At 39.7% G+C, this 72089-nt stretch overlaps 2 protein-coding genes across 3 annotated transcripts in view; one reads left to right on the forward strand and one right to left on the reverse strand.

Moving 5' to 3' along the window:
* The first annotated feature begins 7699 nt into the window (after positions 1-7699).
* LOC146670289 (sodium- and chloride-dependent taurine transporter-like) lies at positions 7700-39890 on the forward strand. Its single transcript, XM_085407112.1, has 15 exons — positions 7700-7922; positions 20637-20866; positions 20955-21089; positions 24586-24674; positions 24998-25143; positions 25322-25454; positions 26911-27045; positions 27433-27536; positions 27648-27772; positions 30310-30422; positions 31498-31635; positions 33398-33500; positions 34159-34259; positions 34556-34726; positions 34956-39890. The coding sequence occupies exons 2-15, from the start codon at positions 20638-20640 to the stop codon at positions 35112-35114; spliced, it is 1881 nt and encodes a 626-aa protein (XP_085263238.1). The 5' UTR covers positions 7700-7922; position 20637; the 3' UTR covers positions 35115-39890.
* Positions 39891-52028: 12138 nt separating this feature from the next.
* The window catches only part of grip2b (glutamate receptor interacting protein 2b), a 293179-nt gene continuing 273118 nt past the window's right edge, over positions 52029-72089 (reverse strand). For both annotated transcript variants that reach the window (XM_085407118.1, XM_085407117.1), the window contains exons 18-25: positions 63899-64038; positions 63105-63299; positions 62812-62968; positions 61148-61262; positions 60318-60531; positions 59963-60171; positions 58420-58566; positions 52029-58167 (exon numbers count right to left, since the gene is read on the reverse strand). In XM_085407118.1, the coding sequence (XP_085263244.1) occupies positions 58009-58167; positions 58420-58566; positions 59963-60171; positions 60318-60531; positions 61148-61262; positions 62812-62968; positions 63105-63299; positions 63899-64038 (1336 nt within the window). In that variant the 3' untranslated portion in view covers positions 52029-58008. The remainder of the gene's footprint in view (positions 58168-58419; positions 58567-59962; positions 60172-60317; positions 60532-61147; positions 61263-62811; positions 62969-63104; positions 63300-63898; positions 64039-72089) is intronic.

Here is a 72089-nt window from a genome sequence, read left to right on the forward strand (position 1 = left end):
TTAATTGGATAATCCAAATTGCCACTAGGTGTGAATGTGCGAGTGAATGTGAGTGCGAATGGTTGTCTGTCCCTGTGTGTTGGCCCTGCGACAGACTGGCGACCTGTCCAGGGTGTACCCCACCTCTCGCCCTATGACAACTGGGATAGGCTCCAGTGCCCCCCGCGACCCTGAAAAGGATAAGCGGAAGTGGATGGATGGATGGATGGATGTTATTAATGATAACATGAAGCAATGCCTGCACAGGTAATTCAACTTCTTGAGGATGGCATATCAATAAATGCCATTGCCAGAAGGTTTGCTTTGTCTCCTAGCAAAGTCTCAATACCACGGGGGAGGTATTCTGGACTGATATGTGCTGCTTTGTGCAATGAAGAACAGGATGAGCGTCCTGGAGCCATTTGGGCTTAAGATTTTATTTTAACAGGAAACACATGACAGTGCAGCATTAAAATTGTTTTGAAATGCAGTTTCAGTGAGAGTTAAAGCACACAGTCAGTCTTAAAATCTGCCTCTTCTGGTCCTCTGTGAACAAATAGCATGCATTTTATTCTTATTCTTTCTAACATTCTGCTGATCTCTTTGAGCTTAGTTTCTTATTATTGTCAAAACATTGATTGTATGATTTCATGTGGAAATTAAAAGTGACGAGATATTCAGTTTGAAAAGAATAAAACGCCTGGTACCATGACTCTATTTTATAAGCAAGAAACAGAAATATAAATAAATAGATATAAATGTATATATAGAGAGATTAAATGATATCAAGAGTAATAAATGACTAAGGGAGAAAGTCTGATTAAATTTACTACTGAACACAGCTTTGCCTTTATTTTCTCTTTGCCCTTTTCAGGAAGTCTACCATCTAGATCTTTGTCACTTTTCCTGTCACATGACCTCGAGCTGCACTAACAGTGGCTGTGCAAACACAGTAACACCCTTTATGGTGTTAGAGTCTGCAATGTGCCCTGGGATTTTTTCTTTCTTTCTTAGCAGACTGTTCTGGCATCTGAAAGAAACCAAAGAGAATAAATTAAAATCATTGTTTCTAACTCCTTACACATATGTATGCACACATATATATGACACACAGTGTCTTTCTTAACACAGAAACGTTATTTGTATTTAGGTTACAAAAAAGAAGAAGTCTATACTGCACATTGGACAGTCACGCACAATCAAGTTATTTCCTGAAAAGACCTCAGAGTCACTGTATATTTTATGAAATATTATTATATTATTATCATTAAAATAATCTGCTAGACCCACTCCTTCAGTTTGGGTTTACAGCTCCTGAGCTTCCTATTACCATTGAAACCACTCTGGATTTCAACTTCGACATCTTCCACAACTTCCAATTGTTTCTTCGGCCCCTGGTACTACTTTGTTTTCTCATGCTTCTTCTGTCTGACACTCTTGTCTGCTGGGATTGTAGCACCAATTACAGTGGTCTTGGCAGTGTTCTGCCTGTTGTCAGCTAGCACTATGTCTAGTTGTTTAGCCAGTCTGGTCATACACTCCTGGTGTACTGTATCAACCAGTAGCTGGTGCTTTGATATCTGGCAGCTCAGAAGGCCATTGGAAGTCTTATGAGCCTACTCAGCTCCTGATGCCTGAGAGAAGCTTCAATATTGCAGAGAGGTAAGTAACTGGCCTGCAGTTCAAAAATACTATATCTTTGCTTCTTTCATGACCCCATTTGTTCTGACCTGTGTTATCCAGTCCTGGTGAGTACCTGCTGTTACCTGCAATCACTTATTTGTGGTGCCTGGCATTCATGAAGTCATAAGTGTATTCTTCCAGGAGATGCCGATTGTGTTACTCTTTCTGCCTGAGACTTGCTGTTGGATGTCCGCTTTGTGATGTTGACTGGTTCTGGGACATTGTTTTGGTCTGCTCTCAGGTCCGACCCAGCTCAACTCTGGGTGGGTCTGTACTTCTTTACTTTTTTTTTTTTTTTTAATTTACCCTTACCAATAAAAACATCACATGGTACATCTCTTACAGTTGCAACATTTATCAGGTGGCTTTTAATTTTATCCTTGTGAAAATTCAAAACAAAAAATGGAAAAATCTGCATCTGCATCACACCATAACACTCAATCTGGTGAAGGCTATTTTATTATCCATACCAGATTACTTCATTTGAAGTCATTTGGCAGTGTAAGCTAATTGTTTGGTGCATCTGAACAATTTTCATAAGTCATAGTGAGTTATTTGTCTGATTCATTTGCCACTGTGTGTGTTTATATAATCTTTCCATTGAAGAAGTTTTCCTCAATGTGTAAATGGCAGCATGGGTGTGTTTGTATTTGCATGCGCGTACGTCTCTCTGTGTTTTTAAGCTAACCCAAACAAATCTGTCCTTGGTGATTACAAAAAAGACAGAGTAACATGAACAAAGCATTATAACTGATATAATTCATGTCTCCCTGGTATTCTCTGTGCTTTGGGTGCATGTTGTCTTCATTGTCTTTTGACTCATGGGAATGTCATATTGGTTCTTCAAAATGATATCTTATATCAGAAAATATCATTTTCTTATGATATTCTTTTTTTTTACAAAAATGTTTTCAACCTTAGTTTTAAATTCATTTCTCTATACATCATTTTAGTCTCCTTGAAAATCCAAACATCCTGCAAGTATTTTTTAGTTCCACTTGATTGGTTTTAGTCAAAGGCAGGACTGGTAATTTGTTTACCTGGCACAAATGAACTCACTTGTACACCTCAGATGCATTATCAAGCCAAAGGTCTCAAAACATAGAAGAGCAATGTATTCACAGAGTTGTCAAAGCGCCACTGTGACATGACCGATTAAAGCTGACTGAGGATGAGCTGCTGATATGCTGGATGTTGGCATGCATGGCCAAGATGCTGCAGCCTTCGTTGTCAACATCAGAGCACCATCTCTGATCTGACTGTTCTTGATAGAAATCAAGAATAGTCAGATGTGACAAATCTATTGTGACAATAGATGTGACAAAGGTATCGCGATGAGGTGGATGAGGAGCATATCCACATGCAATCTTCCTTTTCCAACATTTAACCCTGATAGCCCCAGGATTTAGTGTTCTGTCGAAGATGCCTGGGGAAGGCTGGGTTGGCATTTTCAGAGGCAGCCACAGCCAGTGACCACTGCTGCAGGCTACACTCATTCAGGATTTGCCTAAACAATAGATCTGGACACCCATGCTGTCACTGGACAGATATGTGACTTTTTGCATTGTGTCCAGAGGAGGCCATATCTTGTATTAAATGTCTTGTATATACATATCGTGTTTGTCCATATAATCTATTTGAAACCCAAAAATTTAGTTTCTTTCTTTCTTTCTTTCTTTCTTTCTTTCTTTCTTTCTTTCTTTCTTTCTTTCTTTCTTTCTTTCTTTCTTTCTTTCTTTCTTTCTTTCTTTCTTTCAAACTAGTAAATGAATATATTTAAGTGAAAACCAATGAACGTGCTATTTTGCATGCTATTTCAATGAGGCACAAATGGAAAAAAACTCTATCCTACAACTTAATGACTTTAAATGACCCATGTTTGCCGGCAGTATAATTATATAGTGTACACACTTTCATAGGAAATGACTCCTCAAAAAGTGTACACTTGTTTTGAACAACTGCTCTGTCAGAGAGTCAAGAAAAGAGGAAGACCAAATTGACAGCATAGTCAAACAAACTGTAGAGGCCTTTGAATTCAATGCCTCTTTCCTCTGCTGCACCGTCTTCCGACTCTAGGGTACTTTAAATACAACTTGCGCCTGCATAAAATCTCGTTTTAAGTTCCATTTCATGAGTGTTTCAACGGAAACTGACGTGTGAAGAATTGGCACACAAATCACTCAACGAATGGATACCTATCAGTATTGCAAAACTCATCTTTTTCATAACATGAAAAAATATGCAAACACCTGCTCTTACCATCTGGTGCATGTGCATGCATGATTCAAAAATTCCTCGTGAGTGAATCCAAAAATGATCAAAGACAGTTCTGAACCTGTGCAGACCTCGCACCCTTATTCTTTAAACTATCTAGGATTGTTTTTAGTCATCTCCAATTAGGACTTTGCATAACTGCACGGTATGAACTGATTGGTCATCATAGCAAAATTATCAACAGACATACCAATATGATTATGTAGTCATTCATTTCAAGTGAGAAAGCAATTGTCATTTCAACTCAAAGTACACACTGTACAAAGTAAATGTATCAGACTAAAAGTGATGTCTTTTTCTGGGAGTCAACAATGACCAACAAAGAAGATTATTTCAATGGAAATGTAGTATGACATGTAGTATGACATGTAGTATGACAGTATGGCAAATAACCACATTAGTTGTCTTATTAATTTAATTTGAAAATGCAAAAAAAAAAAGAAGAAGAAGAAGAAGAAAAAGACACCAACAGCATGAACATGTACATTTTAAATGAAAGTAGAAACTGTCCATTGAGGCCAAAGCTATTTCTGTTAATATGAGAGTGTCTGTGGACTGAATAATTTTTGAAGCAAGCCTCAAGTGGCCACTAGAGGAATTGCAGTTTTTGTCACTACACTGTTGGCTTGCCCAAAGTGTAGCATGCCCCTTGGACATACCTAATGTGATTATCATTTTCATTTCTGTGGATGTGAAATGCAAAAGAGTATGATAAGAAAACCAAGTGAAGTACTGTAACTGAAACAGTTAAGCATGCAAATGAAGAGAGATAAGAGGAGTATTTAACAGGTAAGATAACAGTACAGCTCTAGCTTTTTTAACAGCATTTTAAGATTACAAGCAAAGTAAAGTAAATATACAGTGCCTTTACTGAATATGCAATGCGAGAACATTATAAAATTGGAAAGCTCTCACTGACTGTATGCCTAAAATATGTTTTCCATCTTTAAACAAGAGCGTTTCTTCTTATTTTTGATCAGGCAGATTTTTCAGGTAAGAGTGATATGGCTGAAGCTAGTCCATTTATCAGTTTCCACCCAGATCACTTAAAAGTTATAAAGAACCGACCAAAAAGTACTTTGTCATATCTGGTACTCTAAGAGAAAAATAATTATCCGAGGCAATTCTCAGAATGTGTAAGGTCAATGAGTTCATCACGGTGCTCTGGAAGTGAACCGAAGTCGTCGAGGTTGTCCAATCACAGAGCTTGGAGCAAGAAAGTAGGGAAAGTCTGCTATTTGCCACGCTGTTTCCAACAAACAACACCTTGTTACATGAAAAACTCTTGCCCATGCCAATAGTTAGTTTCAAAACTCTTATTTTTTTCTTAATATTATGATTTGTTCTGTTTCTCAAAGCAGTAAAATAGTAAACATCCTTATCTTCACCCAGCTGCTTTAGCCTGCCAGTGACCTTATGCCAAGTTCTTAGTTAACTTTTGTGACACATGGACGCTGCCCATTTGCTCTGAATAGATAAAGCAGCAATTTAGTGACAGTTTGCAGGAGCACAGTGTGTGTTATACATAACTCAGTGTTTACATTCAGTGTTACTCCTCAATATGCAGTGTCTATGTCCTTGAACTATATAAAATGTTGAATATATTTTTCGTCTTAGTGAAACAACAATGCATTTTAAATGTATTACATGTGTCTCCCCCCACTGTTGTACTGCTGGCACAGTGACACATATTTGCAAAATAAACAGAAAATGGGATCTACTGAAAAGTCTTTCCTCCCTTCACTTTGTGAAATTGTCATCCAGGTCAAGGCTGAATGGAAAGTCCTGCAGAATGGTACACAGCTACTTCTGTGTATCCACACCCATTTTTTTATTCATCCTGTGCACTATGGTGACAGTGCTTAGTGGGACAGATCTCATCATCTGCGTATCCATATTTGGTTATGAGCAGTATATATGATAGTATTGGATTCCAAGAGTCCACTGTCGCTGTGGCTAGTTTTCCTACTGAAGAGATTACTAACGGTGCCACTAGCATGGCTCTCTTTGAAGGCCTGAAAAGAGTTGCTTTCTAAGGTGGCACTTGGAAGTTTGCATTAGAGGCGTTGAATACGTATGTTTCTGTTGTTTGTGCTTTAAAACTAATAATAATAATAATAATAATAATAATAATAACAACAATAACAATAATAATAATGCTTTTGAAATTCAATGTTCAAATCCAAATTTAACAGATGTTTGAATGGAGTTTTGTCACATTGTGTCTGTAATTTTCCATTAAAGTTTCTGAGAAATTGCACTGCCCTTCTTACAACAACAACAACAACAGGTTGCAAGTTTCAACTTCTCTAGTATTAATAATCTTTCCTTGAACCCCATCCCAAACAAACAAACAAAAAAACTCAAAACAATATTTGCAAGTTCCAGTTATGAATGAGTCTCATCTAAACGCTTGCTTTTTGCAACATATTTGCCATCATATCCAACTTTTCTCATGATGGCTATGTAATGTATAGTTGCACTGGCCAAAATCAAATCAATTTTTTAAAAATGACCATAAATCAGTTTCCCAGATCAGAGATTACATAGTGAGACTACAGTCTGGATTTAAGTCAGTCCTTCAATAAGGTTAGAGAAAATAATCTGTCTTTGCTGTCAGCTGAGAGTCTACAACAAAAATATCTCCAATATTTAAGTCCAATGTTTTTTGGCCCCTCCGTCCACTTCAACATCTTCTCTACACAATCCTTTTGGTCAGTAACACCAAAAGGTGTTGAAAATTAAAAAAAAAAAAAAAAAACACGTGTTATTTATCTATTTGTTAATGGCAGGTTAGCCTCAAAACAACAGTTACCAATAACAACCCTTCAATCACCCTAACCCATTTACCAATATGGATAAAGTATATGGAGCCATAACCTTATACATGGACTGGTTCTTATATAGAGCTTTTCTACTTGGAGCACTCAAAGTGCTTTTTAGAGTTTTTAGTTATTTGTTTTTTATAGTGTACATCAAGAGTCTGACGGAAACATACAGAATATAGGAAGACAATTATCAGTTCCTTATCAAAGCATAGGATTACAAAATAACAGAAACATCTTTTTATTCACAACAAAAACTCTGTCAGGCAAGTTAGTTTCGATTTAGATTTGAGCTTGATTTGTTTGTGATAACGTTTTTTTTTCTATTGTGAAAATAAAAAAAATAAAATGAAATAAATAAATAAATAATAAAAATGTGGCTACACATTAAAAAGAGCTGCTGAATCTGTGTTACCACAAAAGGTGTTATCTCGTAGAGATCGTTTATTTCCACACGTGCACTTCTTCGCCTGTCCTCGGCCGCGTGTGGGGAAGTGGAGCTAATTCAAGAACGCGCTCGAAAATCTGAGCGCGTGCTCGTGAGAGGCGGATAAGACATAGACTAAATGGAGAACTTGGCACTTTAATATCTATTAATGCTCCATGTGATGCTTGTACACACCAACTTTTTTTTTTTTTGGATGGCCCAACATAACCTTTAAAGGCATGCTGGTTGAAGTAACAATAACTCTAACAACAAACAAACAAAGGAAACAAAGTATAGCCTAATTTAGCAACAATTCCCAGATAGAACATGGAAAAATTGCTTAATTTAAACTATTATCATAAATATGATCATAACTACTAGCTAGTAAATGGCTATATTCATTTCCTGATGCTTTGCAAACGCGCAGTTTGCCTTCACAAAAAATCCGAGTGTGCTGCTGCACCCTGAAGGCACCATAGACCTCTCCTGTTGCTCAGAGAGGAGGCAAGCCGGTGATTTTCCACTGCTGCTGCTTCTCTGGTCCCCCAGTTTTAAGAGACAAAGGTCAGGAAGAGAAGCTTATAAATAGGCTTAAATATAGGCTCCCGACGCGTTCAGTCCTCAGTCGCTCTAACGGACTCAAGAGGTCACGGACAAGACGAAACGGACAAGGGACGGCGCTCAAAGGACATTAAAAGGACAAAATAACAGAGGAAAGCACATCAACATTGCAGGTAAAGACAAAATGCACCCTCGTTGCACACCTACAAAATATTTCACGGAGAGATGATGGTGTATCTTACATGCATTCTCTTATAGATTTTTTCTAAAATATCAAATTACGATTTTTGATGTTTTGACTTATTTCGATTTTGTGTCTGAATGGAAACCTTTCCTTTTAAACCCCGAGGAACAGAAAAAAGTTCTTGTCCATTTCTAAGTTAAATCCATCGCATGTGTTTCATTATTATTGCTGGTTTTACTGATGGCAGTGTATACACGAGATGTCCGGGTGAAGATCTGTGAGGAAGCTGTGAGGTAGATTTGGGTGAAGGCTGTTCTCCCCTCGTCGGTGAGCGAGCGTTTAGGAAGGATCACTGGTGGACTTGTGTTACCCAGATGGCTACAGTGTCATTTTGTATTATTGGAATATGTACAATTATCTGTTTTCATCAGTAGCTTTGTCATCTGTGAGATGTCGCGGATTCACACGTCTACGTCAGATGCTTTTATTTTAGAGGATCTTATTAATTTCTACCATTTGCTTGCTGTATTTATTTATTTATTTATTTTAAATCGTCTTTGTTTAGGATGGCGAGCAGCGGATTTAGTTCTGTTATCTGATTATTTGCTTTTACAGCCTACGCGAGTCTTACAGTCTTTGTCTCTCTTTTTTATATACATATATGTCGCTTTATTCTTAGGTCCTTGGATATCCACATTATTTAAACCAAATGAGAAGTTATATTTTTGGTCATTTAGGTTTATTATATATAGACTTTGTTTCGAATAATTGCGTTGCTGAACTAAAAAAGAAAGGGGAAGTGAGACGAGAAGGCGGAGATGCTCGTTTGTCGCTCTGAAAGCATCACACGCTGCTTCCCCTTAAAACGTCTCTCTCTCTCTCTCTCGTCCTCTCTCGTCCTTTTTCTTTCTTTTCTCCTTCGCTTAATTTTGTCTCCGTAACTGCACTATTTGTGACAATGAACGGGGGACATTTTACCGTCTCCAGTAACAAGTGCATGTGCAGCGATCATTAGCTTCCTATTGCTATTTAATTGTTAGAGTATTGAGAAATTACGTTTTTCGTCTGTATACGTTAATCTTACGCGCTTCGTTCGGTCTCACATTTATTCACAAGGGGTCGCTACAGTGGATTGCTCAATACCGGGGACCTTGTGTTAGGTGAATGGGTAAATCACTACACTACAGGGCTCTTAGACGTCTTACAAAGGTTGGAAGAGAATAAAAAAATGATTACTGGTAGCCTCAGTGTGCCTTGGAGGGGTTTGGTTCTGATAACAAGTAGTTATTTCCTTTTTGGGTTGGTTTCAGAGTTGGAAATTTACCCAGGATTTTTAACTCAGGAAGATGATAAAACCTGGAATGGAATATCTTTCACAAAGAGACCTTTACAAAGCGTTTAGGAAACCGAATGGAGAGAAAATAAATCTTATCTATGAAGTTATTTATACTATTTGAGTTTGAAATTGGATATTCAGCCTTGACAGAATTGATTAACAGTTGATAAACAGTGAGACATCTCCCACACAGACCATAGATTTCAGTGCAAGGTTAGATTAATAGTGTTTTCTTTTTTTAATCATTTATAAGTGTCAGTTACCAGTTCTTGTTAACTTTTAACTATATTAGGGGAGCAGTTTTCTGTGTTTTAGAGCCCAATGACACTGAGTGGAAAATATACTGGTATATAGGGCTAGTGTTAGGATTTGACAGACATTTCTGTGTGTATTTTCTCTGCTAGTGGCCTTGAGTTTAATCTAATCTTGACTGATGTAGGCAAAAATCTCGTGTAACTGAGTCTGCTGGCAAGTGACTAATTTCAAGGGGCTGTAAAAATTTATGAAAATCAAGAAGTGTTCAGTGGTTCAGTCTATCAGAATCATATACCCTCATTCTCATGTCTTTTTATGAAAGCTGGCAAACTTTTCAGTCAGTTACATGTTTGATGCTGTCATCGGTATCATGTGGGATGAGGGACAGTGGAGCTTTGAACAATGTCAGGAGTGATGTTAATACGGTGGGTTGGAGTGATAAAGAACGAGAGTGCACATAATGAGCTTAAAATGCCTGCAAAAGACCCCTACACATGTGACAGTTTATGGGTCTTAACAGACTTAAAAGGCACGTGAGTTTGAGTGCTGAGTTTGATGTGTGAAACTCTCGAATAGCACTGGAAGCTCAGGATAATGTCAGAGCTAGCTGGTTAGCAGGGACTGATCTTTTCAAATTAAGAGAGGTGATGTTTCTGTAGTGAAGTGATTTTGAATTGTGTTGTCCTCTTGGATGTAAAAAAAAAAAAAAAAGTAAATGACTAATAAAAAGAATTTCTGTGTGTGGGGAAACACTGTAGCCTGTCCAGAGATGCACTTCTTAGATTTTACATCACGCTTGTCTTTGTCTTTTATATTTGTGTTTTAATATCTAATCTGCAAAGTATATTTCAATTTTAATATGTTTGTTGTATTGTAAATAATAGTCATTTATGTAAGTGAAAATGTAGTGGGAATTTGTTGTTCCCTTGTCTGACAAACTACTGCTGAAAGCTGACGTGTCAACTGTAGGCTGTTGCTGTTAAATGATTTATTAAGTCAGTAATCTGAGGGTAGTGGAGCGTGCGTGTGTGTGTGTGCGTGCGTGCATGTGTGCGTGCATTCACGCATGCGTGTGCATTCATGCGTGCGTGTGTTTGTGTGCATTCACGCGTGCGTGTGTTTGTGTGCATTCACGTATGTGTGCATGCATGTGCATATTAGTAAAATCTTAGTCATGGTGACAACAGCACTTTTTACAGATTAAATCTGAGAAAGGTGGTGCAAACCTATACTGACGTGGAGGATGAAAATATAAACTGTTGCATTGCATGTGCTGATATCAAACATTTATGATCAGGTGGCCTTGACATCAGACATGCCGCACTAAATATTAACCAACTTGAACCGGTAAGCAACATAAATTCACACCATTATGTAAGTTCACTATGAGCTCATTGCTGTTGGAGCTGCCCCATTAATCTTGTATGACTGTATAAATGTGTTGAGGTCTCAGTTTGAACATTTATTTAAAAAGCATTGACAGCTTTGAAAGATCTTATTTATCTTGGCTATTGAAGGTGAAAACGACAACGATAGTGATTAACACCTTATATATTTGTATATCAGGCTGATGAAAATTGCATATGTGCATGTGTTATCATGGTGATTGACTTTAATACATTTCATGCAAGATAACTGACAGAAGATAAAAGATCAGCATCACCTTGTGGCTAACAATCCAGTTTACCAGGAAATGTAGAAATTTTGGATTCTTTTAAGATTCCCAAAGAAATGATTAATCAAAACAAGACACTGAGAAAAATTTTTTGCACAATATATTCCAGAGAACTTGAACTCAATACTTCTGTAGACTTGATGAATATGGTGGAAGTTGCAAAAAAAACCCAAGACAAGGGAGATAAGCTAGGGTTTATTCGCTTCTTGTGGTGGCAGGGACCGTATCAATAATTAAACTCCTGTGAATACTATAATGAGTAAAATAGAGCTTCAAGTGCTATCCTTCAGTCTCCTAGTAGACAAACCTATGGTATCAATTTGAAACTCCTACGTCACCTTATTTTCAAGTTATTGCATTTACAAACTTGGGTGTCCACAGTGCCAGTCTGTTGAGGTGACGACAATACCCCATTGGCCTTTTACAGCTGAGGGGTAAAAATGAAAACAACGAATTTACAATGTATCTGCTGGACATGCAATTTTGAATCTGTGAACCGAAACGTTTATGACGAAAGGTTCGGTTAAAACCTTGCATTATTCTTTCATAATAAACCTCAGCTTATCAGGAATCTCTTAAAAACCAAAATATGACCAAAGTTTTGGGCAAAACGTTGAAATTACAGAGACACTAAAACAAGCCATAATCTTTGAAGTTCTTGAATTTTTAATTGTTAGATACATATTTGCAGTATGTGAATAATTGAAGCTCAGCTCCACTGACCTGTTATAGTTTGCAGAACTAGAGTGGAAAAAAAATGTTAGCAGAACCGACAGTGAGTGTTAACTGTAGCTTGATAAGCCTTTTGGTAACTTTTGATAACTTTCTGTTGCCTCACATGCTCATACTTCTTGTGATTCTTGGTGTTCAAAGAAAAGCCTTTAGTCTCTTTTTTGGTCCATCAGCCCAACATCTATTTTTGTATTTGTCTGCATGTGACTCTCACATGCCGTTACCTTCTGTAGCATGATTAATTTTTAGTAACAAATGTGTACACGGACCTCATTGTTTCTTTTTGTCTTCATGCCATTGTGTTTTCAGCTTTCCCCATCCAAGTTAATCTTTAACAGCTTTCAGTCACTCTTTCCTTTGTCCCTATGTTCCACCTATTTCTCACTCTTTTTTTACTCATATTCACTCTCTGTGTTTCGGTTTCTTTTCCTGTCTTTCTTTTACAAGTTTTGTATGATCATTTCTATTTGTCTGAAATGAAAATGAGAAAAGAGCATCGAGAAGTGTCTGTACTTATGCAAAGTGAGGTAGCATTAATGGGGGAAAATTGTAAATAAACAAGAGTGTCTAAAGGAGTGCCTTGTAGAAAATAACCATAGTAAAATTAAGAGGGAAGGTAGCTATTGGAGGGAAACAACAGAAAATTTGCAAACAAGGACAAGCTGATTTAAAAAGTGACCCAGGAGGAAAAGGGTGAGTGATTACAAGAAAAGGGGGTGGGGGCAGCAGAAGCAAGCTGTGGAAATAAAGTGTGGGGGTGGGGGTAAAGGGTCGAGACTTCTGAAAGGCCCTGTGGGGGGTTGAAACATGAAGGATGTATAATGAAGAAAATGTAGAAAAACTAAAAGCAAAGGAGGTCAACCAAGATGATGAGAAAATAGGAATTGGAAAGGCAGAGGACAGCTGGTTTTGTGTTGCATCTCACTGTGTTTGGAAGACTGCTGTTGATTATTTTGTTACTGAAACGTCCAATCTTATCTCTAGTCTTTGGTAAAATATTTGAATCTGTCATCCTTAAGCCCTAAATCCAATAATTCTATTCATTGCTCATAAGCTAATAGGCTGAATAGCCTAAATAGCTCATTTGAAATGAATGAAATATCTAATATTGACATGTTTGTTAAAAGCACAATGTGATGAGCGTAAAAGAAGACTTTAACAGAAGACAAAATATGGGCGAGGAAAAAAGAAAACAAATATGCAGGGGATGAGTAAAAGAAATGTGAGGCAAATAAAGAGGAGAGTGGATGTAACGGGCAGCTGCAGCCAGCCCAGTGGAAATGTACATGGTCTCAAAATAGGAGAGTGTGTTATGTAAGTACTTTGGGACTGTAGTAAATATGTGAAGTCACTGAATGCATATCCAGAGTCTGGGTCCAGTGAGGTCCACCCTCACACACAATGGTTCTCTGTTGTGCACAAAACTTTTGGCCTGAACTTTAAATCATCCCACAATTCATAATGGTTTCCAAGGCCAGTCTAACTCCGTGGGAGTCATGTTGTAGGAAATTGTGGAATAGCAACATTCCCGTGAACAGATTGGGTTCAGTCTCTTTGAAATGATGCCTTTTTCTTGGGATGAACCACCTGAGCAGCTAAATCTACAGCTACACATGGTCACCACTCAATTACTTCTGTTTTCCACCACTTATCTGGGTCCAAGTCTGTAGTGAAAGCAGACTACACAAGATAGATGATGTGGCAGAGAGGTAAAGCTATCTCTTCCTGTGAAGTCCTGAAGCACTCCCAGGGCAGACTGAGTACACATCACTTCAGAGTGTTCTCGGTCAGCCCCAGGATTTAAACGCAATTAATGTGCCTAGAAGATCTAATCTTAGAAGCGCCCAGGAAACATTCTCATCAGATGCTGTTTTCCAGTGATGTTCAAGACGATTCATTGCAGTATGCTGAATCACTAGAATCAGTTAGTTCAAAAGAATTGTTCAACAAATCGTTCAGCTTTGACCGAATTGTACTCACTGGAATTCAGCACAGTAACATTTCTAGTTAAAGGAGCTAGTGCTAGCGATCATAACGGACAAGCTAAATGCTATTCATAATTCTTGAGATTTTAATGATTTCCTAGCTGAAAATTGGGGAGTAGTACTAATATAACTGTCAAGTCTTTATTTTTAAAAATTATTTTAAGCTACTCTGCAATTCCCTCCAAAACATGAGAGGTGATTCTGGCTGTTTCAGCAACTGACTGTCACTGCGTCACTTTACATTCACTGTAAAGTACTTAAAGTTACAAATCATTAAACATAGGCCATTCCCCTGCAGCAAAACGATGAATTACTTTTGATCCTCTACACGCTTTCCTAATACAAGGAAGTTTGTTCACTGGCCCTGCTGGGAACTTGAAGGTATGTGTTTGTCTTCGTATGGCTTTGTAAGTTTAACAACATGATGAATTGAATCAGAAAACAATGGCCTTCCTGTCAGTGTATTCCTGTGCACAAATGACTTAAAACACTTGGCGAGCAAGTTATTCCTACATGTTCACCAGCACCTGACTGGGGACAAAAAAGGTCATTTCAGGATATAATTCTGTTCACTTCACAAGTTAAACTCCTTGCACAAAGCTCAATAGATTGTACTACATATATGCTATGTACAATGTCTTAGGCCGTCCATTATACTTTACACTTCCACAAGACTGTTGGGGCCCCCAAAAGCTTAATCATCAAATCGTCAAAGTACCTATGTACCTGCCAATTTTTGGGGACTTTAGAATACTTCAAATGCACCTATGCCACTTTTCCTTGCTTTTTAGCATGTTGTTGATACTAGAAGTGCCCGATTTGTCAAACTGTTTTATTACTGGATGATTCCCAACTACTACACTAGTAATTTCCAAAAGAACTGGTAGTACACAGTACATCCCAGCTAAACATTTTAATCTTGTTGTGCTTTTCTTTTTATGTATTTGATTTAACTTCACCCTAGCTATTTTAGGCAAATGGCTTCACTCCCTGAGTCAGTTTATTCAGCTTATTGCATTAATTCCTGTGATGTTGCAACACAACAGAGCACATTGCAGTATCACGTGAATTCCTCTTTTGTCTACTAGCTGGTTTCCTTTTTCAATTTAATATCTTAATCCAAATATATACAGGTATAATGTCACATATCTAGTGCTGTTAGGGGTCCTTTGTCTCTCCTAGCAGAAAGTCACTCACACAATATATGCACAAAAAGCCAGTTCTCTCCTCCTAGCATTACTCATTAACTTACTATAGGAAGTTATTCATGAAGATAAATATATGTGTCACTAACTGTGAAATCATTAACTTGTTTGAAATGAGAGATGGTATTGTACAGGGCTGTTTGTACTTAGTCAACCAAATATTGGCAGAAAAAGCTAGTATTTAGGCATGAACAGCTTTTTTTTCCCCCAATTCTACCTTGGTTGAAGATATCTGCTGATGCCAAACACCAATACACTAGTCTTAAATTAACAAGAGGCTAGGAATGATCCTTTATGTGCCTGATTTAATCATTGATTTACTAACTTATTTCCATTAGTTAGTTTGTGTTCATTATAAGATTTGTAGGCTACTGCTTAATGCTGCTATTAAAAAAACACAGTAGTTTCTCCTTTTGTTTCAGTGTGAGTGTGCCTCCCTTTAGTTCTAGTCACACACACAAATAATCTTAGGTTTCTCTTCAGACTTCATAGCTTTTGCGGCTTAGCGATCTATAAGCCGCTCAGATAACGGATAACTCTCTTGCTGGGGTAAATTTTTACCCACCTTAGTGTACATCAATACGTTACAAGCATTCACCCATCAATGCAGTTGGTCACAGGATAATCAAAAACAGTGTTTCATACCTGCTGGCTGCTGCCAGCATGCCAGCAACATCTCATGAAGGAGTGGTGGCCATCCTTAACCAAAATGCTCATTTCTAACTAGTAACAACCCCACCCCACCCCCAGTCTCTCCAAACAACGATATATTATATGAAAACAAATATATGTGTGTGTGTGTGTGTGTGTGTGTATATGTATGTGTGTATGTATATATATATAAAAAAAAAACACCCAGCACGCCCCTGCGGGCGGTTTATCCTTCAAGCTCGGGTCCTCTACCAGAGGCCTGGGAGCTTGAGGGTCCTGCGCAGTATCTTAGCTGTTCCCAGGACTGCGCTCTTCTGGACAGAGATCTCCGATGTTGTTCCTGGGATCTGCTGGAGCCACTCGCCTAGCTTGGGAGTCACCGCACCTAGTGCTCCGATTACCACGGGGACCACTGTTACCTTCACCCTCCACATCCTCTCGAGCTCTTCTCTGAGCCCTTGGTATTTCTCCAGCTTCTCGTGTTCCTTCTTCCTGATATTGCTGTCATTCGGAACCGCTACATCGATCACTACGGCCGTCTTCTTCTGTTTGTCTACCACCACTATGTCCGGTTGGTTAGCCACCACCATTTTGTCCGTCTGTATCTGGAAGTCCCACAGGATCTTAGCTCGGTCATTCTCCACCACCCTTGGGGGCATCTCCCATTTTGACCTCGGGACTTCCAGGTTATACTCGGCACAGATGTTCCTGTACACTATGCCGGCCACTTGGTTATGGCGTTCCATGTATGCCTTGCCTGCTAGCATCTTGCACCCTGCTGTTATGTGCTGGATTGTCTCTGGGGCATCTTTACACAGCCTGCACCTGGGGTCTTGCCTGGTGTGATAGACCCCAGCCTCTATGGATCTTGTGCTCAGAGCTTGTTCTTGTGCTGCCATGATTAGTGCCTCTGTGCTGTCTTTCAGTCCAGCTTTGTCCAGCCACTGGTAGGATTTCTGGATATCAGCCACCTCCTCTATCTGCCGGTGGTACATACCGTGCAGGGGCCTGTCCTTCCATGATGGTTCCTCGTCTCCCTCCTCTTTCTTGGGTTTCTGCTGCCTGAGGTATTCACTGAGCACTCGGTCAGTTGGGGCCATCTGTATTCTTGGATGTTCGTTGTCTCATCCTGGACTGTGGTGCTGACACTCACCAGTCCCCGGCCCCCTTCCTTCCGCTTAGCGTACAGCCTCAGGGTGCTGGATTTGGGGTGAAACCCTCCATGCATGGTAAGGAGCTTTCTTGTCTTTATGTCAGTGGCTTCTATCTCCTCCTTTGGCCAGCCTATTACCCCAGCAGGGTACCTGATCACGGGCAGGGCGTACGTGTTGATGGCCCGGATCTTGTTCTTACCATTCAGCTGACTCCTCAGGACTTGCCTGACCCTCTGCAGGTACTTGGTGGTTGCAGCTTTTCTAGCGGCCTCTTCATGGTTCCCATTCGCCTGTGGGATCCCCAAGTACTTGTAACTGTCCTCTATGTCTGCAATGTTGCCTTCTGGTAGTTCAATCCCCTCAGTTCTGACTACCTTCCCTCTCTTTGTTACCATCCGACTACACTTCTCCAGTCCGAACGACATTCCAATGTCATTGCTGTATAGCCTGGTAGTGTGGATCAGTGAATCGATGTCTCGTTCACTCTTGGCATACAGCTTGATGTCATCCATGTACAGGAGGTGGCTGACAACTGCTCCGTTCTGTAGTCGGTATCCGTAGCCAGTCTTGTTAATGATCTCACTGAGGGGGTTCAGGCCTATGCAGAACAGCAGTGGGGACAGAGCATCTCCTTGGTAGATCCCGCACTTGATGGTGACTTGTGCTATGGGCTTGGAGTTGGCCTCTAGTGTTGTACGCCACATCCCCATTGAGTTCCTGATGAAGGCTCTTAGGGTCCCATTGATCTTGTACAATTCTAGGCATTCCAGTATCCAGCTGTGGGGCATTGAGTCATAGGCCTTCTTGTAATCAATCCAGGCAGTGCACAGGTTGGTCAGTCTGGTCTTGCAGTCTCGGCTGATTGTTCTGTCTACCAGTAGCTGGTGTTTTGCGCCTCTGGTATTCTTGCCAATTCCTTTCTGTGTCCCGCTCATGTATTGACCCATGTGCCTGTTCATCTTAGCCGATATGATGCCTGACAGGAGCTTCCATGTAGTACTGAGGCAGGTTATTGGTCGGTAGTTGGAGGGGACCGGTCCCTTCTTGGGGTCCTTGGGGATCAGGACCGTCCGGCCTTCAGTTAGCCATTCCGGGTGTCTCTCGTTAACTAGCAGCTGGTTCATTTGTGCTGCCAGACGCTCGTGGAGTGCAGTCAGCTTCTTCAGCCAGTAGGCGTGAACCATGTCGGGCCCTGGTGCTGTCCAACTCTTCATACTGGAGACCCTTTCTTGGATATCTGCCACTGTGATGGTTACTGGACCCTGTTCAGGGAGGTCGCTGTGGTCAGCCCTCAGATCCTCTTGTCGCACCTTTCTGCAACTCCGTTAGTTGGCTAACCTCCCTCCGTGCTACTTTGATCTTGCCCTCTAGCCTCCTTCTCCATGGAGGGTACTGCCCCTTGTCGCTGTTCAACTTGTAGCCAAGCATCTCACTGATCACTGTTGCCGTATTGTAGATCAGCTTGTTAGTGTCGGTAATCGTGGTTGTAGGTATTGCCCGTAGTGCTGCATTAACATCATCTAGCAGACCTTCTGAGGGAACTTCACGTAATCTTGGTAACCGGCTACGCGGGATCCAGGTTTCAAGCTTGGCCATGATCCTATTTTTCAGGTCAGTTCCTCTCGCACTCAACGATCCTTCTCCTATCGCACTTGGGGCTATGTACCCAATCTCGGGTGGGGGTGATGATATCTCCCCCCTGACCTGGCGTCCTGACTCCTCCTTGCCGTAGCATTTGTGTTGTACCTCGTCAATCTCTAGCTGTGAGAGCAGTCCCTTCTTTCGAATGTTGGAACACTGAGCTACTAGTTGTTTCGCCGTCATTGTGGATGTTGGGTATTGAAGAATCCATAGGTCCCTCATCCTATTCATGTAGCCCCTTCCGCCGGGGTTACTTGCATAGTAGCATTCCAACAACGCCCTGTTTTCGTCTCTTGCCCACCGATGCCTTCTTGTTCCAGTAGCCCACTTTTCGTCAGGGTGCCCTGGTTCCTCAACACCTGACGCGGACCTTGTTGATCCGGGCGACGTCCGAGCCGGCATGCCTTCATATTTATCTGTCTCGCTCATGTCTGCGGTAGGCTTGCTTAGCATAGGGGGTCTAGCCTTAGGACCCTTACTGGATACAGACGTCCCAGGCAGGAATCGAACTTGCGATCCTCTGTTCCAAAGGCGTGTAGTCTAACCACTACGCTATCCAGCTCTATATATATATATATATATATATATATAATAATCTCTCAAAACTTAGAATTTCAGTTTCAAATCACTTTTTCAAATGAATAAAACATTTGACCCTGATTTAGCTTCCTAGACAGGTGAGATGAAATGATATCAGTGACGCTGGCATCAACACCTTACTCTGCAATAAAAGCCTTTAAAGAAATGTTACACTGAACATGACAACCGTTCATGTCCAGTCACTTGACCACAGTTTGTGTCCAATTTAAAAACAAATTCAAACAAAAAAGCTGTAGGTGCAACTAAAGTGAAATACTTCCATGCTGTATCTGATTCAAACATAAGAATCATGCATTCTGACTAACATTCCTGGGTCTGGTAGAAGCAAGGGAGAAAAAACCCAACAACTTTAATTTAAATATCCAGGTAAATATAAACTGGAAACAAAGCCTGTATCTGCAGATAGCCACTGAAAAGTAGTCTTTCCCTCAGTTTTACCTTCTGTAAATATCATCCTGAAAGACACAATAAGATTGAAAGATGAAGACAAAGAACTAGAGGGTGCAGCAACCTAGCACATGGAAAGAGAGGGATGTGGCATTTTCCACAGTGACAGACATCTGCTGACTACTAAGTATGTCAGTCTCTTCCACGACTGTCTTTGTGTCCCTCATTGTCATTGCTGAATGGAAATTTACAGCTACAGTTGTCATCGTAACCCTTATAATGTTCAGCCAATCACAGCGCCATATTAAATAGTTTCAATGAGGAAGTGCCGAAGAAGGAAGACTAGTTTTACGGTTTCATCTTAAACGTGTTACCATATATTCAAATCTTTTTATCTTGACTCTGATCAGTTTTAGCTTTCATTTGAACAAATTGCATTCAAATTGAACTGTTTATTTTTACCAGCTTTCTTTTTCATGTGCTATTTAGTAAGGATTAGGCAACAAAACCTCTCGGTGAGCATTCAAAAAAAAAAGATATACAGTTCTTTTTGGGGTGTTTGTTTGTTTGTTTGTTTTTTGTCAGTAATCAGTTTCATGTATCCAACAGATAATTTTTTATGCACTTATTTACATGACCACAGGAGGTCTCCTAAATATTCTTGGTCATTTTCTTCTTAGAACTGACAAAAATGGAGGATGCCTAACCTGATGGTTTATGAGTGGGTGCATAACCTGCTGGTAATGCCTGTGGGAGTGATTACAACTGATAATAGCCATTCAGTGGGATGGTTTGTGAAGCAGATGATAATTTTACAACTTCCTGAATCTTAAGCAACTGTTAAGCAGTTTTCCTGCCTCAGCTAATGTGTTTAGTCTCACAGTTCTTTGTCTCCAGTTCAGTCCCTTGCCACAACTGAAAAACTCAGTCTCAATCGTTCAGTAAAAATGCAGTGCATTCATGAAAGAAGGCACCAAAAATAATATATATATTTTAATTATTATACATTAATAATATTTTTGTTTTTGTTTTTCATGAATGCAGCTCTGACTTGATCTCTTCTTTGTCTTCTGTTTCAATAGAATGGCTCAAAAAGAGAAACTTCAGTGTCTGAAAGACTTCCATAAGGACACTCTGAAACCATCTCCCGGTAAGAGTCCTGGCACCCGGCCTGAAGATGAAGCAGAGGGCAAGCACCCCCAGCGAGAGAAGTGGGCCAGCAAGCTGGACTTTGTTCTGTCTGTTGCTGGGGGTTTTGTTGGTTTAGGGAACGTCTGGCGTTTCCCATACCTCTGCTATAAAAATGGTGGAGGTAAGGCTTTCAAATGCTGCAACAATTTATGTCAACTCATGGGGGTCATATTTTTAGGTTAATGGTTTCCCTTGTGTTCCCCATCTAGGTGCATTTCTCATCCCCTACTTCATTTTCCTGTTTGGTGGAGGTCTGCCAGTCTTCTTCCTGGAGGTCGCCCTGGGTCAGTTCACCTCTGAGGGTGGCATTACCTGCTGGGAGAAGCTCTGTCCCATCTTTACTGGTATGTAGTCCCTAATTAGATCCTCCCTGCTCAAATAATGAGCTTTTTCTTAGGAATCATATTATAGGTGCCCACGATATCAGTTCTAAAATAAAGAAACTGGAGATTATGGTGGTGGTTAGATGGAGTATTCACCCTAATTAACTCTGTCTCGGGTGTAACTTGTCTCATGAGGACTTTCCTCAAGGAAACCCATTACTTACTGCTGTTGAATCAGTAATTTCAGACACATCACTATAACTATTTCATTGAAATCTTGGGTATTATAATGATCATAAAATTCCAGTTATTGACTTAAAAAAACTTTCTTTCCATACACCTGCACCTGCACTTGTACCTGTGAGTTCAGCTTCACTTACTTCCCCTTCTTTTGATAGCCCGCCAATTTGACTGAGTGCAGAGTACTTTCCATATCCAATCCGAGACTTTGAATTTTTCCAGACCTCTGTTTTTTCCACTGAGAAATGGCTGTGTAACATAAGGCTGAGTCACACCAGGTTTTCATCCAATCAGGCTGCTGAGACTTTACCCTGCAGCCGTTACCAGGCAGCCAAGCCTGCACTGGTACACCAACATACTGAGGACTCTATTGTGCTTTAACCTTCTCTGGCTCACACCTGCCAAGAGGCATTTCTTCAGTGTACTCTGACAGGTCCTCTGTAGTTATTTTCTTCCACTTTACTGAGCTCAAGTCTTTTCTTTTTTCTTTTTCTTCTTCTTTTTTAATTCTAACGTCTTCTTTCTCCTCCTGTTATTAAATGTCTTATATATTATTTTTCCCTCCTGTCCTTCTGTCCTGGGCATCTCCACTTCCCCTTCTTCATTTCATTCACTGTTCTTCTCACCTCCCCCTCTCCTCCTGTTCACTACCAGCCAAATAAGGTTAATGTATTCCTCCCTGTCTGTTCAATTCTGAATAGTCATTTTTTTGTAATATGTATACTGCTCCATCTTCAGCAATTGCACATTAACAGTCATTATTTCTGAAATGCATTCGTGGCTTCAGTTCAGAGCTATAAACACATTCATTTCTTTCTTATGATCTTAATTATTTACTTGTCCTGCTATTCTTGCTTTCACATAAATACACAATCTTTCTTCTTTTCAGACACATTATCCTCTTGCAGTCTTGTACATGGATATCACAGACACACACACACACACACACACACACACACACACACACACACACACACACACACACACACACACACACACACACACACACACACACACACACTCTCTCTCAAGACAGTGTACAAAGTGTCCTGAATCACACGTTGTTATGGCAACAGCGCAGCAACACATCAGAGAGATGATGAGAGAGAGAGGGGAAAAAGGCAGAGCACAGATCTGAGGACCAGACAGATGGATTGACAAAAAACAGGAAAAGGTGGAGAGGGATTTAACAGAGGAGAGAGGTTTGAATGGAGAAGAGATGATGAGAGTGAGGGAATTAGAGGAAGACAGGGGGGGAAACAAAACATGGTAAAAGCAAAAGACAAAATAGAGGATATGAGTGAAACAGAAGCGAAAGGTCTATACTACAAGACTTAGAAAAAATAAAAAGAACATTATAAACAAGGGGAGAAAATCCAAGCAAAAAATTATCAAATATAATATGGACTTACTGGTATTTGTTGTTGCAATATATTATGTTGTGGGTTTAAAGTGAAATGTGATGTGATTAGCTTGGATTCAGAAATTTGAACTGTTGATGGCATTTTTTGGCTTTAAGGCCAAAGAGAGGCCAATAAAAACGGAGCAGATAGTATTAGACAGTATTAGATAGTATTAGAAAGGAATAGAAAAACAGCAAGAACTATAGACTGCATCTCGCACTCTTACACAAATAAATTACTGCTTCTGTGTAAACTGAAAGTTATGAGGGCTTGAAGAATAAAACTGTCATTGAGTTGTTGTGGCTAAACAGAACATGAACACAATGTCAGTGAGGGTAAACAAAATTACAACTTGGCCTTATTTGATTTGAAACAAAGCTTGGTAAAACACATGGGTGGCAACGTTGTGATATGTTATTCATAAAATGAGGGCTTCTAAGGTCAGCAGATGAACGCAAGATGTGACGTCATGGAGGAGGGCACAGCTCTTTGATTTGCAGCGTACCATGTGATCCAAGTGTTTGTGTGTATCTTGTGAGCATGTGCATGTCTGTGTTTTTTAGACATATAGAGGTTATGATGCTGCCAATTAGCTCAGTGATTAAAATAACATAATACAATGTTAAAATATTCCATGCATTCATTAGCACACTAACACGCACAGACACAGATTGCAAATTAGAATTTAGTCAGGCAGTTCACAACACCAGCACACACACACACACACACACACACACACACACACACACACACACACACACACAGAAGGCCAGTGACGTTGAAGGACATTAATTTGTATGAGTGGCCTCAGTCGGCTGTGTTTACAAAAGCAATACAAAGCTTTTTCTGATATACTTACGAGGACCGTCGGTGACCTCTAAACTAAAATCTAATCCATGTCCAAATCTTGGTCCAAATCCCAGTTTCAACATCTGTTCTCATCTGAAGCAAGGGTTGGGGTTTTTCTTCCCTTCATATCCTTGTGTAGTGCATAAGAGCACACAGGAGTGCACACACAACTCATGTGTTTACCACCAGCTTATTCAAGTCATTCAAGGCCAGTACTGATGCAATGAATCTTAGCTGATATTAAACATATTAGATGCACTATAATTAAAACTGAAGGTTAAAAAAGAAATAAATGATTGCTTTAGACCTTGTATTGGGTAAATGTTGTCCTGTACTTGTGATATCATTTTATAAGGACTAGCTATTTTGTAAAAAAATGGATCTGATACTGCTGACTTTTCTGCAGATGTACAAATCTTGCAGTTTGCACTGTAAATTCTGTTAAGCGCATGTAACACTTAGTGCACAAAACCATTAAAAACAGGAAGTATCACTGAGACTCAAACTTGTGAGGATGCAATGACTGGCTTGTAGAAATCTTTTTATCTAGTGAAATCCAAGTTTGCAATTTTCAGTTCTATCTTTTTTTTTTTTTTTTCTTTTTACATTTTAAAACTATTTTTAAAATGGTGTATCATATATTCAACCACTGCCATCTTGTGCTTTACACAAATTTCCCATAGAGTTTTGCTTAGGATTCAAATCTTTGTTTTTTTTTTTTTTTCTCTCCTTCTTTTGAACATCTCTGCCACTGGTCTTGTCGTCTTTTGTGGCCAATCAAACATCAGCATTAAACCTCTTCCTCTTATACAAGAAAACTGTGTGTTGAAAATTGTGGGGCTTTGGAAACAGTCACTAAAATATCATGTCTTATATAAGTTGACGTGCCAGAAAATGGCAATATTGAAATTGTTGTATATTATTTCAGAGAAAAGTAATAGTATAACTAATAATTATTAATAGTGATTTAATAGTTTGATGACCCGCTTCTTGTTTAATCCCCTGAACCGCTCTATTCTCTCCAGGCATTGGTTATGCTTCCATTGTGATTGTGTCCCTGCTGAATATCTACTACATTGTCATCCTGGCCTGGGGCCTCTACTACCTGTTCCAGGTAGGTTTGAGGGGGGGAAAGACAGCTGTTGAATATTCCATTTCATTTTCCACTTGTTTCAGGCATGTATTATTTACAATGGAGATAGGTGAGGAATTTACATCCGGGTAGTGCAATCTTTGATTCTTGTTAATTTAACTACCAGCTAACTGCCATGCAAGTTTTGTCTAAACTTACATTTTTCAGGGGACACATTCAACAATAGCTGCATAAAGAAGTGACTAGCCTGCTACCAGAACATGAATATAGTAATTATTATTAATAATAGTAATAATGCAGTTGTCATCATTTATCTTTTTTTTTTTATTATTATTATATCCCAGTGTTTTCAGCCTGAGCTGCCCTGGGCCAAGTGCAATCAGCCCTGGAACACTGATCATTGCATTGAGGACACCTACCGCAAGAACAAAACCCTCTGGGTGGCTGCCAATGCCTCCAACTTCACCTCCCCCGTCACCGAGTTCTGGGAGTAAGTTACATAAAACCACACACACCTGCACACTTGCATAACCACAAACAATTGTTCATTCTTTGTCATTAAAAGTTCAGTCAAGGTGAGGTAGAAAGTCGGCAATGAAACCTGCAGCTTGCAGACACACACCTACAGAGGATTATTTATTTATTTACCCATTTATTTATTGTTACAGGCATAATGTACTCGGTATCTCCAGTGGTATAGACGAGATCGGCCCGATTAAATGGGACCTGGCCCTGTGTTTACTGCTTGTGTGGGTCATCTGCTTCTTCTGCATCTGGAAGGGCGTAAAATCCACTGGAAAGGTAAATATCCTGTAGTGTCTCGTGTTCATTGCTTCGTCACTTCTTTATTCCTCTTAGAATACAGGGACCTGGTTTTTACAGGACATTAATTTCAGCTAACATCCAAGACATGGTCATGCTTATCTGATTTTTATTTCTCGCCTTTGTGGTCTGACCAGGAGAACAATTTGCTATGTTTACATTTCCTTGTGTAAATACAAAAATAAGCTCATAGGTTTTCAAACTAAACAAAGGCAAATATGGGTGACATAATTCATGTTTTAAATGTTACAATATTACTATTTAATACACTACTGTGTGCAGAATGTAGTCAATGGTGACTAAAAGAGGACAAAGTTGTAACACAATTTCTTGTTGCTTGACAAATCACTACGGATTTTTCTGATAAATTGATATTGGGTGCTTCCATGCATCAAGAAATTACCTAAGAATTTGTAGATTGCAATTGTTTTATTACTAAATATAATATCTACAGTGAAGAGCCACTAGTGTTGTAATGTGTATGCCCCTGCTTGTGTTACAACAATGTCTCTGGCCTGTTGAGACACAAGTTCTCCTGTTCTTTACAGGTACTGAGACATTTGCAGCAAATCTGTAGAGCGTGAGGGGGGTTTCATATGTTACACTTCATTTCCTAGTATGCTACACAGATGCCTGGTCAAAGGAAGGTCTAAGAAGTTTGGACAACAAGTCAATGCCATGAGCATTTTGGCATTTTGCCCAAACCCTTCTTGAACTCTTGTTGCTGAGATGCTTTGACCCTGTTGTCTAGACATCTTAATTTGGCCCTTGTCACAGCTGCTGAAATTTTATGCTTGCCAGTTTTCCCAATTCCAACATCAATTTAAAAAAATGACAGTTCACTTCCAGCCTAATATATCCTTGACAAGTGAAAGCTGTCTGTTTTATAAATTGGTATTTTCTCTACATTTTTCTATAGTATTGCAGGATAAATGTAATCTTGGGTATTTCAATATAGGGAATATTTCAGACCACGTTGAATTGCTGCTGCAGTAACAGCAGCAACAGCTTGCTCCAAGACCAAAGGCAATCAATCCCAGACCGCTCTTTTTATAGCCCTAACACACTTTATTGATTGCGCTGACCTGATTGATACTTTCTAGTTGATCCAAGTTGTAATTCTTGTATTATTGTCACTCCTGCAAGGCCAAATGTTGTCACAGTTTTCCACATAAGAGATACTGGTACACCGCTATTGATTTAACGGACCACCTGTGGTCTGTTGTTGTCCAAAATATTCCCAAGTTCACACACTGATCAAATCCATTATCTGTAATAAAGCCAGAGTATCAGCTAGCTGGCAAAATAAAACTACTGTGGATGGAGATTTGATAAGCTAATATATTGGCAGTAAAATAATTCAAACTGGATCATTTAGAGTTTGTCTCCGAAATGTGTGACCTTGCTCTTCTGTACCTGTGGTCTCCCCTTATAGGTGGTCTATATCACAGCCACGTTCCCTTTCGTCATGCTCATTGTGCTTTTGATCCGTGGTGTGACGCTGCCAGGTGCTACTGCAGGCATCAAATTCTACCTGTATCCTGACCTCACTCGCCTGAAGGACCCAGAGGTAGGTGTTAACCTGAGGTGCATGAGCAAGAAAACACTGTTATAGCTTTCCTTCACTAGTTTGACCACATACCTGTCCGGCTGTTCATACAGAAAAGAACCAAATTTAAATTCCAAAATTGTTGAACTCATAAAAATGGAACATGTGGTTTACAAGGAAATGAGACCGCAATAATATAATTGCTGTTGTCCTTTTTTTGGTTGAATGGCAACAAAACACATGCCTGCACACTGATTTGTAAAATGTGGCAAAAGAAAAGCCAAAAAAGGTTTTTCATAAACAACCAGAAACACAGTTTTATCCCACTTGCTTCGCTGTACAAAATCCCCTTAAATTCCCCCCCATCAGCAAGCCTCAGCCTTTTTGTCCCCACTTCCTTCTTGGTAGGTGTGGATTGATGCTGGCACCCAGATTTTCTTCTCCTATGCCATCTGTTTGGGTGCCATGACGTCCTTGGGGAGCTACAACAAGTACAAATACAACTGCTACAGGTGAGCCATTAGTTTTCAGTGAGGGGGTTAGCGATAGGGGAGAGAGGGGGGGCTAAAGGGATCCTTGTGTGTTCATTAACAAATCCTCCTCATGACATATGTGTGACATAGGGACTGTTTGCTGCTGGGAGCCCTCAACAGTGGTACCAGTTTTGTGTCTGGCTTCGCAATATTTTCCGTCCTGGGCTTCATGGCACAAGAGCAAGGGGTGGACATTGCTGATGTGGCAGAGTCAGGTACGAGGGTTCTGTAAAGGCGGCAGTGATGGTGGGCGCTGCTTCCTGGTTAACAAATAAAACAATAGCAATTATGAAGAAAAACAGCAACGAAACCTGAGTGAGAATTCGACTACACGTCCAGTTTCGAAATGAGTTGAAATTTGGAATTGAATGGATTCGCTGATTGATCTTGAATGACGGCATCAGAATATAAAAGCTTCCGAAATCAAACACTCCTTGACAAAAAGTAGAAATATTGACTTGATTTGTTAGCGCTCATTCGAACGAAACAAGTTGGGGCTGAGATGCATCTGAAACTCGATTGTGCTTTTTTAGGCACGCGTTGAAAACTGTAGCGGAGTGCACTTAGAATTAGCTGTGTCATATTGTACATGGATCTTGTGCCAACGTGATGTAGTTCTGAATTGTTCCTTTTGTGTACACGAGAGATTCCTGCCACCATTATTGTGGTTCCTTTTTTTGCGTGACATCGGCATATGTGGTTCTTGATTCTTTCTATTATTTATTTGTTGTTTTTAATCATGGTAGCTAGAGCCAGCGCCTTTATCTGTTTGGGTTTCTTTTCCTCTCCAATCATGTTGTCCATGTAAGACATGATTTTGTTTTGAATGCATGACTATCAGTATACTTTAGGTAAAAGAAAAAGAGTAGTTGTTTTCACGGCATCGTGAGATTGAGATATTTTGGAAAATGGCTTTGAGGGAATTGTAAGTGTCGACATCTTTTCAGCGTAGGAAGTGTAGTTTTCAGACAGAATCACAGGATTTAAGTTAAAAGCAGATGTGCAAAGGTATAAGTCACCCTCAAATGTGTTGGCACATGAAGCTTTGTCAGATGAGTCACAAACTTGAAATCTATACTAATATTTGTTTTTTCTGGTATATCATCATCAAATGCTCTGATCTTCATCTCTGCCCCATGATCGACCAAGAAAAAAACCCAAAATGTAGCTTTCAGTCTGCTAATGTCAAAAAAAGAGAAACTGTCCTTGCTGCCAGCCCAGTTTATATACACTTAGAGTGGCAACGTATTGGTGGGGTGTGCAGAACTTTCAGAGATCAGTGTTGTTTGGTGAGTGGGCTGATGCTCCACAGGGAACTAGAATAGAAGTGTTGGTCAGAGGAATTGAGTCGAGCACCCTGCATATCATGGTTATCAGCTTGGTTTTCATGCCTTAGAAAGTTTGTCCACCTTTGTGGGTCTATGAACACGGAAGGTTACGTAGACAGCAGAATATAATAAGTATTGGAACATCTGCATGCTCATCAAGCCAACTCAGGCAAGCAGGTTATGAAAAGCCCCAAATCATCAGAAGTAAGTCTGCCTTAACTGCTAATGCTTGAATGTTTTGTGCACGACAGAATGTGCTGACTGAATACTCAAAGAATACTGTGGTTTTCACAGTAGAATGTAAGCACACACGACATGGCATTCAAATGCAGCTTTGGAAGTATTTGTAGAAATGACTGATCAATTTCATTGAGTTAATATAGCATATGGTTGTTTCAGGTATAGGAAAGGTTTTTGTTTTTTTCTTTCTTTCTTTGTTTTTTTTTTGTTTTTTGTTTTTTTGAGTCAACGCGCGGTGTTTGGTTGGATGCCTCATCATAATTTGCTACAAAAAATGCAACACATTGACACATCTTGTTATCAGCTGCAATGCTGTTTCGCTGTTATGGCTGCTTCCCTGTTCTTTGACTTCTGTTGTATAGTTCCCGATGTAGCAAGTCAAATAAGACCTCATTTAAAAAAAAAAAAAAAAGAAACTACAGAAAAAAAGAACATGTTTGCTCTTTATCTGACCACTCATTTTGCATCTGCTGCTGTTTTGCATTGGTCCTTTTGCATTCCTTATAGAAAGGGTCATCCTAATTTCAGTCAGGAATGCAAAATGGCTTGGGTGAATTCGTTGAACCGTCTTTAGCAGTTGAGGTTATATTTTGCATAGAATTGCTGCAGTGTTGTGGTGTTGTATGGTCTTTTTGGTAATTTTATTCCACATAACCCATGTACCAGTTTTATTCCATTACATAATGTACATGCATCCATTTACTGAATGCTTTACAAGTTATCTCATGATTTACTTACTTCCACAGAGCTGCAGCTACATTATACTAAAGCGTGCATTTAATGTCATACTCTACCTGTATTTATTTTTCTGTTTGCCTTTTAGTGTAAGAATTCAGTGTAATATGTCCTTGTTAATGATATGAAACTGTGCTGTGTTGAGTGTATACAGTTTATAGTGTGCCATAATGTGTTGCTCATAAGAGGTAAGTATGTGTATTACATATACTTTGGTGTTAGTGCATACTAGCTATATACAAAGTCATAAAACCAAAGTAAATAATTGTTCCCAACATTTAGCCAGTTTTTTATGATGTGTTCATATCCTGTTCTGCGTCTCCATTGTTTGGGGCTTCTTTTTCTCCCCCATAGGGATGCAGATCAGATGAGTTTATCATATGGTTCTAATGTTGCCTTACCCCCTTCCCCTTCTTTCTGCTCTTACCCCCTTCCCCTCTCCTCCGCAGGTCCAGGCCTGGCTTTCATTGCCTACCCTAAAGCTGTAACCATGATGCCTTTTCCTACACTCTGGGCAATCCTCTTCTTCATTATGCTGCTGCTGCTTGGCCTCGACAGTCAGGTTAGAGGAAAAACAAACTTTCACACATGGGTGACTGTTGGAGCTTCAGGAGGTTCGCCATAAAAGGAAATTCTGGTGACACTTACAGGCGTCAGCTATTTTTAAGGTTCCCATAAGCAAAACCTTTAACTGCTCATTGGCCAACCACAGAACCAAGTGTGTGAAGAAGCTTGTGCACAAATACAGTGGTGTTTGAAAAAGACTTTGGCTGGATATTTCGTGCTTTAAAATGTCTGTTTCTGTGCATAAATATAGACACAAAAAGTCATCAAATAGTATTCATTAATAGGTGAACGACAACTGGAAAAAGATTTATATAAGATTATGTTTCAAATTCAGGAGAAACTGTTAAAAAAAACCACAACATTACATTACACAAACATTACTCTTTCAAGGTCATTTTTCTTTGAATCTTTGCACCACTCTGCAATAATCTTTATTATCAACAGACCGAGAACGTCTTTAACACCAATAAAACGTATGCAATCATGTGTATATATCCTTGCTATTGACCCCCTGTTGAGGTAGGCTACGATGCACACTTTAGTTGATGATTTTTTTTTCTTTTTTTAATATAGAAAATTTATATTTTTCCTTTCCATATTCATTGTTATAATTATTTTCCTTGTTTTTGCTTTTATCAAAGCCACAGGGAGCCACTGCATGTAAGCCAGAGCTGCATTCAGCTATGGAGTGACCCAAAATGTATTTCTTACCCGTGCCCTGTAAGTGGGTGCATGATAGCACAGTGACGCGCACCACAACTGAGGTGGTTTGTGTGGTTGAATATTCGTCTTTAGACTCATAAGGGAATAACAATAGAACTACTTCTGCTTTTTACCTGAGTTCTAAGCTTAGACACTTTACACATTGTACCACAATTTCAAAAGAACCAACAATAACAACTCCGCTTCACCCACTCGTTAAAATGGTCTGTGTTTGAAATTTTACACAGCCACGTCATATAGTGCTGCCAAACCTCAGCAACAAAAGTTGCACTGAAATATTTTGGATACTTATTAGTGCATTTATCCTTTTTTGATTAATGCCACTGTATCTCTCGGTTCCCCTGCAGTTTGTGGAGGTGGAAGGGCAGATCACATCACTGGTGGATCTGTATCCGTCCTTCCTAAGGAAGGGTTACCGCAGAGAGGTCTTCATCGCTATTATCTGCTGCATCAGCTACGTGCTTGGACTCACCATGGTTACCAAGGTAACAACACAATGGAAAGTGAACACAAAAGAAAGCACCAGCAATCATGGCCAGAGCACTTTTAGAGCACTTAGAATCAGTGTAATCATTAGAAAATTATAAAACAGTCAAACTCTGATGTGTTGTGAATTACAAAAACAGTACTCGAACAGAAATGAATCACTCTGCAGTATTTCTGCAGTATTTCTCCACATGTTCACTACACCCACTGATAAATATACATACATACATACATACATACATACATACATACATACGCACACTGTGGTTGCTGACCTCATTTCAGGCTCCATCTCCCAACTCAATACTCCAGGAAAAACAGTGTTCAGACAGCTATTAGTGTCGATCCCAAAAGAGATGACAGGGGGCTATTTATACTGTCAAGTCATGAGAACTTCCCTTCCCTCGTTTGATATTAATAGATACAGTAGACTTGATATAGCTTTTCTAAATCTCGTGCTTCCTCCTTCTTCTCTCTTGTTCCCGTCTGTTTCTTTTGTCTGTTGTTTTTCATCTCATTTAATTTCATCTTCCCTTTGCATTTACCTTGTTTGTAGCACCTATCTACAGTTTCCCTCAATGTTCTCTCATCCTCATCCTCCTTAAGCTTCATCTTAGCTGATTCTGTCTTTTTCACCTTTCTTTACTTGTACATAAGGCTCCTGGCAGTTCCTCATTATTGCAGTAATATCTGTAGAAGCACACCTTTCTCCTTCATTTGAAAAATGCAGCAGTCCTGATACAGCAGGTACCTGGTATTGTGTATATACTTTTACAATATGCCACATCCAGTATGCCATGGGCCATACTCATGAGAAATGTTTGACATGAAAAAATCAGGTAAAATGTTTAATTATGTTATGATATGAGATGGCAATCACTCATTTTCAAACCTGACTAGAAATTCTGAGTTACTTAATACAATCAGCCTGACAAATCCATTTTTTTGTTTAAATTGTTTTTTAATTACATATTTTTGTTTTCTTGAACACGACCCTTGATAACCCAGTTCCACAGAAATCTATAATGACCAATTTTCCTTACACCAAAGGTGGGAAAAGCCCAATATTTTCTTGCTTTATTACTGCAAAGTAAGAAACACTTAAATGAGAATCTACAGGTCAGTAATTATACAAGGTGGGTTTTTTGTTTTGTTCTTCGGCAATCCTCGTACTTCGCTTTTTCTCCTACGATCAACATTTAAACATTATCTCTGTACTTACAACCTCCCATCACTGTTTTCTGCCCCAACCCGTGCTCCCTCCCCTTCTCTTTCACGCCCCCTCTTGTTCCCATGACAATATCTTTTTATGGCAGCACTGGCCTGATTTCAGTTCAGGATTCCCATGACTAACTTCTCACAATGGATAAACGTGTGCACACTCAAAGTACATGTGGACATTTTGGCTGCTCACTTTTACTCTGTATTTACCTTAGCATCCTATAATAGTCAAATTAGTACATGTATGATTAACAGTTTTTCATAGTTGAGTGTTCTTGTCACACTTGTCATTCTTACACCAACTCATTGCAAAGGAAAACCACTATTGTACTTATTGTAGTATAACCCCATACACTTAAAGCCACAGTAATGCTGGTATACAGGTCTTTCTGTTGTAAAGCATGGTAACAAGATGAAAACTGAAAATACCTGAAATGCACCTGGACAGAGGAGAATTTAAAAAACAACAACAAAAAAAACAAACTTATTTTAAAACTAAGTCTGTGTTTTGTTTTGTGTTTCTGTTGTTGTTTTTTGCAGGGTGGCATGTATGTTTTCCAGCTGTTTGACTACTATGCAGCAAGCGGTGTGTGCCTTCTGTGGGTGGCATTCTTTGAATGTATAGCTGTTGCCTGGGTTTATGGTGAGTACTACATAAATAATACTTTTTTTTATTAATGCTTTTCTAATGAACACCAGTTAACATGACCTTGTGTTGTGTATTCAGACAACAACAAGTTTACTGATTAAGTACCTAGTAATGTCTACCTATTTAATATCCCAGCTATTTGTGTGTACACTCTTTTGTTATAGAAGGTGACAGACAGACAGCTTAAAACAGAAAAGTCCGCATAGACACCTCAAATCTATCTTGTCAGAAAAAATATACTTATTTCTGATCATGAATCTGCAAACAATTAATAAAGGATGAGGTTGTCTAAAAGTAAAATTTTCTAAATTATTTCCTGTCTGTAATCTGTGACATGTTAGTTACTTTGGCAGGTGTCTTTCATGCTGTTGGAATCCATAATTTTGGTTCAATTTACACTGATAGGATTTGAGCCTTCAGATTTCTAATTTGTGGATGAGGCCTAATGTCATAGCATCTAAATTTTATTTTATTTAAATATTTATTTCTTTATCATTTTATCATAATTTCTTTATTTTTTTCAATTTAAAATAATGCTCTAAATTGGCTGAAGTGCTACAGCAATATGACAGTAACAGATTTCAGTAAGAATTCAGCTGCAGTACTTCACAACAGTTAGGAGGCAAGCCAATTGAGTATTTTATCTCCACAGGCGTTGATAATTTCTATGATGCGATTGAGGACATGATTGGCTACAGACCAAATCCTTGGATGAAATGGAGCTGGACTGTGGTCACTCCTTTACTGTGTATGGTAAGGACTGTTGTTTCATCAATCAGATAATCAATTAAACTTGTTCTCATTTCTGAGAAATAATTTCAACTTTTTTCCTCTGAATTAACAATCGACAACTTTTTATTCACTGAAAATTGTACTAGTGTCATCATGAGCTTTTCTTACATATAGTTTAGAGATATTTCACCACGTTATACGTTATACTTTGGGTATAACACAGTAATTTATTTATTATTTATTACCAAATAACCAGATACAAAATAATTAAAAATACATTTAAAAAAACGTACACTTCTGCTCCTCTTCCAATCCAGGGTTGCTTTATCTTCTCTTTGGTCAAATACAAGCCATTGACGTACAACAAGATGTACCAGTATCCTGACTGGGCCATTGGAGTAGGGTGGACTTTGGCCTTGGCTTCTATGATCTGCATCCCCATGGTGGTTGTCATCAAGATCATTCGATCTGATGGGCCGCTCATTGAGGTGGGTGCCTGGCTGTTAACTGTTTAGCTCTTCTCTTTCTTCTCTATTATTCATCACTTCACTTTTAGTGGAATTAATGGAATCTTTTAGATTGTAATTCAGTTACAATCTGTCTGACATATCCTGACATCTTTTCATAAGACTTTGCTCATCAGTTGTCCTTTCTACTTTCCCTATAACTTGACCATTTCTTACCTTCAGTTTTCTAATCCCACCTTTCTCCCCACAGAGGATTAAGGCAGTGGCAGCCCCGGTTCGTGGTGGAGCCAGCTCCCGTCCTGCAGACCACCGTGGGCCTAAGGAGCTCTCCTGTCCCCTGGACCCCAATGGGAACAAGGGCCTACTGATGAAGGCCCCCACTCACACCATCGTAGAAACCATGATGTAAAGGAATGAGGCGGAGGCTCTCCATGAGATCGCTCTCCTCCCCTCTCCTGTCCTCTAAAATGCTTTTAAAGCTAGCTAGCTTTCTGTCTATCTGTCTGTCTTTGTCTGTCTGGTGGACTGATAAGGGTTTTAAAGAAAAAGTTCAAATCTTTTAGGAAAGTTTTGAAAGTAGTTTGCTGTTGGTGGTCTTCATAAGAGGGTAACAGTCACATTTCAAATCTATTTCTGAATGACTTAAACTGTTTTGTTTTTTATTTTTCCGTATAAATTTTCATGTGACTACACGTCCCACTGTGTTCTTGCTTTAAAGGCAAGGTGGCAAATTAGAAACAGCCAGCGGCCATGTTTCACTGGCTACTTTTGCACATAACCAGCCATTATTCTAGAAGAAAGTGGTTATTGAGTCTTGGAATCAAATCATCTTTTGTAGCCACTATATACAGAGAATTCCTACAATAGGCACTGATCACCAAAAATTGTTTTTTTTTGTGGGTTTTTTTAGCTGCTTTGATGGATATTTTATTATTATAATAATAATAGTAATAATTATTATTTGCCAGTTATACTATGATCATCGTATAGTTCTCTGAGGGCATGTGCCACAGGATTACGCTTTGGCATATTCTGTTCCATTATGTTCGGCAGAGGCCTTGTTGATATCAGAGTTATTAGCTTTTTTGCCGAAATATCAAAAACGCAACTCTGCAGACACCAGCGTTAAATGGCTTATCACTGCCGGCTCTTTTCCCCTTGTAATCATAGATTTTAAAATATCAGCAACAATGAGCTTACCACATATTTGGGTTAGTGTTACAAAATATGAATAAAAACAAATAAAATCAATTTCAGCATAAACCAAAACCAAATCAAATTATAATCAGTGACTTTTTTTTAAGTTAATATCTAATCATAATGATGAAAACAGAATCCTCTGAATTCACCTTGTGCCCAAATATTCTCATCTTTCACAGTCAAACAATGGGCCAAAGAGAAAACTAGCACTGAAACTGAATTGGGGAACTTTTTTTTTTTTTTTCCTGCACAAAGAGAGATATCTGAAAGGATTTGAAGTGTGGAGGTTCAACCCTTGACTGTGTTGTTTGTGACGTACTGTACAGTAGTGGCTAATCAGTCTATCAGTATCTATCTCTTTATCTATCTTTCTCTGTTCTAGACCAGTTTACAGTACATTAGTGACTGCACTAGGCACTCTTGGCTTAAAAGTTTGGATTGAATTTGTTTTATTTACTACAAAGGAAGACACATTATTATTATTATTATTATTATTATTAGTTCTTTTTTCCTCTGTCAGTGTTTAGATTTTTTTTAATTAATGTTATTGATATTTACTATTGAATTGCTGTAGTTTTATATAGAAGGAGGAACACTTTCATCTGGTGAAAATACTAAGCTATTATTACAAACCATACATCTATATTGGCAGCCATTGTAGTAAAGTCTTTAAATTTCTTGAGCTTTGGTCCTAGCAACAGTTGTCTTAGGCATCATAGAAATAAACAATGCAACTGTTTCCCCAAATATTATCTCTTACAGAGGGGTGTGGGCCAATTTTTATACATACAAAAAGAATTGGAAACCTGCAATGGCTCCAGTCACAAGTTTGTAATTCTTGGGTTTTTAACTTTTCCTCTTCTGGAAATACCAGGACACAGTATTTATTTCAAAGAAATCTAGCTAGGCAGGACACTACAACCAGTGGTTAAACAAAATTTCAGTAACTCAAATGACTCACATTAACCAATGGTTGGAAGAGACTCCCAGTAGATAAACCAGTGTCTGACTGTCAGTTCATTTCAGACACTGAAATTTGGCAGATGGCTGAGTTTGGTCTTTTCTGGGGTCTCCATGTTGCTTGCTCTCACTTCAACTGAGACCTGAAAAGCTTCACTTTTAACAGCAACTGTTCAAACCTGTCTTTTCCCCATAAATGAATACAGATAATATAAATATAGTTTTGGATTAATTATGTCACACGTGTTGCAGTAGAATGCCCTTGGCACTTTTTTTGTTCAATTTTCATGCACACCAGTGAAACTAGTGATACCCAGACCCCATTAACCCTGTGATGGATTAACTCTGTCTTGAACTCTGTTTGATTTTAGCAATCATGCATGAAAAACTACATTCATCTTGTTAACATAGGGGCCATACTTTTGATTATGTGAATAGCTGGCAACCAAGAGCAGACTACGTGAGAGGTATAACATTTACAACAGTTATGTTCATTTTATTATATCTGTGTAACAAAGGGTTTCTCATGTGTATGCGTCACCAGCGACCATCCACTCAGGATCTTCTTTGTAATGCTTTTGTCTACTGTACAGCTGCATTAACCCAGCATCCAAAAAAAGACACTTAACTCTGGGTGACAGAGCTACATTGGTAGCAATTGAAACTAATGTTTTCATCCAGCTTGGTAAGCCATTAGATCCTTCTTTGCTACAGAGAGATGAAAATCACACCATAACTGCCTATTTTAACCGCAGTCAAATATGAAAAACAGTTACTTGACATAAGGCTATATTGCACTTTTTTTTCATTTTAATCCTTTTGATTTCATATCAAACAATGAGGCCAAAAAATATGTATTGCCTTCTTTTTATTCTGGGCTCTCAGGGGCCTCTCCAGTAAAATTGGTACATTTTCAAAACACTCTAGTCTCACTTTGGTTCTGAAATAAGCAAAAAATAAAAAAATTGAAATTAGATCAAGATGCACACATTACACAGTTATACAGTACACATGCATTGCAGGATTTTCATCAACAGCTTCACATGAGAGGTGATAGTGAGACCAGGGCCTCATTTTCATTTCATTTCCTGGCTCTCGTTTCATTTAAGCTTTGAGAACTTTGTGTCCATTTATTTAATTCCTTCAAATAGAATAAAGTAGTTGATATCATTAAAAGGGATTTGTGAAACCAAATCCATCAGGCATCTATTTTCATACAACTTTTCATATATAAGTCTTCTTTGTATAGCTCAGCTCCCGTTTCCCCACTCCCATTTTAATACAGATACAATGCTTTGTTCTATTATTACACTTTTGTATAGATCTGGTTCTCAGTTTCTCTGAAAAATCTTTGCACTAAGGTTTTAAAAATGCAATTAATGATCTAAAGAAAGATCTGCAATTGCAGTTTAATTTGCTCAGATGTGTTGAATATTAAATGAAATTCAAACTTGCCAACAAAAAGGTATATAGAAAAAAAAATGCCTTAAGCATTGAAAATAAGGCTGAATATTTCTTAGTGCTAAAATTGCTTCAGGGAAATGTGGACTAATAATAACTAATGCAGTCATTTATTGAATTATGCTTCCCCTCAGTGTATATTTACAGTATGTACCTGCTCTCCTGCCTTCATACACTCCCTATCAGTTAGCCTATGTAAAACATCTGTTAACATAAGCTAACTAATTCTCAAAGATCATGACTTTTCAATAGAACTAAAGCATTAGCGATGCACAAGTTTTTACTGATGGATGTTGAAATGTGAAAGTCACCTGCAGGTGAACGTAAAAAGTTTCTGAAGATTTTTTTTTTTCATTTAAAAAGTCATTTATTTTTATTTTATACTGATCTTTGTCGAATTCTGCAGTTTCTCATTCTGTTTTATTTTAGATTGTCTGTTTGTCACATTTGCCTTTTTTATATTTCAGATAGGTTTCAAATATGCAAATCTGTCACTGGAGTGACATGTACAAATATTAATCAAAAAGCAAACACAAAAAAAACAACAACTTATGACTTGTTGTGCAATACTGCAAAATATTTTTTAGTACCAACAGGTGGTACTAACCTTTAAGTAAGACGTAATTTCCTGAAGAGTAAATATTTGAATCTCCAGTTAAACTAAACCCAACAAAGAATCCTTTGTAGTTTGGAAAGTTAACCAAACTAAACCACTATCCACAGTCTTGTCATTTGAAATGCACTGATTAAATATGTGTCACATCAAACTGAATTTTGTTTTAGCAAAATATCATATTTTTGTGACTGATAAAGGTATGAATGCGTGAGGGGTATGAAACACAGTAGCACTGCCACTAAGCCCATTTTCTACCTACTTATATCAAAATCTCGTGTGTGTGTGTGTTTATGTACATGTATGTGTGTGTATTTGAACCTTGGAAATTATTTGATATATATATATATATATATATATATATATATATATATATATATATTTTTTTTTTTTTTTCTTTGAGAAGCCGGCCCTTTGCACCAAAAGCAGTAAATCCAATGAACATGAGTCCACCATATCAAATAACAATTCTACATTCTGCTTATTTAGACATGTCTAACTATCTCTCTACAAAATATTCCAATCAGAATGCTTATCAAATTAAGCTGAAAAACCTTATTGGATCCGCACAAGAATAGCCTGATTTCAAATGTCATATTGTCTACATTTGTTTATTTTTGGTTGGTTTTTTTTTTTGTTTGTTTTGTTTTTGGTTTTTTTGTCTTTTAATGAGAACAACATATCTGCAAGATTTGGATTCGAATATAGATGCAGCATTAAACAAAACAGGGCTGGATTTTGGGCTATGTAACAGTGACACATCTGTTAATGAATAAATACAGCCTTTTAGTTGGGGTCCAGGTCTAGCTAGGTCTTCTGGGAAAATAAGTTGTATTTTATTTATCCTTCTCCCCACATTCTGTCAACTGTTTGATCATGGTCTCTTTCCTTCATTACACCATATACCAGCCCTTCCTTTTTGAGAATGTACATGGGATTTTTTTTTTTTTTTTCAATTCGTAAAGAAGAAGAAAAAACATTTTTAAAAGAATTTGAAAATTTGGGTTTTTGTTTGTTTTTCTATGGCCAATCTGTAAGCTACAAAAGTGTAAAATGTTTTTGTTTTTTTTTCTTAATAAAAAAAAAATGTCTTCAGAAAATGAAGTCTGAGTTCCATGTGTCTAGAGTGGTATTTTTATGCACACATATCCACAGTTTGTTCCATTTAAGTTCAATTACCCAACCAGTGGGACTTATGTACCTAAATCCTCCTGACGACACAACCTCTAATCCCTCAAAGCCTGTAATACAAGCTTTAAGGTATTCAAACCAATGAGGGGGCAGCATACCAGCACATTCAGTGCTTCCTATGATCCTTAAATATGTGAAAGTAATCATTTGGGTTGCATGACAATGCTCTGGGCGAGCCTAACCCTGCAGAAGTCTGACTCGGTTAGAAGACTTGGGTCATCTTAGAGATTTGGCTTACCGAGCTAGACTCTCCTTCATTGTTAGTTGTGGTAGCCACTTCCTCCACTTTCCTCTGCCTTCCACTTTCTTTCTTTCTTTTTGTTAAATAAACCTTTTTGAACAAATTGCATAAACTTCCCTCCTTTTGTATAACTATGACTCTGACATTATAGAGAGAAAACAATGGAAAGCTCTTTATAAGGTCAGAAAAATATTTCTAACACAAAATGACCTTTAACAGATTCAAATTGAGGCATCTGAATCCATATGCCCCAACCATTTGGATTGAGTTGAAGTCCAAGGTGGAAATTAAGAAGATTGAAAAGGCAGGTTAGTGAGACCAGTAGCCACAGATTGAAACCTCCAACTCTATAGATACACTCCACAGAAAGGTACAGGAAGATAGAGTAGACAGAGGAAAAACCACAAATTACAGTAGATGGAATTTACAATGTTAGTGACATGTAATCGTGTCCTATAAATCCATGGAGATTAAAAGGACTGTGGAAACTCACTAGTAGAGTTAACTAAACCGACCTCATAAGTAAAGGCCTCTATAAGCATGGATCATCAACTGTTGTTAGCTGCTGTGGTGAAATTCAAAACATGTTTCTTCCAAAACAGAAACAAACGTGTTGGCAACTTCAGTTAGTTGGACTGGATCAAAAGAAGACAGAGTTTCTCTCTTGGTTTCCACCCAATCTGATAAAACACAGTCATAAGTAGTATGGACAAGCAGACTTAAACATTGAGTGCAGAAGTTTAAGGTCACACAATCTGCCACAGACTGTGTGACTTTCAGAGTCCACCATGCAGAAACTCTCATGGCACAATCTCTTGCAAACGTGGCGGCTCCGTTGTGTGCTTTTTTTTTGGGTTTGTTTTTTTTTAATCTACAAATGCAAATGTACTTGTTATGTTATTCACTTGTTATAAATACACGTGTTTCTGTGATTGTTGTATTTGCTTGCGTGCATGTTTTTAAGAAAAAAATTCTAAGCTTAAAAATGTATCACTCTCCTTCTGTGTACCCATTTTTGAATGAATGTCTGTCTAATGAGGTGAAGGTGAGGTGCTATGATTGGTTATTCTCAATCATTGCACAGGTAATGCAAGATTAATGTTTGGCTTATTGTTACCATGGAGTGTGAAACTCTGGTGGCCATCAGATATTCCATTTTCATTCATTTAGCCTTCATTGCCTTTCAATGTACAGGGTGAGCCATTTATATGGATACACTGTAATAAAATGGGAATGGTTGGTGATATTAAAGTCCTGTTTGTGGCACATTAGTATATGTGAGGGGGCAAACTCCTCAAGATAGGTGGTGACCATGGTGGCCATTTAGAAGTCGGCCATCTTGGATACAACTTTTGTTTTTTCAATAGAAAGAGGGCCATGTGACACATCAAACTTATTGGTAATGTCACAAGAAAAACAATGGTGTGCTTGGTTTCAACATAACTTTATTCTTTCATGAGTTATTTACAAGTTTCTGACCACTTATAAAATGTGTTCAATGTGCTGCCCATTGTGTTGGATTGTCAATGCAACCCTCTTCTCCCACTCTTCTCCCATTGATAGCAACACCGCAGGAGAAATGCCAGCACAGGCATCCAGTATCCGTAGTTTCAGGTGCTGCACATCTCGTATCTTCACACCATAGACAATTGCCTTCAGATGACCCATCCATCCATCCATCCATCCATCCATCTTCATCCGCTTTGTCCGGGGCCGGGTCGCGGGGGCAGCAGCCTAAGCAAAGAGGCCCAGACCTCCCTCTCCCCAGCCACCTCCTCCAGCTTGTCCGGGGGAATACCAAGGCGTTCCCAGGCCAGCCGAGAGATATAATCTCTCCAGCGTGTCCTGGGTCTGCCCCGGGGCCTCCTCCCGGTGGGACATGCCTGGAACACCTCACCCAGGAGGCGCCCAGGGGGCATCCTTGTCAGATGCCCGAACCACCTCAGCTGGCTCCTTTCGATGTGGAGCAGCAGCTGCTCTACTCTGAGCCCCTCCCGGATGGCCGAACTTCTCACCCTATCTCTAAGGGAGAGGCCAGCCACCCTTCGGAGGAAGCTCATTTCTGCCGCTTGTATCCGCGATCTCGTTCTTTCGGTCACTACCCACAGCTCATGGCCATAGGCTCCCTTCTCCCATCACTCGCGAACAAGACCCCGAGATACTTGAACTCCTCCACTTGGGGCAGGAACTCATCCCCGACCCGGAGTGGGCACTCCACCCTTTTCCGGCTGAGAACCATGGCCTCAGATTTGGAGGTGCTGATCCTCATTCCCGCTGCTTCACACTCGGCTGCGAACCATTATAGTGCGAGCTGGAGGCCCTCACCCGATGAAACCAACAGAACCACATCATCTGCAAAAATCAGAGATGAGATTCTGAGGCCACCAAAGCGAAAGCCCTCCGCCACTTGGCTGCGCCTAGAAATCCTGTCCATAAAAATTATGAACAGAACCGGAGACAAAGGGCAGCCCTGGCGAAACCCATCACCCACCGGAAACGAGTCCGACTTATTGGCAGCAATGCGAACCAAGCTCTTGCAACGGTTGTATAGGGATCGAATGGCCCATAGCAATGGGCCAGACACCCCATATTCCCGCAACACCTCCCACAGGACACCCCGAGGGACACGATCGAATGCCTTCTCCAAGTCCTTCAGATGACCCTAAAGATAAAAGTCTAAGGGGGTCAGATCGGGAGACCTTGGGGGCCATTCAACTGGCCCACGACGACCAATCCACTTTCCAGGAAACTGTTCATCTAGGAATGCTCGGACCTGGCACCCATAATGTGGTGGTGCACCATCTTGCTGGAAAAACTCAGGGAAAGTGCCAGCTTCAGTGCATAAAGAGAGAAACATACAGTGGCCCTGAGAGGCCAAACGGACTGCAACTTCAGAAAACACTTGCAAAAAGAAAAATGCTGCAAAAAGAAAAACACTGCAAAAAGAAAAATGCTGAAAAAGAAAAACGCAGCAAAAAGAAAAACGCTGCACTGCAATTTCAAGAAAAACGCTGCACTGCAACTTCAGAAAACACCTGCAAAAAGAAAAATGCTGCAAAAAGAAAAACGCTGCAAAAAGAAAAACACTTGGAAAAAGAAAAACGCTGCAAAAAGAAAAACGCTGCAAAAAGAAAAACGCTGCAAAAAGAAAAACGCTGCAAAAAGAAAAACACTGCAAAAAGAAAAACACTTGGAAAAAGAAAAACGCTGGAAAAAGAAAAACGCTGCAAAAAGAAAAACGCTGCAAAAAGAAAAACGCTGCAAAAAGAAAAACACTGCAAAAAGAAAAACGCAGCAAAAAGAAAAACGCTGCACTGCAATTTCAAGAAAAACGCTGCACTGCAACTTCAGAAAACACCTGCAAAAAGAAAAATGCTGCAAAAAGAAAAACACTTGGAAAAAGAAAAACACTTGGAAAAAGAAAAACGCTGCAAAAAGAAAAACGCTGCAAAAAGAAAAATGCTGCAATAAGAAAAACACTGCAAAAAGAAAAATACTGGAAAAAGAAAAACGCTGCACTGCAACTTCAGAAAACACCTGCAAAAAGAAAAACGCTGCAAAAAGAAAAACGCTGCAAAAAGAAAGCAGCTGCAAAAAAAATGCTGCAAAAAGAAAAACACTGCAAAAAGAAAAATGCTGCAAAAAGAAAAACGCTGCACTGCAATTTCAAGAAAAATGCTGCATTGCAACTTCAGAAAACACCTGCAAAAAGAAAAATGCTGCAAAAAGAAAAACACTTGCAAAAAGAAAAACGCTGCAAAAAGAAAAACGCTGCAAAAAGAAAAACGCTGCAAAAAGAAAAACGCTGCAAAAAGAAAAACACTGCAAAAAGAAAAATGCTGGAAAAAGAAAAACGCAGCAAAAAGAAAAACACTGCACTGCAATTTCAAGAAAAACGCTGCACTGCAACTTCAGAAAACACCTGCAAAAAGACAAACGCTGCAAAAAGAAAACACTTGCAAAAAGAAAAATGCTGCAAAAAGAAAACAGCTGCAAAAAGAAAAACGCTGCAAAAGCACACAAAACACAACGGAAATAGGAAAAAACACAATGGAAATTTTTCAGGGGAGACAATAACCCGACAGACCAGTTGCACGAACCAAAACGTATGTATGGCTGTATCCCAATTCAGGGTCTGCAGCCTTAAAGTACGCAGCTTTAACGGTCCTCAAGGGCCGCGTACTCAAAGACCGCTAAGGCCGGAAGTGCAAGGCTTGTAGGCTTGTGAAATGGGACGGTCTAGCCGCGCTGCCCAGGTTGCCTAGCAACCACGATACTAACAGCTGGAAACGTTTCATACAGCTTTGTTTGACAGAAATGAAGGAGAACATATTTTGTACATTTGTTTCTACACGAGCTTTATGTGATTTGATAAGTATCTGAGGCTGAGACCACAGGACTGTAAAACATGATTGTTGGGCTTCATTTCTGTACTGAACAGTCATTTTAAGATTAGCTAGTAAATTAGCTAAAGTCATCTCACTTTGGTAATATAAATATAATATGGCCAATATTATAGTTATTATATTAATCATTATTAGTTATTACAGCAGTGAGTTTGAACTCCATGTCAAATACTGAGCTTCAGTAAAGATTCAAGTTGCATTTATTTATATATCCTATCACCTTAAATCTTCACTCAAAGACAAGTATCTGTGACAGTGTATCTGTAGATGTATTATGCATAAGAGACAAATATTGTTCTTTTAATATGTTGGCATTACTAAATTTGGCTCAATGCTTACATATATGTGTAAAAAGCAAATGTACGAGCTGTGATAACTGTTTCTGATAGAATGAAGAGTAGACTGATATATTAAATATTCCTTTATTGGGTGAGAAAATCATATTATGTCATAACTGCTTTAAGTCATACAGAATAGATATCGGAGCCTTAAACAGGCTGACTTCTGCTAAATGGGTCAAACTGGGCAGAAAGTATACAAACACATAACATCCTTATAGAATATGATGTAACACTATAGATCAACTTACCTCAGAATATATAAAGCATATAAACAATTATAGCAATATGATGCAACAAACACAGCAGTACTACTAATCCAAAATACTCAAAGCTTCATAGAACTGAAACAAACATTTATTTTAGGTGCATTCTGCTGCTGATACATACTTTAGGTTTCTGAATATTAAACTTGCTTCTTTCATAGTGTGTAACTTGAAGACCCTGAGTACTTTCTCCCACACTGAAAACACTGGGATGATAAAATGATTTGAACATTACCTAATAAGACTGATTCAGGACAGACAGTTAGTTATTTTAAACTTTTCTAGCAGTCCTTCACAAACAGGGAACAGTCTGTCTATTCTCTCCATCTGTCAGCTGCTGCTGGCTCTTCCTCCTCCTCTTCCTCACACACTGCTGAGTTTGTCCTGGTGGATCATCAGGGGTGCAAAGCCTCACAGATGATGTGCAGCAGTGGGTCCCTCAGTCTGTCCTCACTCTGGACACTTGCAGTTGTCACACATGGAAATCAAATGTTTGATAAGCTGCAGGATTCAAACACAAGTGTAACTTATAAATAAAATGGATATATGACTGACTTTAATTATCCATGAAATCATCACATTCTCTGTAAGATTAAAGTCAACTATCGAACGGTGTATAAAGTAAAGGCTTTAAAACAAAGTAAACGCTGAAAGTACAAAAATCGCTAATGTCACATAACTTTGCCAGCATGTGGCCAACAGTAATGTTTTAATGTTCTTCATTATTAAACATTTGCACATAAATAAGTGACATAATATTCAGTACTTGCTTTTGAAAGTTTACTCTTCGGCCGCTCCACTTCCACCGTTTTTTTTGGCAAAATTATCCACACCCCCCACTGCGCTATGAAGTCTCGGATATGTTGGTCCATGAAGTCTACATGTTACACCCCTGTAAAAAGGGGGAAAAGAATCACGAGAGTGATTATGACTTGCGTCTCTCATGCAGTCGTTTATTGCAGTGAAAATGAGCAGAAACGTTTCACATTCTGTACTGCTAAATGTCACATGGTGGAAGAAAAACACTAAATAATAAGCCGAAATACTGAAGTGCTTACTATACATATACTTGAGTAGGTTTCCTAATAAAATGGCTGACAATAGCGGCGTTTTTAAGCTCCTGCTGTTATCGTAATGGCCATTACACAGTACAAAACTAAGGCTCAAAACCGCCACGTACATGTGCACAAAACTGTAATATAATGTTTCTAAAGCTTACAAAACAATGAAGGGTTACCTTTTAAATATCTTAGCAGTGTACACATTGGAAATATATCAACTTTTAAACACATTTACCTGAAAACAGGGGGAAAAGAATCACAAGAGTGATTATGACTTTTGTCTCTCATGCAGTCGTTTATTGCAGTGAGGAGAACGCGCGAAAGCCCCCTAGTGGAGAATAGAGACAATACTAATCGATCCCAGAAAAGGCTTACTAGCCAATCAGAGATGTATAGTTTGTTGTTCTCTTAAGTAACATGAAAGCCATTAATATAACATGAAAAATAATAAACTCTTAACCATTTTCTTACCATATTTATATTATTTTCCTCCTTATATCAACTGATATGAATTACTATTAACTGAACAATTTTATATGCAGTAGTCCTTCAACCTGTCACATACACCGCCACATCCTTAAAATTCAGGGAAATGAAGGACGCATTTGAGGGCCGCATTTTGAGCAGCCTTTGAATTGGAACAGCCTTCGTCGAGTCGCTGTGACTTAATCCGCCTTAAAATGCGGCCTTCAAGGCTGCAGACCCTGAATTGGGATACAGCCTATATTCCAGATATCTGTAGTATTATTAGAATCATATGATTACAACACATTTACCTCTCCTCCACTTCTTTGAAATGTCTCCCAGTCCCAGTGCACTTGTTAGCATGTTTTGGTTCCTGCAACTAGTCTGTCGTGTTTTATCTCCCCAGAAACATTTCCATTGTGTTTTTTCCTATTTCCGTTGTGTTTTGTGTGCTTTTGAAGCGTTTTTCTTTCTGCAGCGTTGTTCTTTTTGCAGCTGTTTTCTTTTTGTAGCATTTTTCTTTTTGCAGCGTTTTTCTTTTTGCAGCTGTTTTCTTTTTGCAGGTGTTTTCTGAAGTTGCAGTGCAGCGTTTTTCTTGAAGTTGCTGTGCAGCGTTTTTCTTTTTGCAGCATTTTTCTTTTTCCAAGTGTTTTCTGAAGTTGCAGTCCATTTGGCCTCTCAGGGCCACCGTAGAAACACATCATTATGTAGCAATTTCAAATATCCAGTGGCCTTGAGGTTTCCATTGATGAAGAATGGACCCACTATCGTTGTACCCCATATACCACACCAAACCATCACTTTTGTTGTTCCAACAGTCTTGGAGGGATCCATCCAATGTGGGTTAGTGTCAGACCAATAGCGGTGGTTTTGTTTGTTAACTTCACCATTCACATAAAAGTTTGCCTCATCACTGAACAAAATCTTCTGTGTGAACTGAGGGTCCTGTTCCAATTTTTGTTTTGTCCATTCTGTAAATTCTGTGCGCCGATCTGGGTCATCCTTGTTGAGATGCTGCAGTAGCTGGAGTTTGTAAGGGTGCCATTTGTGAATAGTTAATATCCGCCGAAGGGATGTTTGACTAATGCCACTCTCCAGTGACATGCGGCGAGTGCTATGCTGTGGGCTCTTGCTGAATGAAGCTAGGACAGCCACTGATGTTTCTTCATTAGTGACAGTTTTCTTGCGTCCACATTTTGGCAAATCCCACACTGAACCAGTTTCACGAAAAAGCAGTTTGCTAACTGTAGCATGGGAGATGGGTGGTCTCGTAGGGCGTCTTGCATTGAAATCTGCTGCAATGACCCGGTTACTGCGTTCACCAGATATCAACACAATTTCGATCCGCTCCTCACGTGTTAACCTTTTCGACATGTCAATGGCTGTGAACAAAGAGCAACTTGTAAATAACTCATGAAAGAATAAAGTTACGTTGAAACCAAGCACACCATTGTTTTTCTTGTGACATTACCAGTAAATTTGATGTGTCACATGGCCCTCTTCCTATTGAAAAAACAAAAGTTGTATCCAAGATGGCCGACTTCTAAATGGCCACCATGGTCACCACCTATCTTGAGGAGTTTGCCCCCTCACATATACTAATGTGCCATAAACAGGACTTTAATATCACCAGCCATTCCCATTTTATTATGGTGTATCCATATAAATGGCCCACCCTGTATTTACAGTAGTGGTTTGTGGGAAATACTCCTAGCATTTGCAGACCTGGCAGACTGTGTCAGCAACTTTATTTTCATCCATAACAAACATATTTAAGCTTTTGTTGGCTTCACAGAGGCAACCTGCTGAAAATGCTTAATCCAGTTTATACTTACCTAAAAAAAAAAAAAAAAAAAAAAAATCTAAGCTCTTAACTACTAAAACCAAGGAAAAGAAAAAGGAAAAACATCAGGGACAAAAACAAAGCCCTCCTAAACTGAAGCTTGTTTCTAAACAATGTCACTAAGCAGCTCCGAGAATCTGCTGGAATCAACCTCAGTTTATGGAATATTTTGACCCAAACATCCGTTTCACAGTAAGAGGGTAAAGGCTCAGACATCCTGGTGATTAATAGAAGCTGGCTACTGAACACATTTTTCCCAGACTGTAATTTTCCTTCAATCACTATGGTTAAATGGGCCTTTTTTTTTATTTAATCAACTAACTATTCCCATGAAAATATTTACATAAAAGCTTTATAAAATACTGGTTTGTGTATCCCATTTAAGCTTCAGCAATCAGAAAACACAGAAAGCTCTTTCAGGCACTGTTTGAATCAGGAACAGTCATGGATCCTTCCTCATTTTACATTTAGTGATAATTTTGACCAGGAATGTATCATGGAGATATATCCATGCCGATTATGGTTATTGCTCTCATATGACTCAACAAAAACATAGAGGATGTTGGTGGCATGAAACTGCTGTACAGGGACATGAATGTTAATGCTTTTGTTTTGTTGCTGAGCTTTAAATAATTGACACTACAGACAAAGAAACACAGAGCTGTTATTTCCATTCCCTGTCTGGCCTTTTCCAAGAATAGACTTTTCTGTTGAGAATCTTTTTTTTCTGTTTTATCTTCAAGGCAGTTTTTTGGCATTGACACAAAGCAAAAACAAATGTGTTTTTTTGATTAGTGTTTCATGTTACTTTTGCCTTTTGTTCTGCTAACAAAAATAGAAGAGAACAGGAAATGGAAGGGCTCTGAGGGATGAGAAAAAAATCAAATGAGGACAGTTTTGATCCCAGGATGTTGTGGTCACTTGAAAGGGACAAGGGCACATCTTATGTACTTTTCCATAGCCTATCTTTGTATAATCAAGATTTGTGACCTGCATGCTGGAGGAAAACTACTCCAATATTGTTTTTTCACTGTAATACAAAACTTACAGATATGGAACTTCAGTCATCACAGGTCGTTTGCTTACTCCTTATATGTTTTATGTCCTCAGCTTTAAGCTATTTTCCACCACTGCTTTTGAATGTTTAAGCACATGTGAATATAACAAAGTGTGCACTGGGCACTAAAGTTCTACCCATATGTTATTGCTTACTATGTAAGCAATAATGTGTGTGCCTGACTGTGTGTATGCTAACACTTTTTTGCATGTTGTGTGTTAGATCTCTTACATAACAGTCGACTCATGGGAATAATTCCGTCAGCAAAAGCAAAATGTACAGTAGAAAACACTCTTGCATGTGCAAAAATACCCATGTTGTTTGTTAGAGTAAAAATGTACAGAGTTTTCAAAATAGAAATACAGACATAAACTGGTTCTAATACATGTCTTTTTTCTAAAAACGGAAACAAGCCTTTCAAAAGATCCATATGCATGTCTCAAGGAACCAAACCAGGATTGAGGTGCTGGAAACAGTACTAAAAGCTGAAAAGGTATATTGAAATCAAAAAGTTTTACAGGTTGAAACTGTGAGATTCTAGAGTGGGGTCAGTGACAGGGGCAGGCAGGTGATTTCTTCAAACACTAAGCTCCACAGCTGTCTCATCATCAATGTCTCTTTTAGAAACTAAGGGCAAAAAGCATCTGTACAGAAGAGAGTGACGTAAGTTCAGGACAAAACAGATTCAAAAACAGTTAAAAACACAGAGGAAACAGGAAGGGTCTCCCACAGGACTGGAACAAAAAATTTCTAGCTGGGAAACATCAAATGAGTTTTGAATCATCGGGTTTCTGGGCCGTTTTAGATGTACAATCATAGGATTAATGATAGGTGCCATGAAGATCATGGAATTATGGGTGCATTCCACCCAAGACAGTTTTGAGCTCCAGGTTGTTTAATTAGATGAAACAGTATATTGTGGGTTGCCTCCAACTCCTAATTGGTCCTTTCAGTTTTTGTTTAAGTCTGGAGATAGAAGAGAAGCAGAAGCTGGAGGTGAATTGAGGTGAATTGTGTACCCTGGTCAGACAACGTCCAGTGGAATGCCATGGAGACTGAGCATAAGGCTGAAGGCAGCTTGGGAAGGGCTATAAAATGAAAAGCCCTGGAAAAACAATTGATTAAAGTTGGGATGGTTGTGTTACCTGTTCATGGTTACAGATACTGTAGGTGATAAAAATCCAATACAATTTGGGACCATGGATGTCCAGCTAAGGATCTATGTAAATGAGCTGATAGACAACGGAAAGTCTGTGTTTTAAGCACAAACAGAGTAGGGACAGACACATGTTGTTACACATCCCTGACTAGGCCTGTCCACTAAAAAAATGTCCAGAGGAAAGTAATTGTGTGGTTACACCTGGGATAACAAGTGAACTTAGTAGTGTGAGCCCAATGAATTACCTGTAATCGAACTGATGAAGGCATATAAATCGTATAGGGTGGTCTACCTCCAGGATCAAGTCCATTCTGTTGGGCAGTATAACCATTAATTCAATCTCTTAGATAAGGGATCTAATAACACAAGATTATGTGCTCAGAAAAACAGTAAAACATAGAGTATCATGAAAGGCTGTCCAGTTTCACATTGGGGGACGTTTACTTATTTCACATTTTGTCATGTTACAGCCTTATTACATTGTGGATTAAATTAATTTTTCACCTCAAGATTCTACACACAATACCCCCATAAAGATATGAAGTGAAACACTTATGCTTGAAATGCTTGCAAATTTATTTCAAATTTCTGTCTCCCAGTAGGACGACTGAGTCCCCAGCCTGAGCACCCCCAAGTGTAGGTGGTAGAAATGTGATTACTCTGCTCCATTTTGTGCTTCTCTAGGAAGCATTACCTCCACTGCAAGTTTGCTTTGGGGTGAAGAACCAAAATTAAACCTGATCTCTTTAGTTGTAAAATGAGGTCTTGTTCAAATTCCCTGGATAGAAAATTTTTGCATATAAAGGTTTGATTTAAGGAGCTTATCCTGACCAAAGATAATCTCTTATGAATGTCCATTGTTTTCCATTGGTCACAAAGATTTACCAAAATAAACACAATCCACACATCCAACATAAAATTAGACATTTTATTTTTTTTCTTTGCAATCTTTTCTTTTCTCAAAAAGAGAAGTATAGCAGTACACTCTTTGTTTCTTAGAAAATGAAACAAACAAACAAACAAACAAACAAACAAACAAATCAAAATGACAACAACAAAGTTATACGTTTTATTTTTCATTTTGTATTTTCTTCCTATATTTTGGAAGAGCATACTGTCATAGAAAAATACTATATTACATAGAATAGAACTTTACACAGTTTGGAAAAAAAATACACAATATCAATGCGTACATTATTAATAGCCCAGTCCAGAACCGTAGCAACTTTGACATCCAAACACATATTAGGCAAAAGAACAAATCAAAATATCTTTAAAAAATAAAGCATGAAACATAATTAAAAAAATAAACAAACACATTAATAAAAAAAATAGGAACAAAGACTGGAGACACTGACATTTCCTACTTTTGAAATGTGCAGCATGACATCATTTTCTCAGTTTCAAGTCATAATTACGCTGACTGCAACGAAGAAGTCAGTGTTTGTGTTTATCATTGAGCTAAATAGGTTAACTGGCTAGATATCGGAGAAGAAATTTAAGTTAGCTCATCAACAACTGTCATTAAACAGGCCAGTAAGCTAACAAGACATCTTATTGACTCATTGTATAGTTCTCAGCAACAAGCCTACTTATAGCTGGTTAGTTTAAGTAGGTTTGTTGCTGCTCACTTATTGTGGCAAGTTGTGAATAAAATGGCTATAAATAGCTGGTTTGGGTAGTTTTGCTGTCACAATTGTATTTGTTATTTATGTATAACTAATGGTCAGATTGGTAGGTGCTATAGTTTGCTAGTTGTAACAACTTGCTAGTGTTCAGCTAACATTATTTATCTGTTACTGGTAATTTTCTGATTTGTTGAGTTGACAAGAGGTGACAAGATAATGTAGTTTCCTTGCAGCCATTGAATGTTTTGCTACCCACAGTTTGCTGCAGCTGAGGCTCTCCAATTTAGACACTGCATGTTAAAAAACAAAACAAAATGCACACCAAAAATAAAAATAAAGAGCCAAAAGATTGATGTAATGTAACACAAATATTTGACTGTAGTCTCCCAACCAAAATCATGAGTACATGACTGGCTTACGTTGCACATTGACAACTCGTGCGGTAGAAAAAGCAACATGTGCTCTCTCCCCTACAGGAACTTGTTATAGAAGCATAAAGTAATTACCCAGTAACATTTACCTAGTTTGGCTTTCCTTACTGCTCAATAGCCATGAACTAGCATCCTCTGGTCAGAAGGTGAATCGCCCTTTATTTAAGCTGTACGACAAGATTAACCATGTTTACATGGTATATTTGTGAGTGACTGAGCAGGCGTGGGCTTGTGAAAGGGCTTTACTTTAGCTGATGATGTAATATATGGTGGATTATGTAATAACTTATCTAATGTACTGAAATCGCTTAATGGGTTCAGGGGAGTAATGCCAACAAGCTAGTCTAATAAAATGTGGTACATTACCATTAAATCTTCACATGAACATTTTTATTTTCCCCAAAATCGAAAAAGCACAGGGAATTAAATAACATTTTTTGTATTATAAACTTACGGTTGTTACGGTTCTGGATTGGGCTTTAAACTGACATTTGACCCAAAAATGCATAGGGAGTATACATGGCCACATACATACATAAAAGAAAAAAACAAACAAACAAAAAAACAATTCAGAAGGCTTTTCTCAGCATTTTCATTTTTTGTTGCTTTACAAAAGTTTGTTCCATTGTACATGAAAATACTTACAGTGCATGGTATTCAACAGTGTGCTTTATATTCAGCAGTAAGTGCTTGGAGAGAAGTAAATGTCCCTTTTTTGTATGTGTGTTGAGTTTACACTATTTTAAGCCTTTTCCGGTTTTTGGAAATAAAAATATAAAGGCCCACAATCCTTTAAAACCTCACTACTGTACAATGAAATGTACACAAATTAGTTTACACACACACACAGACACATACACACAAACACACACACACACACACCTCTGAAACAGTGTATGCCCAGAAGTAGTGGACATTTTTTGCACATACATGTATTAGACAGAGAAACGTTGACAAATAGAAGTCTTCTGTATATGTTTTGTTATTCACACCCATACAGACATGGAAATTCTTATAGGGTTCCGCTGAATTCTGTTACATAACAACATAAGAAAATGGTAGGAACAGGGGTTGTGATTCTCTCAAAGTTGAGTTTTTTTTGTTAGTCTTGTCGAAAAAAAAATGCTGTTCTATTACTCACTTATAATAATATCCTTATACTGACGATGTATCCATCATATACTCCATATAGTTTTGTTCACCATAATTCATGCTAATATGTGTACACACACAAGTGTGCAAAGGATGTTTAGATTTGTTTTTTTCCTCAAAAAGGACAAAACCTTTATCTTGCAACTTGCGCATTTATAAAATACTGCAGTAAAGTATTTAAATGTTAACTAAGAGCAACCCATACATAGATGAGCAGTTTCTTTGAAATTGTATGGCTTCATCATGTCTATCAATAGGATTAAAGAAGACAAAGAAGTGAACTGTGGTAAGTTCTTAGAAATATTTGGATGATGCCAGTTAGCTTAAAGTGTAAAAGATTGGTGCTGTTTTGGTGGAAAATGGTAGCAAAACCAGAGATTGATTTTAGTTTTATTCTGTTTACTGCAATTTATTTAAGTTAACTGCTACTTTGTAGAATTTAAGCACCTACTTTTGCACAGCACATTCATAAACTGCCAAGATCAGTAGGAGGGAACAAGAGCCAGCCCAATTTCAGTTAATCCAAAGATAATTGGAGCAAACACATTTTTGGCAGGAAAAAGAAAAAAATCATGCGAAATTAGGGGTCTGAAGGAAATGGAATTAATGTCTGGGGTTGCAAAACTTGAAACTTGAAGACTTGTAAGTTCTAAAGTTTCTGTGTGAAGGGTATTTCAGTGCTCCAGCTACTTTGAGCATTCTGACTATTGTTAGTCGGATGCACAGTGCCCTTGATTATAAAATCAAGCACCCTGAAATTTAGTTTTTGGGAAAGTCAAACCCAAAACAGGTTAGTATGATGGCTGATGAGTCACAGCTTATGTTGACACAAAGAAGAATAAATCAAATTAATAAATAAATTGCAGCTGTACAAGATGGTGCTACAGCTAGGACTAGCTCTGTTAAATATTAATGGTGCACCACTCCAAACTAAAAAAAATGCTACTTGTTGTGCTTCTGACCTGATGTACTGCCTTTGGCCTTGGACACTGTAGTCTCATTCATTAATGAGGCGTCAGTGGTGTAAAAATACAGATTGTGTGTCTAACCACATTGCAGGTGTAAGGTTCTAGTTGGCTGTCTCTTGAATTAGAAATTAACATTCCCTTAGCAGTAGAAGTAGAAATATACTTAGGGCTTTAAAACTATCGCACAACTAAGATCAGGTTTAGTTCAAGAAGGGATCTGTAAGATGTGACAAGGTTGCTAATCAAAAGTTAGCAGGGGAGGCTTTAGGAAGAAGAGAAAGGTTTACTATTTTCCCAATAGTCAGCATTATGTGAACTGATTAGAATCTTGCACTAATGAGCTGTCAGTCAAGGAAACCACAACACTTAATGTTGTGGTGAAGGTTAATAGTGGGTAAAACCAGCTCTCAATCCTTGACATAACATTTGGCACACACTCTGTTCAAACTAATGTTTGTTCTTAGTTCAATTTTGGATCCATGGTGAAATTGCAAATGAGCACACACAAGTAGTCAGGAATGCTCACAGTGCTTCAAAGGGTGCTGACCATTAAAGGATAGTGGCTCAGTTTAACTCAGGCCGAACTCTGGAAATTTCCAATTGCACCTTGGAATAGAACCTGCTGATACACTCACATACAAATTACACATCATAAACAGACATTCATGAAAGACACAACAAAATGGCTTGATAATAAATGCATAACACACACTGTACGGTTTCATTTCCTTTGTTATCAGAGCCTTTTGTGTAAGAATGTGTGTGTCGGAAATTTGTCCATAGTCTGGCTTCACCAGCAACCTAGTGTAGTAGGTCTGATAGCAGATGATGCTATTGACTTTGTTCATAATCTTTGTGCAAAAGGGCGAGTGTTACCAATAAATCCAAACAGCAGTAGTGCTCTATAGCTATTATTTGAATGAACTGTGTGTCCTAGTTTAAAAGGCTGTTAAATTAAAAGCCACAACAAAGAGAATGTTACTTCTTTATGACTTGTTGCTTGTTGTTCCCACTGCCTTAACATCTATACAACAGCATAAATGAGCCATGACAATGAGACTCTTCAATAATTGAATCTTCCTCAAGGACCACATAGGGTTTAGTGGTGAGGCTGCAGATCACAAGCAACTGTATACCACTTCCTTATTAGATGTGTAGAAGAAATACAGATTATATAATAAAAAAGAAAACAAAAAATAGAATATTATCAAATATTCCAGTTTGGTAATATTCCAGTTCTGGAACATATCGGGAACAACTGTGTCTTGTCTCCTCTGTAAAATATGGCGGCATGACACTCGGGCATTACTGCAGAAGGCCCACAACCATAAATGCTGATCTCATGCTGGACAAATGAAAACACGATGATTCATACTTATAAGTGATACTCCAATGGAAAATTATGAATATTTTAATTCCTATAGATCCTCCTAAATCACACTTGTCATTGTGTTGACACTGCCTGCTATTGGGAACAGCTTTATTCACTGCTTAGGCATTCTTCTCCAAGAATGGTCCCAGTGGCTCACAGTATATATTAGTTTTGAGGTCGCTGGTAAGTGAAATGATCCTTTTGTTGTTGGATTATATAAATCAGACTTAACATCTTAAAATTAAACTAGCTGCTAGTTAATTTATTCTGCGGCACACATCCTTACACAAATATGCCAATAAAGACAAACAGATGTTACATTAAATCACTCTGAGCCTCAAATCTAATAATTTTGCGATTTGAAATGAATTTGAAATGCTACTGTTGCTTGACATTGTAGTCTTGCAATGAAATATGATGAGGTGAACCCAGTGATCTCAGACAACTATTGATATAGTGGATAATGTCATAACATTTGGCACATTTCAAATGCAGGTAGATGTTCTTCGTTTGGCAGTACAGTTTGTTCTGGGGCACAGCCACTCATGCTCATTTATGGTGTAGCAAAAGCCGTGATTGGTCAATTCCACTTAAGACACCATTTTTCATTGGGAGCAGAAATTACGCCCTTCCCTCCTTTCACTTTCATTTTATGATAGCATGAAACAAAATAACAGTTTGGCAGTTGTGATGGCATCACTGATGACATCTTCATAAATCAGCGTTGTGATGTCACCAAAGTGACATTATAATGTGCAGCAAGATCCAATAGAGAAGTCTGCCTTGAAAAAAAGAGCTATACTTGACCACTCCAGAATTTTGTTTTTTTCTTGGTAATGTCAAGTGAGCAGCAGTGTTTGAGCAGAATCTTAGCAGCATTATGAAATTCTAAAGTGGCTACATTTATTATAGACACACTCCCATTATGAACTGTTTGTTCCGTTTTCTGTTAGTACTTAGTAACCTTCTGTGAAACAAATGGAAACCCGAAACTGAGAATTTTTCTCCGGTAAAATCATTTACAATATTGTATAAGGCAGATCTCTCAGGTGCAAGTACTGTAGGTTCATGGGAGCATATGGCCTTGCAATAAAAACTGAAATAATCTTACCCGTATTGCAGGTTAAAATGAGTAAAAATGGCTATTTAAAGTGCCGAGTAAGTCATTGTTGAAATCGAAACAACACTGTGAGTCCAGCCAGTTATCGGGAGAGCTTTTGGTGTGTTTTTCTGTATTGTGGTGATGCTTTCATATAGACCGTACTGTGTAAAAGCAGTTCAACCCAGTGTAAATGGGATGGGGAGACTATGTGAGCATGCACGTGTTAGGATGTGTGTTCCAGTAGGAGTCTCTGTATTTAAACAGATATACTGCAAGCCGGTGGAGTGTGTGTGTGAGTGAGTGTGTGTCTGCGTTTTTGGATAAGTTTATGCTTCATCACCAGTTACAATATGTCTTCTGTATGTTTTGTGCACGTGTATGTATTTGTGTTACAGGTCAAGTGCGTGGTCTAAAGTGTTGTTATTGTCCTCTGGGTCATCATTGGCAAGTGGGTTGCGGCTGATGACCAGTTCAAGTCTGTCTCCTGCTTCTGTGATGAGAGGTACGGCCAGACAACAGTCAAAGTCTCTCGTCCTTACATGGTTCACCTAAATACAGTCAAAAAGATTAAGCCAATGGTTACTTTGGTAATTTGCATAACTGTAGACATTTTTAATTTAGCAAACAAAAAAAAGAGGGGGATGTGAAGATAACTACATGTAAGCATAACAAAATATGATGTAAAGAATTTTTCCAAATGCTGAGGACAGAGTGAGCTTTTTTCTTTCTTCACAACAAAAAAACTATATTAGAATTAGGGATGCAATGATGGGCAGTACACTAATTATTATCATCATCACCTGCAGGATCCTGTCATAGGGTCTAAGCCCGGCTCTGTCAGCAGGGCCATCAGGTCTGATCATGTTGACATAAACACCTTTTTCCAAGAAACCATCTGACACGCTAAAGCCAAAGTCATCACTCTCTGGGTCCTTTATCACTGTTACCTAGTGACAGAACACAAGGATGTGAGGTTGAGTAATAAAATGTAATTTGCTAGTATCTTGTGCTCCTAATCAAGACAACAGAACAAAAAGACTATTCACATGTCAACCCGTCTGATGAAACTGTCTCAAAATATCTGTTGTGTCACTGCAGGAACAATAAGTTTCTCTGTGGATGGGAATAACACTTGTAACCATGATAACTGCACACAAACATAAAGAAAGCTGCGCAACACATGAAATTTAGACAAAGAAATGTCACTGATAAATTAACATATTCAAATTTATTTAATCAAAGTACAAAAATTTGTCTAAATTAAAAGTTTTGTATGCAAATTAAAACCAAACCAACATCAGATGCTAAAATAAACAGATTTTTAGCCTGAGATCCAGATCCAATTCTAACTGGTTTAAGATCCCAAGCAGAATAAAAATGCTCATTAAACAGGACGACCAGAATAAATGCACACAAACTGACATTTATTACTTTAGGGTGGAATAAACTATTTTGTAAACTGATCCAAATAAATATTTTACCATGTAAACATTTTAACCTGATTGCTTTCTGGGTGTGTATTCGCAGCTGAAAGTTTATTTGTAATACAAGGTCCTAAAGAATAAACGGAAAAAACGATAATGACAATTGTGCTGATAATAGACGTCTTTCTTCAGTGAACTGCCATGTGCCACAAAGCAGGAACCAAAAGCCGAATAAATGGACAAAGCCATATAATATAATGGACAACTGTAAGATAAAGTCTTTATTATTGGTAATGCAATCCAGATTGTTTGCTGTACCTTTTGGATACAAAACCAAAAATGCAGCAGCATTATGACATTCATCTGAAATGTTGTATGATCGATTAACGAGGCACGACTTAAGGCTGTAATAGTTGTTCACTGTGATGTATTTTCTCTCTATGGATAAAACATGTATTTCTCATTCTGGCTCTGAGCTGTACATGTTTCACTTGGCCCTCGTCTCCTCAAATTGTGACTGTAAATTCATGGAAGGCTGAACTACATGTAGTCACTTGCATAACAGTTGCCCAGGGAGGCTGGGTATTTATACTGTATTACATAATACTCTGCACTGTAAAAAAGAACATTTCAAACCTCATAAGAGTAAACTAGAACTCACTATGCATGCTAGCTAGAAAGGGGATATTATTAAAGTTATTAGTAATGACAGTGTTTGACATGTCAAGTCAAAATGTGTACTTTAAAGTTTGGACCAGATACCAATGCTTACAAACTTTAACAGCAATGTCAGCTTGAATGGTTACATTGATATTTTTGGTTGAATTCTAATTATCTACTGCAAGTTTACCTAATATTCTCAATATTTCATCCTAACCCACATCAAAAACATATTTTGTCCAGTTCTCTCTGAACTCACTTTGTGAAGCTCTAGTGGTGTTGGTGACAGAATACCCTGCATCTCTTCTTTGATCCGACGGGACTCCCATGTCCTCTCTGATACTCTCAGTGAGGCCTTTGACTTGGGCTCGTGGTGCAGGAGAGGGGATTGGATATCTTGGTGAATGTGGACCCCTTGTTGTAGGTGCAATTCCTGGTTGAAATGGGCCTCCTCGTGTAGATGGGGGTCTGAGTGGCAAACATATTGCAAGTGTTTTTAACCAACTGTTTAACAAGTAATCCTTCTATACATGGTATAAAATGATACTTTACTATATTTTTCTGTTTAAAATTTGGAAACAACCACCCTTAGTTGTGTCATATCAGTGACTAACCTTGGTGAAGTTGAGCCTCTTCATGAAGGTGGGCTTCCTCGTGAAGATGAGCACCCTGATGGAGGTGTGTTCCTTGGTGGTGCAAGTTGCCTTGATGCAGGAGAGAATTTCGCCGCAATGGGCTCATCCTGCTGTGGGTCAGTATGGGCTCAGATGGAGGCTTGTTGACACCATCTACACCAAGACTGATGGCTGTGCCTGTCATGATGGATGCCTGCAATGAATTGAAACAAGTTGAGTTACCGCTTTGTAACCAACCATTTGGAGACATTGAGTGCTTGCCAATGTGATTGTTTGACAAACATTCATACGTTCAGCACAATTTGTTACTGGTTTAAATACTATTGGTCAGACTGGGCAGCATCACCTCATCCCCCGTCATAATGAACACTGGTGCTCCACAGGGGTGTGTACTGAGGCCTCTCCTGTACTCACTCTACACCTACGACTGCACGGCCACTAGCAACTCCAACATCATTTTGAAGTATGTGGACGACACTACAGTGGTGGGTCTTATCACCAAAGGTGATGAGACGGCTTACAGGGAGGAGGTCAGCGCCTTGACCCACTGGTGCCGAGACAACCATCTCACCCTCAAATACTAAATACTAAACATGCTATACATTAAAATAAACTGCAGATTAAACATGATGTTTACAACCATTAAAATATGAGGGTTCATAAAAACCTGCAACAAAACTGTTGTTAAAACCCTTTGACTCAAGTGCAAATCCACTTCAGTGAGCACTGTATGCTGATTAAGTCCAGTATTCATCTTTGATGCCAATTTTACACTTGAAGTCAAATAGTTGTGAAAAATACTAACTAACCTCTATTTCTCTTAGTAGTTCTGACTGGCCACAGGTCTCCAGGTCCTCCAGAGCTTGACACCAGAAACTGTCTTCTGGATCCAATAGAATGCCATCCGGTTGCTGGCCAATAAATCTGCCACACAAAAACAGACACACAAATAAAACAAGTTTCCACACCCATTTTGCTGGATTTTCTCTGTTGCTGAGTACTACAAAAGGGGAAAACCATGCAAAGCAAGACAAATATATTTAAGCTTTATCTTCATGGAACTGCCTTTTGATCACACGTTGTGTATTGTGCGAAATGTATTTTTCTCTTAAATATTTTATTATTATGATTATAATTATTATAATTATAATATTTATTTATCTAAAGTGCAGAGAATAGTTGGCTACATGAAAATGCAGTGTGCCTGATTTAGCACTGGAACTTTCACTTACAAAAAGACATTAAGGACACAGAATCTGTACACACACTGTCTGTATCTGTCATGGTTAAACCGAACAAAAGTAATCATTTAACCCAGAATGTCCCCAACTAACACGATTAATTCACTTTCATTGTTTTACTGATTTTTGTTTTTTTTCCTCGAAAATCCCTTTCTCTCGCTGTACACCCTCAAAAGTGTTATGTAACTTTAACATGCTGACTAGCCTTAGCCTTCTGACTCATCACAGCTTTACACAGAGATACACAAAGACACAGGTACAACATATTCACAGTAGCACTGACTTCATGACTCAATCTCTGCAATGAGGTGTACCCTTCGCCATGAGCTCTTGGTGATGATACTGGCACAGTGAAACAGTGTTAAAGATAAAATCCTTTCTTGCAGAAAATAAGCTCATGCATTTTGAAGATCTATAGTGGTGAAATATATCATACCATTCCACACCATACCATAGCACTTTATTCATAAAACAGCTTTAGAAACATTAGCAGGGCTGACCAAATTGCTGTTCAATAACACCAAACATAAAAGACAAACACGGGCCAAAGGGTAAAAGATACAGAAAACAAAACAGCTTTAGAGTATATAAAAAGTAGATAGAAATCACAGTCAATTTCACACTGTGTCAAAGGATAGGGACTAAAAGTGAAGGACCTGTCTGAGCTGTGATTCCTAATCATTCCACAATATAATAATTAATATAGAACTGACATCACAAATGCAATCACTCCAAGGAGCTTTATATTGTCAGGTAAAAACCCTACAATGAAACAAAGAAAACTCGAGTAATCTGATTATCCCTATGAGCAAGCACTTGGCATCACTGGGAGGAAAAAACCTCTGGCAGAACCAGACTCAGGGAAGCACAGCCATCTGTCATGATCGGTTGGGTATGAGGAGAGGAAGACAGGACAAAAGATAGTGTTGATGAACCATAGAAACTATTATCTATGTCACCTTGAGGTCAAGGTCAGATCACCTTGACCTTGAGGTCAAGGTCACCCCATCATTTCTTTTTACTGCTGAGGGATAAAAAACACACACTCACAAATAAACTGTACAATCAAGTGAGTGCAGACAGCCTACAATGGCCCTTAGTCAATAAGTCAACATTTATATGGATTTTTATGAATAAAAAAGGTGATATCAAAAAAAAAGTGTATGATAAACAAAAAAAAAAAAGACAGTCACAACGAACAGCTTTGTAGCTAAAACTAAATTCAGACCTACCCTGGTGGTTTGTCCCAGTCATCCTCACTGAAGCCTCCATCACTAAACGGGTAGTTCTTCCGACGTCCAGGAGGAGGCGTGGTACTTCGTTGTTGCTTGGCACTACGCCACTCATGCGGGTGTAGAGCGATACCAGCTGCTTGATGGGTGTATGTACCTACAAGAGGATAGATGAAATGACCAAATACAAGAAAGAGTGCTTTTAATATATTCCTTCTTTTCATTAACATATTTCTTACAGGGTTAAGACATCCTGAAATTTCACTTTCTACACATGCTCAAATGTAGCTTACCCTGGCTCCCATAGCCTGCATCCAGCCCTGAGCCATCCCATGACTCCATAGCAGAGTCAACGCTGGGTATTGTTGTGGAGTAAAGCTCTGATAGCTTGTTGGTTTGTTGGCTGTCTGTCAAATCATCCTCCTCAGGGTCACTGATCTCGTTTTCTGTTGTGTCCTCTATATCTGCTGTCTTCCTGTCTTCTATGTCTTGAAGAAAAAAAAAAAGAGGCCAATTTAATTTAAAGGTTAACTCTAATTTTTAACTTGGTAAAATACATATGTGAACCTTTTACTACATGTATATTTTTCAACATTAAATGCTTATAAGAGACAAAATGAAACTTGAACTGGTTAACCTACTGACCTCTTCTCTGCATTTACCTATAAACAGGTTTTAAATCAGATCTATTAGGATATGAGTTGCAAACAGCTAACCTGTTACATACCACTTATACAGTACAAATATTGTATGCATGTTTTAAACAACAGGGTTTCCATATCTTCGCCCCGCAAAAGCTGTATTACTGTATTACTTTCCTATTTTTTTTACCTCCTGCACAGGAACTGAAACCATCTGATTCTGCGCAAGGTTTTTGTTCTATTGACCTGGTGTGCAGATAACGGAAGAACCTTTGTAATGCAAGTAACACCTTATTTGTAACTGTGATTACTGAATTTAGCACAGTAACGTGTTACATTACGGCGGTACTGAAAGATGTAATGTGGCAACGGTAACACGTTAGCCAACACTGCGCACAAAAGACAGATTTAAAATGCATGTTACTGTTACTAGTTTTTATACTTACTGTCAAGCTGTTTTTTTATCTTGAGAGTGACCGTCTCTCCAGCCATCTGCAGCAAGTGGATGGCTTCGCTCAGCGGCTTCCCTTTCAGGCTGACACTGTTGATAGCCAAGATCCGATCACCTACATGTATAGCCCCTGTCCTACATAGGTACGAGATACACAAAGGTACAGAAGTAGAAATTTGTATTATTCCCACACAGGAAAAGTAAAAAATGTTAAACCTCATACATATCATTATACAAGAAGATTGTTAATAAGCCTAAAAAGGACTCTAGAGGGGTCTGAATAGCATTAAACCATTAAATATCTATCAAAAAAGTTATTTGTGAAAACATATTTTGACCTCTAGTGCACCATGTTAGTATTTTTAAATAATACCGCAAAATACACTAATATCAGAAATTCTCATTTCCTACAAAATCAAAGATCAATGTACAAAAAAGCAGCTGCTGTCAGGAGTAGTGTCGTGGACGAGAGAAGGAGGACCCAATCGCTGGACTCACAGGCAGGTAGGTGAAGGTGGATGTTTATTGCCGAAGGAGTGAGCAAACAGTACAGAGGGAGGAAATGGCTGGCTGGCTGGCTGGCTGGCTGGCTGACTGAATGAATGAATGAACAAAGGACTGGCTGGCTAACTGAACATACAGACAACACTAACATCAGACGTACATCAATGACACGACAAGGATCGGATGGAACTGAGGACTTAAATATGGGTGATGAATGATTAGAAACGCAGCTGAACTTAGTCTGACTAATGATACATGGAAATAACTGGAACACAATACGCAGGCGGTATGTTGGCACAGAAAACACAGATGTGAAAATAAACTGAACATGACAAAACAGAAAACACTGGGTCAACGACCCAAAGGCCGGCACCCGACGGCCAAAAGAAAAAAAACCAGAACAGGGCGGGCGGAGGGGGCACAGGACGGAGGGACGGAGTCCACACAGAGCCAGTTCAGGCGGGCGGCCACGCGGCCAGTGGCTGAGCCCATACAGTTCAGGTGGGCGGCCACGCGGCCGGCAGAGACGCTGAAGTCGATCCGGTGGGCGGCAGCGAGGAAGACGGCGGCAGCCACTGAGCCGGTCCGGTGGTCGACCATACCGGCGACGAGGAGAAGGCGGCCAAGGAGCAGCTGCAGAAGGCGGCGCGGGAGCCGGCGGAGACTGAGGAGCAGCTGTAGGGCCAGGCAAAGCAGAAGCCGAAGCTGAGTCTGAGGCCGGACCAGGCGAAGCAGAGGCCGAGGCTGAGTCTGAGGCCGGACCAGGCGAAGCAGAAGCCGAAGCTGAGTCTGAGGCCGGACCAGGCGAAGCAGAGGCCGAGGCAGAGTCTGAGGCCGGACCAGGCGAAGCAGAGGCCGAGGCAGAGTCTGAGGACGGACCAGGCGAAGCAGAGGCCGAGGCAGAGTCTGAGGCCGGACCAGGCGTAGTAGAAGCAGAGGCTGGACCAGGCGTAGCAGAAGCAGAGGCTGGACCAGGCGTGGCAGAAGCAGAGGCTGGACCAGGCGTGGCAGAAGCAGAGGCTGGATCAGGCGAGGCAGAAGCAGAGGCTGGACCAGGAGAGGCACAGGCTGAAGCTGGACCAGGCGAAGCAGAAGCAGAGCTAGGTGACAGCGAGGCAGCCGCAGGTGGTGGCTGGACGGGCTCCTCGGGCCCTCCAGCGGAGACGGGAGGCTGGACGGGCCCCTCGGACACTCCAGCGGAGACGGGAGGCTGAACGGGCTCCTCGGGCCCTCCAGCTGACGAGGAAGGTTGCTGGATGGGCTCCTCGGGCCCTCCAGCTGACGAGGCATGAGGCTGGTGCGGTTCTCCTGAACCCCCAGCTGACGAGGAAGGTTGCTGGACAGGCTCCTCGGGCCCTCCCGCTGACGAGGCATGAGGCCGGACGGGCTCCTCGGGCCCTCCAGCTGACGAGGCATGAGGCTGGTGCGGTTCTCGGGCCCTCCAGCTGACGAGGAAGGTTTCTGGACGGGCTCCTCGGGCCCTCCAGCTGACGAGGCATGAGGCCGGACGGGCTCCTCGGGCCCTCCAGCTGATGAGGAAGGTTGCCGGACGGGCTCCTCGGGCCCTCCAGCTGACGAGGAAGGTTGCCGGACGGGCTCCTCGGGCCCTCCAGCTGACGAGGCATGAGGCTGGACGGGCTCCTCGGGCCCTCCAGCGAAAACGGTCTCAGAACCAGTGGGCACTGGAGCCCCTGGCACACACAGGACAGAACCAGCAGGTGCGGGGACCTCTGGCAGGGAAGCGGCCGGGCCAGCGGGTGCGGAAACCCCTGGCTGAGAGGCAGGGTAGCTCACAGCTGGCTCTGGGTGCTGTGGCTGCAGGTCCGGGAACTGAACAGGATGGTAGACGGGCGACTGGACTACTGACTGGAGGACAGGAGGCGACTGGACTCCTGACTGGAGGACAGGAGGCGACTGGAGTGGAAGCTGAACAGCAGGTGAGGGAACTGACTGGAGTGGAGATGCTAAGGGATGAACAGAGGTAGGCGAGGCTGACGACGGAGCTGAGGTTGGTGTGGCTAATGGTTGAGCTACAGACTGAGCTAGTGACGGAGATAAGGCTACAGCTTGGGCTAGTAAGGCTGGTGCCTGGGCAGGGGCCAGTTCAGCTGATCTAACTAGGGATAGTGCGAGGGCATGAAAGGCTGGGTCAGGAGGTGGATGAAGTGGTGAGGTAGCAGGTGAACCGGTTAGCTCTTCCAAGCCGCTAGGGAGTTCTGGCTGGGTTCTGGCTGCCCTCAGCCTGGGCGCTGGGACAGGCACGGGAGGTGGCTGGACACCAGTCACCCCCACCCGAGAAACAGGAGCGGGCGTGGAGGTAGACTGGGTCGCAGCTGCCCTCCTCCTGGGAGCTGGCACTGGAGTGGGTGTAGCCTGACTGACGGGAGTGGAGATAACGACCGGGTGTGTGATACTGGCAGGTTTCTCTGGGATCGTTCTGGTCCTCCTGCCTCCACTATTTACAGTCTTTGACTGAACAGTTTTTGGGGGAGCAGAGCAGAAAAATTCGTCCCAGTCTACGTCCTCTTCTAGGAGGGAGACTCCCCATGAATCAGAGATAAGTCTATTAGTTATTTGAGGTGAAGAATCAAATGAGGAGGGTGGAAAACAGTCACTAGAACTCACCACCGGGAGTAGCTGAAAAAAGTCCTTGTTATGGCGGCGTGTGCGCCGCTTTTTCCGGGAAGAGGAAGCGGGTGGGGTACACAGCCGAGCCTCTGGCGCGGGAGCCTCCATTGAGCCGAGGTGGTAGGCGGAGCCGCTGTGCCATGGCGAGGGTGAAGGTCCGGTGAGTAAAACGGCTGGCGGGCGAGCGAGGAGCGGAGCGGCGGGAGAGCGAGCGGCCGAAGCTTGGCCTGTGACGCCCACTCTCCGCGGCGAATGCTCCGGTGCAGGTGAGGCAGCAGGTGAGGGGGGAATGCGGCGTCTCCGAGGCCCGCCCAGAGCCAGGCGAGTCCCCTTGAAGACGTGCTCTCTCTCCGCGAAGAGCCGCTGTTTTCCCCGAAGCCCCTCCGTCCAGCGAAGGAGCGCTGCCTCCTGCCGCTCGAAAAGTTCAGAGTCCGCTGGGTCCACAACGCGTGGTCGTGTCATTCTGTCAGGAGTAGTGTCGTGGACGAGAGAAGGAGGACCCAATCGCTGGACTCACAGGCAGGTAGGTGAAGATGGATGTTTATTGCCGAAGGAGTGAGCAAACAGTACAGAGGGAGGAAATGGCTGGCTGGCTGGCTGGCTGACTGAATGAATGAATGAATGAATGAATGAATGAACAAAGGACTGGCTGGCTAACTGAACATACAGACGACACTAACATCAGACGTACATCAATGACACGACAAGGATCGGATGGAACTGAGGACTTAAATACACGCTGGGTGATGAATGATTAGAAACCGGTGAGTACGCAGCTGAACTTAGTCTGACTAATGATACATGGAAATAACTGGAACACAATACGCAGGCGGTATGCTGGCACAGAAAACACAGATGTGAAAATAAACTGAACATGACAAAACAGAAAACACTGGGTCAACGACCCAGGAACCCTGACAGCTGCAGTGTTTACAAGTATTATTGCTACTGGTTTATTTTTGATTACAATTTTTTCCAACTAATACAGATTTTTGCCAATTCTGATTTTCTAAAAAAAGTTAACTGACAGCATGTACAAACAAAAATCAATCTTATCAGGACACACACCCATATTTGCTTTTCCAGTTATCTCTATAATTTTCCTCATAACTGCTTTGCTAATATTGAGGCAAGACACTTGTCCTGTGTTAGCTTCTTTAACATGTCCATATTCAACTGGGTGAAGATGATTTAAGTGTCTGACTAGATTTGTTGTTACAATTTTTTTGTGTGTGTGTTTTCCCCCCTGTGGTTTTCTTTGGAGAACCTTTGTGTCTTCACTCACAGCGAAGAGATTCCATGCTAACGACATGTTAGCATATGGCTATAAGTGTGGCCGTGATTTTTTGCCTGTGGTGTTGTGGAAAGTGTGTGAAATGGATTAGTTTTAAATTGGACATATATGAGGCTGACATGTGAATCTCAGTATGACACAATTATAATCTAACAGAGGGCAGGCGACTGGATAGTGTCACTGGGGCTGCACCACAGTGGTATTGCTCATGGCTACATTCATATTTTAGGAAGGCTTTCTGACCTGTATTTTATTATTTTATACTTAGATAAGAGCAAGCAATTAAAGCTAGAGAAAAAGAAAAACAAATTTGTATTTACCTTGGCTCCATGTTTTTCAAACTACTGTAGGGCACACGATTGGATAGAAAAAAAATATATAACAATGGTCTGCAGTGATACAGTGTTACTACAGTGATACAGAGTTTCTATAGATAAGATCTTACTCTTTTATGTTCATACAAAACTAAGATAAGATAAAGTAAGGGAAAACTAAGATAAACCGCCATATGACTGGACTAAGGTCAGAACAAGGTGAAAAGAATAACACTGCCTCCCTTGAATATCATTAAAACTTTCACTTTCTTGTAAAGCCCTATAAGAAAGGAAAAACTGTCTTTTATATTCCAACCTAATTTGAGGAAGATATTCATTTTGAGGTCTCACACACAGGCTTATGAAAGCATATACTAAACATATATGTTAAACACTTTTTGAGAAAGCCTAGCATAACAAATAAGTTTTTTTAAGGATATAGGGATGGTGTTCTTGTGCCCATACTAAGCACTCCTTCAAAGTTGATGTCAAAGAGCTTGATTTTGGTTTTATCTTACCAAATAACCTTCTCCCAAGTCTTCTCTGAATCATTTAGATTCAGATTTAGGTTCACTGGTAAATGTAAGATGGGCCTATACATGTGCCTTTTTGCTGCAGTCCATTACAGCATAGCGTGTTACCAAATGTCTTCTTGGTGACTGTGGTCCCAACTGCCTTTAGGTCATTAACAAGCTCCTCCCATGTAGTTTTGGGCTGATCCACCACTTTTCTCATGATCATCTGCCCAATTTGATGTAAGATCTTGCATGGAGCTCCAGACCAAAGGTGACTTATGTTTATTTTATATTTCTTACATTTCAGAATTGGTACACAACTCACTTTTGCCCAAGTTGCAACAAGGCAGAGCCAAACCCAACCCAATCATAACCTAGGCTTATCACTAACTCTGATTTCTGATAAGGATGAGCTTAAATCCTGGAGAACAACACCTATCCTTGCCAACCTCACCAGTGGACGGATCCATCTGTGAGCCTGTGTGTCCTTGATGGTATTCCTTGGCTATCTATTGACTTAATGAACAAATGTTTTTATCAGCATTTTGCTATAATCTATAACCTGGCATCCCCATTCATCTTAGGAATACATTTTATAATCACAGGTCTATTAACCCTGCATAAATCAGAAAAGCCATGCACTTAGCTGTGATTTGAGTTCTTGAACCTTTCAGATCTTTTGCAAAGGGCCTTCGTGTAACTATATATACAGTATATACAGATTACAACAGCCTCAAGTGGCTAATGTTCCATCCTGGCAGGCTAGTCGGCTAATGGGATATCAGCCGACTAGCCTGCTGGTCTTTGTGACTCCAAAAGTTTCCTCCTTGTTCCCACAGATTTTTTTTTGCCAGAGTGCAACATCACTGGTAGCTTATATTGCCATACTATGCCTCCAGTTTTACTGACAGATCGTTCACATATTAAACAAATGCAGTTAGATGACCCAGTCACTGCCCAGCTGTCCAGAAATCTAGGAACAGACCCATGTGCAGACGTGAGTGGAAACAGTTCCTCATCATCTTTTGTTTACCATGGTCTACTCTACTATAAAGACCCAAAGCACAGATGTGGTTTGCATCAATTGAAATACCTTAAACACTCCATGGTACCTTGCTCAGTTACTATCATGACCACCCCACTGCACGTCACCGTGGTATTTCCCAAGCACTCGTAGAACTGTAGTCTAGGTTTTTTTGGCCAAAAATGGCAGCGGATATCAAACTTTATGTTGCTTCCTGTTCAGTCTGTCAGGTTATTAAATCAAGGTAGGTTTTGTTGACAATTTCTCCAAGTAGATTAAGGTGTGTGTGGTTAGAGGGGCAACAGCACAGGTGGCAGCCAGTAAGTTTGTCAGTGAAGTATTCACCAGACACAGTGCCCCTACCTGTCTTAGAAGCTCACCATTTGTGACTGAGCCGTTTGAGCACGTCAGCTCCACCCTAGGATCCATGCATTACAGCCTGTCACCCTCAGACTAAAACTGTATTATAAGCTTATGTTGGAATCTTATGACAATCAAACTTCATGGAATAAGTTTCTTTCCCAGATCTGCTTTGGATTGCATATAGCTCCTCCTCCTTCATGGATGGATACATAGTGTCATACCCAGAAACTCTTAGAGCCTTCCTGCTGGAAGCCCATAACAAATTTAAACTTTTTAAAAGTTTTGTATCCTCTTATGTCTGATGTAAAATTAATACAGCATTTTATAAAAAGATCATGCCAACAGTCAAACAAGATGGTGTTAGTGTGATGGTCCGGGGCTGCTTTATTGCTTCAGGACTTGGATGACTTACCATAATTGATGAAACCATGAATTCTGCACTATTCCAGAAAATCTTGATGGAGAATGTCTAGCCATCAGTTCATGCCCTAAAGGGTGGCAATGATCCAAAACACACCAGCAAGTCTAGCTCTGGATGGCTCAAATGAATAAATAATAAAAAAAAAAAAAAAAAAAAAAAAAGAGTTTTAGAGTGGCCTAGTCAGACTTTTAAATCTGACTGATCTGATCTTTGACGTGATCTTAAACAAGCCATTCATGGTCAAAAACCCTCCAATGGGGCTGAGATACAGTAAAATAATTCTGAAAAGAAGAGTGACTTGAGAGACTCATTGTCAGTTATCCGAAATGCATGAAATCAGTTCTTGCTGCCAAGAGTGGCACAACCAGGTGCAAGGGGCACCACTTTTTTCACATAATAATAATGTGTATGTGTTAGTCCCCATAGGGAAATAGTTCCTCTGCATTTAACCCATTCACCCAGTGAAGCAGTGGGCAGCCACCAATGCAGCGTGTAGGGACGCAGTGTGTAGGGACGGTACCTTGCTCAGGGGTACCTCAGGGTAGCCGTTCAGTAGAGTTGAACCCCCGACCTTCCGATCATGGGGCCACCACTCTACCTACTGAGCTATCCCTGCCCCGAGGTAGGTTGGGTAGGTTGGATAGCCTTTTCTTTTAATAAATAATATCATCATTTAAAAACTATTTTGTATTTGTGTAGTATTAAATTGAGTGAAATATGTGCTATAAATATAAATATGCAAAAATTAATTACATTTTTTTTTAAAGCACTGTAGATGACTTGTAGAAAGAGGACTGCCAAAAAGTTAAACTTAGTGCTACTTTCAGAAAATCATGTGCCACTAAAAACAATATCTGGAAGAATGCATTTTCTTTCTTGGTGAACAGTATGTACGCACACGGATAAGGTAGACCTAAGTTATAATGGTCCTAGTTTGTGGCTGGCCCTTACGCCCTTTGGTGGTTAAACAAAATTAAATCACTTGACCGAAAAGAAAAAAAGAAAAGGAGAAAAAGTGGGTCGGTGTAAGATGTAGCACTGTGGTTATCGTTTGTATTCCTGCACTTTCATCTGTGTCAAGTTGCACCAAGTTTATTTGTAGAGTGCTTTATCGACAACAGTT

This window comes from Rhamphochromis longiceps, linkage group LG5 (assembly GCF_057381845.1).
Source record: "Rhamphochromis longiceps isolate RC_006_pf linkage group LG5, R_longiceps_female_GT1.1, whole genome shotgun sequence".
In the NCBI taxonomy this organism is placed as follows: Eukaryota; Metazoa; Chordata; class Actinopteri; order Cichliformes; family Cichlidae; genus Rhamphochromis; species Rhamphochromis longiceps.

Coding starts and splice junctions, on each gene's coding strand:
- LOC146670289 (XM_085407112.1), top strand. CDS start 20,638: ATGGCTCAAAAAGAGAAACTTCAGTGTCTGAAAGACTTCCATAAGGAC. Junction 25,144..25,321: donor CCCGTCACCGAGTTCTGGGA/GTAAGTTACATA, acceptor TTATTGTTACAG/GCATAATGTACTCGGTATCT. Junction 33,501..34,158: donor AGCTGTTGCCTGGGTTTATG/GTGAGTACTACA, acceptor TTATCTCCACAG/GCGTTGATAATTTCTATGAT.